Consider the following 72,089-nt stretch of genomic DNA (forward strand, 5'->3'; position numbering starts at 1 on the left):
ACCTTGCTATGCGTCCAACTCACGTGAGTCCATAACCAGCAAACACAACACATAACAGACATATCAACACTTACTGGAGTGGTCGGGGTCCTCAAATGTCGCCACCTCTCCCACAGTGTAGGGTGCCGGTCCACCTGTAAGGTATGGAAGGAAGAAATGTGCTCAAAATCTGTGCACAGTGCAACAATTTAATAAACATTTACAATGTGTAGGCTGAATAAGGAAATGGCAGCCATTCAGACATGATGGTACTGCATTGGATATATCACGGCCAACTTGTACATAGCATGGGTCTCCTGTGACAGTTACACACATAGCTGCACACATACATTGGCCCTAACTATCATGTGGTTGCAAACATGCCCGGTAATTAGTGAGCACTAAAAAATATGGAGTGTAATCATCTCATCATGTGCAACCAAGAGAGACATCCAAAGCCTGGTTACTTGAGGACTGCATTACCAGTCAAACATGCCTTGTGGCCATGACACATTTATTGCACATAGGAACAATGTACAGAGGGAGGGGCAGGGACTTTTGTAAGCCATCCTGTTGCTACAGTTTATTCAATTGATGTGGCCCAGCTATGTTGATTTGCACCAACCATGGAGATGTGAGGCCATGTGCATACTCTTGGACTGCCATCCATATTTGGATTGTGGCTCAACTAATTCCAATAAATATCTTAAGATGTTACCTGAGGGCACCTTACACCTTTTCACCATGTTTTCAATTCAAGAACTGACATGTATCCAACAAGATCAAGGAACACAATAATCCCACACATTCATAGTACTTCCGTGAACGCTTTCCTTCCACACTCACCAGACTCACATGAGACATATGTCTGAGCCACTTTGCCATTATCAATTGACGTGAAGGCAGCACTCATTTTCTGCATCATGTAGTGATTCTAAAGTCAGTCTAGCAATTGCGTCAACATAGTTGGCCGGAATGTTGGTACATCTGTACTTCTCTGTCAATAGTACCCTATATAGACATGATTGGCTCATATTTTGTTAGCTGTTCTGACAAAAAGGCCGCACCAATTTCCTACATGGAAAAGTAATCTGTAAGTTTCCTGAGCACGTGCTCCCTGACAGCTAGCAATTGTGATCCTTGCCATAGTGCATCAGTGATCCCCTTATATTTCCCCAGCATTACACACAGTCAGCAAGTTAGCTGGCAGACATTGTACTAATCCCCTGATGTCACTACAGAGCATTTAATCGTGCACATGAACATAATTCGTTCTCACCAACAGTGCCATCAATCATGATTCCCAGGTGGTCCAAGAGATCCTGCTCCCTGGTGATGAGGTCAGCCCACCAGTGCTTCAGCTAGTGGTCACTCCTCTGGCTGGCATACACACGCTGCAGGTGATGCAGCACCTTTCCCCACCGGATTCTGCGCACCTCTGTCGGATACCCCTGTATCAGCCTGCCACCTGCCTGGATCATGAGCGGCAAGAAATGCGTCACAAGCCAGATGAACCCCCCCAACTCCTCTTCCCCCATCCTGCCAAGACGTGGCCTACCAGACATACTTAGAAGTGAAATGGAATAGGGGTAAAAGAAATAGAAAGGGGAAAAGGGGGAAAGTTGGGGTACAAAGACAGAACAAAAGTAAACCTAAACACTAAAAGAGCCCAACTATCCCCAAACTAACACTACCCACAACAGACTCCCACAAACAAGAAAAACACAAGATAAATGGACAAATGTAGACAAAACACAGTAGTACAGTATACACCAACAATACTTATTTCACAAATTGACAATATAGATAGCACACAGGACAAAAACAGCACAAAATCTCAGGACAACACTCTCTACACACAGTCTAGAAGGATCATAGACTGCAAAGTGAAAGTGAAAGTACACCCACTGTACATGATCTGTAAACAGGATATCCTATTACATCACTTCCTGTATGAAAAGTCCCACCTTTGTCGCGTTATGCGTCATTTTTTGTTTACCATAACTGTATTTCCGTCATTTTCTTTTGACGCACAGAAGTGAATATTAACCCACATCCACATAATGGTACATGGACTGTACAAATATCTGGATGCGGGCTAAATTTCACTCCTGTGCGTCAAAAAAAATGACGCAAATACAGTTTTGGTAAACAAAAAATGACGCACAACGCTAGGGACGTCAAAATTACAGTCCATTAACTGGTTTGGGGCATGTTTACTTGTTTTTTGGTTATGTTACATTTGGGACACATCAGAGATTGGCTAATTGAAGACAGTATGGTGTTGATGTGTATGTTCACATGTGTGACATCATACTGCAGCGGAACATGATCCACTCCTCCCTTCACAGTATTTTTACAGTTGGCTGACGCAATAGATGGTCATAAGTGTGGCCTACATATATGTGTTGCACAAATTGTTTATGTTTGGCATAAGGAGAGGATAGCAATGTGACGCACATATGTACAATACCTAAATGCCTTTGGCTCAAATTGTGTGCTTTGGCAACTAATGTGTTGGTTGACCAAGTGTGTGTGTATCACATGAAGCATAATTGTACATATGGTTGTATGAATGTGATATCCATGTGTCCAATCCTTAGATGCAAGTCATATTGGAAATGAGCGAGGGCATGTGTTAGTCATACATATAACAACACCCGTAAAGTGTACTTCCAAGTTTTAGGGTCACGTAGACACCACATGTGACATAGCATGCACCAGATGGATGGCAGATGCTTGTTCATGTCAATGGTCCACATTTTCTACATCCTATGTCCTAGAGTATTGGTAAGAGCTTCCTAGGCACTACTTGGAGAATCCCACAGTGAGTCATACACATGCATTGAGGAAGTGGGTACCATGTTGTTTGCACAGACAGACAAGGGTGAATCTCAAATGTATGTTGACACCACAGTTGAGGCCATAGAAGTGAGGCCCAACTATCAAGTGGCTGTGGTGGACCAGCATACAAGACAGCACGTGTCCACTTATTTCCAGTGATCAATTGCACATAGGTGTCTTGTTCATGTGTGTGGTCCAATTATGATCCGTATTATTGTTTGTGGTGTAATTTGTCACAGTTCAGTCCAGGACTCATCATGAGTCAGTGGCAGCTATTCCTGTATCTACTGAGTATCCTTGGTTGATCAATGTGAGTAAAGTAGATGTGGACATGTGAACCAACATGTGGATGGTCCCACCCTGTCACTAAAGATGTCTAATGAGACAGTCAACAGGGCAACCTTGGTGTGCTGAGTGAGATAATGTCTCAGGTGTCATGTTCCGGCAGGTGTCATTACAACATTTGTACACAGGTTGGCCTCTGCACTTCCCACTGCATCTGGGAACATCATAGCCTCTGTGCTGATTATTCTCACTATGTTGTGCGCACTGTGATTCTGTGTGTGAACTGTCATGGTCCTGACATTTGTGTATTTTTCATGGACATTATCAAAGGTTGCTGGTTGTGCTGAAAGCCCCGTACCCAATCCCTGCCTACGGCCCTGGGACACTGCCACACTTTGTCATTCATGCATAAATGCAACCCAGACAAGGGATGGGCCATGAATTTTTCTTTTCCAAGAGGATGTAACTCAAATGGTACAGTTAAAAGGCAGATGATGCCATACAATGTATTTGTGTATGCATGGAAGAAGCCCATGCCCAATGCCCCCTGATGAATGAGAGGTTTGCTAACGCAAGTGTGGTACATATGTGGACACAGGGATACTTTAGTGTGACGTACAGACAGTTGCCAGTCAGGCTGACAGAATGCAAGGTGAATCAGGATCCAGCTACTTGAAAAGTTACGTAATCAGTGGTCTGACTGAGACTGTTTGGAGGACAAACTAGACAGTTGACATGTAAAACTGTGTATGTCCTGTGTTTTTGAAGGTGACAAATGAACCCAGTGGCTGTGTTACACGGCTTAATTAGTGTCAATGCTTGACGGTGTATTTGACATAATGGCAAGTCCTATGCTATACCAGGCATCATCAGGGGCAGTGCTTTTTGAAATGGGTGTTGTGCATGGAGGTGATCACAGGTGTGGGCTGCATCTGTTTCTCACCAGTCCTGTAGGTGAGACTTGCATTCTAAGGGCCAACAGACATTTTCACAGGGGAAGCAATCTACATGTGCTAACAGGGCTTTGAAACTAGAAGACAGTGTATAAATTGACCTGACGTCCTTGCAGTCAGATGTTCTATGACAATGGCATACCATAGGAAAGGGTGTAGCACACTGGTTTGCTAATGTTGGTCTGTGTGTGTAGAGGAGGGAATATCAGGGTACACATCTTAGTATTCCAGGGACCGACAGGTGGGTTGTGACCAGGTGCATGGGTGTGTCAGGAGTTAGGAACTGGGCTGACAGGTAGATGGAACGTCATGTGTGCAATGCTGCTCATATGTGTAGCACTTGTGCTGTCTCTGTTCTGCTTCTATGGGACTCTGGTCACAGATGGTCCTTGCAAATATTGGATGCAATTGGACTTACTGCTGTCAAGAGTCTGGTCAGGCATTCCTGCTACTGATGCCAAAGCACATTGACTGCCTCATGTATGAGGCTTGTTTTTCCCTTATTGAGTGATGGTGTCTTAGTTGTGTGCCATATGCTGCATTGGACCTTGATTATAACATGTATGTGTGAAATAGTGGTGGTTCTCTGCTATTGGCCTTCAAAGGAGAAATGTACATGATATCTGTCATTAAGAGTGTGTGTGTATATGACCATTGTATGTTAGGCATCACATTAGCTCTGGGATGTTCTGTGTCCTACTCAGTATCTCAGCAATGCTCCATGAGGCAACACTCTTATTCTGATAAGTAGAGATGAAGGTGTGCAAAAAGGAATAGCCCGACCATGATATGGTGATTAGAATAGGTGTTTATTTAAATTCGTTAACTAAAGTGGTGAAGGTGATCATATTCAAAAGAAATTATTTACGATCTGTTGCCGCCTGCGTTTACCAGCGGCCGTGTTCTGTAGTTCCCCCTCCTGTTGCAGGCCAGCATCCTCCTCTTCCTCCTCTTCAGGCATGTGTGGCTCTGGTTCCAGGAGGGGAATGTTTCTTTTGATACAAATGTTGTGCAATATTGCACATGTGAGGATGATCCTACAGACCATCTCCGGGGAATAAAGGAGGCTACCACCAGTGATGTTGAGGCAGCGGAACCTTGACTTGAGGATGCTGAAGGTCCCCTCGACAATGCTGCGTGTCCTCCTATGGGCGTCGTTGTAGGCACGCTCTGCAGCAGTACTTGGGTTGCCAAATGGTGTCATAATCCATGGCTGGATGCCATACCCCTGATCAGCTGCAAGAGAAAATGATTGGGATCATGTTGATGTAGCTGGCACAATTGAAACGACCTTTCATGGCAGTAGTTGTCTTGTGTTGTCTGTGACTCTTTTGTGTAATAATGTGGCATCCTATGCTTGTAGGATGTACCATCTGCATTGTGTTGTTTCCTTGGCTGAACAAGTGTTTGTCTGCTAACCGTTTGTCAGCAGTTTGTTTTGGGATTTGCAGTACAGTGTGCCCTCCCTAGCATTGTGACTTGTGATACAGGTGTCCGTGTGTCTTCACTGGGGGTGAGATGATAGTTCCATGCATAGTTAAAATTGACAGTGTTGTTAACACGTTCATATCAATGTACCCTGGACATCCCACACCTTTAGACTTAGGCAATGGATTAATGTAAAGGTCATTGGAACACTTACATTTTGCAAGGTGACATTTGGGCAACCCACTCCACACGTTGTGATCTTTGACTTCTTAACATTAGACTGTACAGTAATTTCCGATGTGTGACAGGTTCAATGGTGACCTAAGAAACATGGCTAGTGATGTCACGACCTCAGTATGTTCCTGTTCACATGTTGCTGTTGTGGTGTATGTGTTGTGTGTCCTAGAGGGTTGCTGTGCAGTGTGTATATGAGTAGGTTTTTGTACTTACCAACAAGTAGTCCATTGCCATACCGTCCATCCTGGAAGTGTTCATTGATGGTGCAGTGACGGAAGATGTATGAGTCATGTACACTCCCAGGATATTTAGCCACGATGTTGGTGATCAATCCCTGGTGATCGACTATGGCCTGCACGTTGATGGAATGTGTGTGCTTCCTGTTGCGGTAGAGGTGTTCAGTTGCAGCAGGTGGCACAAGGCGTACATGTGTGCAGTCGATTGCACCAAGGACGTGTGGGAAGCCACTGATGAGGTAGAACCCCTGTTTTGTTTCCTGCTGCTTCTGCAGTGTGTTAAGGAAGCAGATGTGGCGGGGTGTCAGTCTAATGATGGCATCCAGGACTTTGGGCAAAAAGGCGGAGAATGATGGTTGTGATATTCCGCCAACCAGGGCACCAGTTGTTTGGAAAGAGCCACTTGCCAGCATATGAAATACGGCAAGCAGCTTTGTTTCTGTTGGGATGATGCGGGGTGTCACCAAAGTGGGGGCCAACTGCTGTTCAATGTTGCGCAGCAGCTGCTGAATGGCCTGCCAGTTCAACCGGTACCTCTGGATGATGTTGTGTTCCCTGAGGCCCTGAAGGGTGGTGCTTGGGCGGAATATCCTCTTCTGCCTTCTGCGCTGCCTTTGGGGTCCCTGCTGGTGTTGTGGTAACTGCTGTTGTTGCTGCTGGGCTCTGCGTCTGCGTGCACGCTGGATTAGTATCACCTCCATGGCTCCCTGTTACTGCTCTGCTGCTCTGCTGTTTGTTCTGTGTGTTCTGATTAAATACAGGTGTGTTTGCCCCATTTTAACGCCTGCCCTGACCCAGACGTTAAATTTTGACGCAAATCGGGCTGTGCGTCATTTTCTGGCTCCGCCTCCCGGCCGTGCATCATTTTTGCCCAAAAGCATCAATACGACGCACGCCCCTTTAAGCCATTTTTTGGACGGGAACGCCTACCTTGCATCTTATCCATGCAAGGCCGGTTGGCGCATCCAAAGAATGACGCACACGGCGGAATTTTGTCGTCCGCGGGCATCAAAGTTTAAATACGGGGCAACGTTTGCGCTGATTGTGTGTCAAAATATTTGACGCACAATCGGCACAGACGGAGTATAAATATGCCCCTTAGTATCTAAGGGTTAGCATCAAAATCAATGGATGAGTACATGGGTATGTTCATGTACCACCCATGGTATGCCTCTTTGATGTAAAGTGACACATAGTGCTACTTTTAGTTACTTTAGGGTACTGTTCAACACAATAAGGTTCTAACCTAATGCCTTTCCATTTGCATGCTGCCCTGTGATACCAATTGATAGCTCAGTGTGATATACTAGAAGGATTGCTACTTATGAACTCCAAGTAACAAAAGGAACTCTGTGACAAAACCAAAACCCCCCAAAGCTATCTACAGAAAATACTAATCTGTGATCTGCATGTCACGTATTGTGCTTTGTAGCAGGAACCTTAATCCTCGATGCTACTATATCATGAGTCACAATTGTGTCTAGACTAATTGCAGATCTCTCCGTCCAGTGCATTAACCACCAGAGTTATGCCATTGTTTTAGCCTCTAAAAAAATGCTGTGCACACAAATATCTCTCTGCAGGCTGTTCTTATTTAGGTTCAGCATGTCATGCAGAGGGTGCCCCCTTGTCCGTGGTGCACAGTGCGGCGGCACCGGTCACATCGCCCTGAAGCCGGCACTGTTTCTTATCAATGGGCAGCTATATTTCCATACATTGTGGCTTGAACGTCTGCCACTTTTGTGCTATATGAAATGTTTCCACTTTTTCTGGAGCATCTTGATAGTGTCAGGTTACAAAGTGTCCCTCCTGTTACGAGCACATCTTGCTCTCCTCTGCTCCTTACAGAGTTTGTCAATTTCGAGTTTATATCAGAGTTTTTAATCTATAGATGTGGCAAATCCATTTGTACCAAGTCAGCTCTCTCACACTAGAAAGTGCCATCACCAAGCCCTTAAAGAGAAATGTTTCCAATAAACAGCAGCAGAGCCAAGCTCAGGTTCAGCCTGTCATCTGATACTACACACATGAGAATCATAGTCAAGATGCTACTGTTCCAAACCAGAGCCTGTCTCCTGTCTTCTTTTAACCATCTCCCTCTTGCCAGTAACTCCAATTGAACCTAGAGTCAACTGGCCATTTTGTCACTCTGGTATTTTCCCAGTGGGCTGCAGGCAAGGGGAATGCTTCAGAGCAATGGGCTGCTGTAATCCAACTATGACTTGAAGGTCACACTGTAGGCGCTGCCTTCTGCAGTGTGGTGCTGGTTTAAACATTTTTACCAGGGCTGTTTTTGGCTTCTTGTCAAGCCTTGACTGGACCATGTCATCTAAGCTGAACACTCGTGCATTATGATCACACTCTACTCGTTCTATAGCAAGGGACTGGCATTGGTGGAAGTGCTGGCATGGATGAAGGGCCAGAGTCCCGGCTTTTGAAAGTGATAAAGAGTCAGCAGAATATAGCCAACGGCACCGTAATTAGGCGACAATGGAGGGCCAACTTATGCAGAAGAGGAAAATACAAGAGCTAATGTAGCTCAGTAGCACTTGTGGCAATATTACTTTGATATGTTGTCACTTTAACACACATTAATACAATCTGGGCAAACATTTCACTTCATTAGTATTAGTTCAACACATGCATAGCATTTGAGAGAGGTAGTAGTGGTCAGAGAAAATGCACCTCTTTGTGATGGCCACAAGTAAGTTATTCAAGTAGTCAACTCAAAATGGTGCTCAATGGTCAAATGCCCTACTACCTTGAGGCAAAGAATTATATCATATATACAAAATGTATATACAATACACAAGAGATACAGCTAGGACCACAGCACTCATAACACAAACATTTGTAAATACAAAGATAGAACTCTGATGTAAAAAGTATGAGGTATCAAGTACCGTAAGCCTCTTAATGTTCACAAAGTGATTGGCAAGTAATTGTGATATAAATGTGTTCAAGTACAGCCTGTAAGGATTACTGTACTTGATACCTCATACTTTTTACATCAGAGTTCTATCTTTGTATTTACAAATGTTTGTGTTATGAGTGCTGTGGCCCTAGCTATATCACATGCATAGCATTCAGCAACTGAAAGGCAACCATGTGCCTGCTCCATCCTAAGTACTTTTTCCACAATGTGCACTTCAAACTAGCCCTCTACCAGCACCGTTTCAATTAGTGGAAGTGGAGTGAAATCTCTTTCACAGACTACATAAGCAACAGTATCTGTACTTTAAAACATAGGCCCTCCACACGAGCCACTCAGTTAATTGTGATATGTGTGGTACCTGCTGTTACTGCACATTTTTCAATTATGAATTTTGTGATCAATGTTGACAGTTCAGACCAGTTGATATTTGTTAGAAATGGGGTCTCTAATTGGCAGTCAGTTTACACCCTGTCCAAGTAGGGACTCTCACTCTAGTCATGGTAAGGGAGATACCCAGCTCAGATAACTCCGGCTCACCCCCATGGGAACATGGCACAAGCAGTCAGGCTTATCTCAAAAGCAATGTTTAAAGCATTTGCACATAACACACAGTAGTACAATGAAAACACTACAAAAGGACACCACACCGGTTTTAGAAAAATAGCCAATATTTATCTGTGTAAAAAAAAGACCAAAATGAGAAAAATCCAACATACAGTAATAACAATATGAATTTAGCAAGAATTACTTAAAAATATAGTTTCATGAAGTCAATAGCTCCATCTGGGGCGATCATGGTGTTGTGAACAACAAATCCAGCAGTTCAGGCCGACCGCGGAGTCGGGGCCAGCTACGGTGTCAGGAAGACCACCAAACAGTACCTTGGAAATGTAGGGCGTTGTGATCCCCGCAATGAGATCTGGAGTGCGGCGTCAATGGTATTGGCGGGTGTCGATTCCGGAGGTCAGTGCAGGGGTCTTCAGGCTCTTAAAGTCACACCCGTTGCAGATTGAACTCCGTGCTGATGACAAATGTAGGAAGCTGGCCTGGTTTGTGGTGAGCACCTATGGTGTTATTACCTTATACCAGGTCCAGGTATCCCCTATTAGCGAAGTGCCTAGGAAGCCAGGGCTCTCTAGAGGTAGCTGTGGATGAGCAGCCAAGACTTATCTAGGAGACATGCAATGCCACTATAGTCACACAGCACTATCACACACAGTGTTACAAAAGCAAAGGTACTTTATTAAGGTAACACAAATACTAGAATACTATTAGTCAGTCCTCCCAACTGGAGGCAAGTAAACACACTAAGTTTAGACACAATAGCAATAGGTAAAGAGCATAAAAGCAAGAAGCATTGGCAAAAGTATTAGAAAACAGTAAACGCTCTAGGGGAGGCCCAAACCATATACTAAATAAGCGGAATGCGAGATACAGTCCCCCACCCAAGGATGTGGAATCATTAGAGGGGAGCTGGAAGAACTAGAAACCCCAAAAGGTGAGTACCAGAGTGACCCCCAGCTACCAGGAGAGCAGAGGTAAGTACCTGGTTTTCCCCCAAACCAACCGGGGGACTTTGGAAAAGGATTGTGCAAGACCCAAACAAGACTAGAAGATTCCAAATGTGGATTCTGTCTGAAGAGAACTTCAAAGGGAGGGGCCCAAGTACAGTTCATGATGAAATGTCCAGTTGTGGCAGGAGCCACTACCCACCTTTCTGTGGATGCAGGACCAGGTCGATGGGGGACGAAGAAAAACAGCTGTGTAGCACAGGAGGTGAAGAGGAGACCCTGAAGGGACGCAGGTGATGCCCCACGTTGGCTGTCGGGTTGCAGTGGGTCAATGGTGCAGGCAGACCAGCAACAAGCCTTGGCAAATGGAAGAGAGGAAGAAGATGAGTTGCGAGGCTGCAGAGGACCAGCAAGGCCCAAGGGTTTCAACCCAAGGCGAAGAGTCTGGGATGACCCTCAGCAGTTGAGAGAGTCACAAGAAGAGGAGGCAGCTCCCACAGGCAACCCACTGGCATCAGGCACAGCAGTCACAGTAAGGCCCACTCAGCACACCTGTAGAGGAGTCCCATGTCTCTGGAGCACCAGAGAGGAGACTGAAGAACCCTTGGAGCAGGAGCAAACAAACCTTGGTAGCTGCAAGAGTCAGGGTGCACAGGGATGCTGTCCTGCAAGGAGAGGCAAGGGTTTACTGTCTCCCAAGTTGGACAGCGGGCAGAGAGGACCAAGAGGACCACTCCAAATTACCACCTGTGATGCATGATCCATGCAGTTCTGGAAGAGAGCAGATCCACGCAGCCGGTCGTCATTGCAGTTGGTGCCTGCAGATACAGCGGAGTGACTCCTTCACTCCAAGGGAGATTCCTTCTTACTTCTTCATGCACGCTGGAGTCTCGTCAACCTCAGAGGATGCACAGCCGGGGAAATGTTGCAATTGTTGGAAGGAGCCAGAGAAACAATGTTGCAAAGCGGAGTCATTGCGGAAGTTGCAGACTTTGGTGCCTGAAGAGTACAGTTGCTGTTCCAGTGGCCAGAAGATGAAGTAAATGATGCAGAGGAGTCCTGCTGGAATCTTGCATGTTGATTCTGAGGACCCACTTAAGAGGGAGACCCTATATAGCCCAGGAAGGGGGATTGGTCACCTAGCAGGGTGACCACCTATCAGGAGGGGGCTGTGACGTCACCCGCCTGACCTGTCCACTCAGATGCTCCCCGGGGCCTATGCCTACCTTGGATTCAAGATGGCAGAATCAAGTGGCCACCTGGAGGAACTCTGGGCACCACCCCTGGGGTGGTGATGGGCAGGGAAGTGGTCACTCCCCTTTCCTTTGTCTAGTTTCACACCAGAGCAGGGACTTGGGGTCCCTGTACTGGTCCAAACTAGTTTATGCAAGGGGGCACCAAATGTGCCATTCAAAGCATACCGGTGGCTTGAGGAGGCTACCCCTCCTAAGCCATGTAACACCTATTTCCAAGGAAGAAGGTGTTACCTCCCTCTCCCACAGGAAATACTTTGTTCTGCCTTCCTGTGCCTGAGCTGGTCAAGCAGCAGGAGGGCAGAAACCTGTCTGAGGGGTGGCTGCAGCACTGGCTGCCCAGACAACCCCAGATGAGTGGTAGGAGCAATGCTAGGGGTCCTCTAAGGAGCACCCAGAGTGCATGAAATCATACAACCAGTACTGGCAACAGTACTGGGCTATGATTCCAACACGTTTGATACCAAACATGCCCAAATTTCGGACTTACCATTATGTGGCTGGACACGTGTCCAGTACACGGATAAAATGGCTTTCCCACACTTATGAAGTCCAGTGTAATGGAGCTGGAGTTTGTAGGGGCAACTCTGCTCATGCAGAGGTGCCCTCACACACAGGTACCTGCACCCTGCCCTCTGGGCTAGGAGGGCCTACCATAGGGGTTACTTACAGTGACCTGGTGCAGTGACCTGTGATGAAAGAGTGCATGCACCTTTTCATGCAGGCTGCAATGGCTGCATTTTGAATGGGCTACAATGGGTGGCACCATACCTGCTGCAGCCCATGGGGAACCGCTGGTGCCCCAATGCCCTTGGTACCTAAGTACCATATACTAGGGACTTACATGGGGGCACCAGTATGCAAATTGTGGGGTGTGAAAAGTCCCAAGCAACCAAATTTAGCGGGAGAGAGCACAATCACTGGGGTCCTGGTTAGCAGAATCCCAGTGAAAACAATCAAAGCATACTGATAGCAGGCAAAAAGTGAGGGTAACCATGCCAAAAAGAGGGTACTTTCCCACAATGAAGTCAAGAGTGCTGGTGGTGATGGTGTCATGGCTGCAGTGCGAAGTGGGACGATGCGACATGCAGTGCCTACAGGTCATGGTGCAGGCAGTGGCTTGGTGACAGCATCCTGCAGCGTCGGTGAGACCATGGCTGTGGTGTGAAGCGGGGCGGTGTGACGTGCGGTGTCTCCAGGTTGCCATGCAGGTGCAGCATCGTCGTTGCTGAAGCGCTGTTATCCTTAGGACCAAGGTGACGGCACGACGCGGGGCAGGATCCATGCAGTGCCCACGGGTCATAGTGCAGGCAGGGGCATCTGTTGAGAAGGCTGGAGTTGACACCACTGCCGTCGGTGACTGGGGCTGTGATGCCGGACGGGATGGTGTTCCTTGTACCTCATGAGCGGTGTTTTCAGGTTATGGTGCAGGCAGCGGCGTCAGTGTCAGGGTAGAGTGCGTCATCAGGGATACCAAGGCTGTGGAGTGAGCAAGGCGATGCAGAGTGCAGGCCCACAGGTCATGGTGCAAGCAGCAGCTTTGTATGGCGTCAGGTGTGAAGTGGGGCACGGCTCCGTGCGGCATCATCAGGAGACGGTGTAGGCAGCAGTGTTGTTGACTGCGTAGTGGTGGTTTTTCTTCTGTTGCAGCACAAAACACACAGTTCCAAGTGCTGTAGGCAGATGAACCTGAAGTCTTTGATATTCCTGAGGCAAACTGTACTTCAAGCCCTTGGAGAAACTTCACCAGCATGACATACAGCAAAGTCCAGTCTTTGTCCTCTTTAAGGCAGAAGCAGCAACTGCAGGCCAACCCAGGAAAGCACACACAGCAAAGGGGCAGTACTCCTCCTCCAGCTCTTTCACTTTTTTCCTTGGCAAAGGTTCCTCTTGATCCAGAAGTGTTCTAAAAGTCTGGGGTTTTGGGCCCACTGCTTATACTCCTTTCTACCTTTGAAGTAGGCAAACTTCAAAGGAAAGTCTCTGTTGTTCACAAGATCCTGCCTTGCCCAGGCCTAGCCCCAGACACACTCAAGGGGGATGGAGACTGTATTGTGTGAGGACAGACACAGCCCTTTCAGGTGCAGGTGTCAGCTCCTCCCTCCCCACTTTAGCCCAGGAAGACTCATCAAGATATGCAGGACACACCTCAGCATCCTTTGCGTCACTGTTTAGAGGGAATTCACAAACAGCTCAACTGTCAGTCTGGCCCTGATGTGGATTCCACAGGCAGGCAGAGGCAGAGAATGGTTAAGCAAGAAAATGCCCACTTTCTAAAAGTGGCATTTTCAAACAGACAATCTGAAAAACAGCTCTACCAAAAGATGTATTTTTTTAATTGTGAGTTCAGAGACCCCAAACTCCACATTTCGGTCTGCTCCCAATGGGAAACTGCACTTAAAAGATATTTAAAGGCAGTCCCCATGTTAACCTATGGGTGAGATAGGCCTTGCAATAGTGAAAAACGAATTTGGCAGTATTTCACTATCAGGTCATGTAAAACACACCAGTACATGTCCTAAGCCTTAAATACAATGCACCCTGCCCATGGGGCTACCTAGGGCCTACCTTAGGGGTGACTTACATGTAATAAAAGGGAAGGTTTCAGCCCGGCAAGTGAGTGCACTTGCCATGTCGAATTGGCAGCTTAAAACTGCACACACAGACACCACAGTGGCAGGTCTGACACACGTTCAAAGGCTACTCATGTGGGTGGCACAATCAGGGATGCTTGTCCACTAGTAGCATTTGATTTACAAGCCCTGGGAACACATGGTGCACTTTACTAGTGTCTTACTAGTAAATCAAGTATACTTGCAAATATACTTACAGCCACATAATGGTAAGTCCATTTAATCAGGGTTAAACTACTATCAGCAACACAATTTACACAGGGAGCACTTGCACTTTAGCACTGATCAGCAGTTGTAAACTGTGCAGAGACAATAAACCAGCCCATACAAAGTCCAGTATACCATAAAAACAGGAGGTCAGAAGGCAAAAAAACAGGGGAAACATGCCAAAAGATACCATGTCTCACAATATTTATCAGGGGAAAAGCCAGGTATTTACTGGAACATGAGGATTTTAGTTTAGTAATCCTTAAAATATTTGTAATTGGGTGGTATTTATTGCAACTAATAAGTTCTGGCTCAACAGTTTCGGATTTTGTCCTGTGCAATTAATGTTGCAACTCATAATGAGGGCAATAATGTTTGATTTCACTGCAGCAAACCCGTTACTCACCCTTTTCTAAAATGCCCTTCTTCCTGACACCCTGTGCTGTGTCTTGGTGTAGGGCTGCATGAACCCCGGTATAGTCCAAAAGCATTTTTTACTCTGGGCACCCTGTTTTGTAAATTTCTCCTTCTAATGCTGTGGGAGTTTGTCTCTGTCCATGCAGCCTATACTCCGACCTCTATTGTAATGACCTGTTCCTTCCATACTTCCTGTCCAGTCAATGGGACAGGAAATGGTGTTCAGTGCCCTAGCTGTGGTGCTGGGAAGGTACCATGATACTCGTGTCCGAGTGTCCTCCTGACGACATGACATCTACCCCCTTCTTAGAGAAAAACGACACATCTCTATCACCGCGCTATCAAGTACTACATTGTCGAAGCAAAGTTATTTAGGCACTTCTGTACGAAAGAGCTGAGCTAATACTTATAAAACAAAGTACATAAATGTAAAAATGAAAGCAGCAATAGCCTATAGGCCCATCTTCTTTGGGAACTCTGCTTTGACTTGCTATTATCGACCGAATCCTTTATTTATCTGCACAAGACAAATAGTTGAAACATCAGAAAATAGTGAAAGGCACATCAAATCAAGTGACCTCTGGGCTTCAGAGGGTGTAAGTTGAATGGATGCATCACCAAGTATCTGGGTCTGATTCAGCATGGTTCGTATAAAGTGTACATCTTTGTACGATAGAGGACCACCCCTCCTTCAGCAGATCACCAAACTAGCCTGTAGCTTTCAGTCTCCATGCTGTCTATCCCTTTCGTGGGAAATTCTCACATAGAGGGATCTCTTTCTCCTTTCGACTTTCCAGCTTTGGGGCGTACTATCTACAAGATAAGAATAATCAACTTTTAGAGAGCATTAATAACTCCCTGCAATCAAACGATGCCTACGAGATGGGCCACACCTTAGGAAACGGTGTTTCACTTGTGCAACTATAACTTTTCTCATTCTTTTCTTCACCACCTTTGCCTTAAGTACTGCAACACGTTTACTACAACTTGTTTGGAGCATTTCTCCTGTCTTTACTCACTTAACGAAAAGCTTCACATAAATGCCGCACAACAAACCCACGCATTTGAACCTTACATTCAAAAAGGCTTCCCAGCTACCCAATCACCATCAAAGTACTATGCAGCCTGGAAAGTGCCATATTGATACTGCAAACAATACATCCAAATCAATACATTAATTTTCACTGTATTAGCACTATAGGGTTAACGTATAGTTCAGTGCTAGGTTTATGGTCAGGGTAAGAGAGTCTTTGGACTTTAGGTTAGGCGAAGGTTTGAGATTAGGTTGAGGGTCAAGGTAAGGAGTATGGTTAGCAATTGGGTTAGATTTAGGGTTACATTTTGGGTTAGGTTTAGGATTTATTTCTGAATTAGGGTTTGAGCTAGGTTGGGGTTATGGGTAGGACTGGGTTTTAGGTTTATTGGTAGAGGCGTCAGAATTAGGGACATGATTAGGGCTAGGGTTTGAATAAGGATCATAGTTAAGCAAGTGTTAGGTTTAGGTTAGGGCTATAGTTAGTATTCTTCTTAGATCCATGGTTAGGTTTAGGGTTGGAGTAACTTTCAGGATTAGGTTAAGATTTGGGTTTAGGGTAGGACAAGGCACAGGGTTAAGGTTTGGATTAGCAGTTGAGTAGGGCATACGGTCAGAGTCGCAGTGATTGTAAGTATTAGAGTAACATTTAAGGTTAGGAGCTGCACAAGGCCATGGTTGCAACCAGAGGTCATGTTAGAATTGTGTTTAGTATTATGGTCGATATAGATGTTCCTTTGCTCTTTTGTTGTCTATGCAGTGAATAATTACATTCACGCCCATGTTGCTGATGTAGCAATATTTTCAGACTAGTGGCTTCTATAGAGTTGTTCAGAAGAAAGTCTATGGTTCAGTGGCAGTGAGACTGCATCTCCCTTTATCATTCTCCTGTAGGAGACTCTAGTCATGAGTCTCCTGACTTGATCTCAACATGATTATAGCGTTTTGCTCCCCAACAGTGTTAAAGCTTGTTGGTTGATTGGGACCCATTCAGAGTTGTACCCCACGACCAAACAGAGACACTTCTAACTCTTGGTGGTAGCTGACCACAGTAGTGGGGTTCGGGAATTCTTGCCTCAACCCCAGCTTGGATACTTCCTACAGGCTCTCCATGCATATCTGTTATTAGTGGGCCTGTCATCCGCTGATTGTTTGTGAAGTGTGCACAAATTATTCTATTTCTGTACATTAGGGTGCCCATGTTAAGGTCCCCCCAGATACATGTGACTCAGTCGGTTGTAGTATGATCTATAGGCTCAGCAGTAGGCACTGCCAAATGACACATGTCCCCCAGCATGCCCCCTGCACTATTCCCCTCTCTCCTTTTGGATTTTAAGCGTAACTGTCTTATTTTGGAAACATGTACAGTGTACAAGGAAGCCGGGGCTTTTTTGTTGCCCAGGCCCTACACTCAAACCAGTAACAGTAGGTCTGTATATGACCTGGCCAGAACATCATCTACACAAGGCCCTGCTGCACACCTTTTACGTCCTGTGCTTCACAGGAGACTGGTTGCCATGGAGATGCAGCACACTGAAAATACACTCCATGTTCATTGGTTCTCCTCAAATATTTGGGGGTAACGTTGAATCTAACTGGATAGTCACATTTTGTCCACATGCCCCGGAACTGGATATAAGATGCACTTGCAGCATATCCAGTGTTCACCTTTTACTCATCGACCTCTGCACCCCTTCGTAGAAGAGTGCGAGAGACAGAACCCTTGGCTGGTTTACTTTTAGGGGCAGGACTACACTCCAAGACTGAGGAGGAAACAACAACTGCTGCTGCCAATTGGAGGAATCCATCATGTAGACTCCCCTCTTCCTACAGGGCAGACATGCCTGCTCCGCCAGAGTCCGAGCTACACACTCAGAACATTGCATGAGGCTGAGTCTGCCACGAGCAAGGGACTGCAGCGGCTGTCCATCCCGACCTGCACCCTCTTAACCACCTCCCTGAAGCCTGTGTGCATCCTGCTGCACTTCCTGCTTAGGATCTGAGCCATGCTGCGCTGATGAGAATTGTGTGTCTGTATCCTGAATTTGTCGTGCACTTTCTGTCTTGCTGCAGGGATGACCATGTGAGGGCCTTTGCCTGTACTGTGTGTTATAGATGAACCTTTCTTCCGTGCAGCCCTTGAACCTGAACCCTGCATTGATGACTCTGTGAGGCATGTGAGCCAGCACCCAACATCATCTGGTGACTCCGTGATGCAAGCGTGCCTGCATCCTGTTTCCCTGTGACAGCAGTGCCACCCACATTTCTGTTGCAGATAAATGGCCATCAGGGTGCTCTGGTACATGTAATTCCTCTGCCCCTGCCAAGCAACGACTGCAGCTGTACCTTGAGACTGCTGTTCCACCACCCACTGCAGGGTAGGACAGGTTACATAGCGTAATCCCTGCACGCTGTTCTAGTGTAGCGGTGCTGGTAACAAATGGACAAGCCTGAAACCATGAAACTAACTGTGCTGCCAGAATGCTGATAAAGCAGGCAGTTATGTTCGGCTATTAAATGGGATTTGACCTTCTAATTGTACACCCTGATGACTGTGCATTCTAAAGAGACTCCGAGAAAGTGCGGAATAAAATAAACACTTAAAAAGAATTGTTAACTCCATTTAACATATTGGAGATAGAGAGCATAAGTTCTTAATCATAATAACAGTTATCTTATTACAAGAGTTTAAGACTAAGGGGGTCATTCTGACCTTGGCGGTCCATGACCGCCATGGCGGAGTGCGGCGGAAGCACCGCCAACAGGCTGGCGGTGCTTCCTGGGCGATTCTGACCGCGGCGGTAAAGCCACGGTCGGAAAAGGGGAGCCGGCGGTTTCCCGCCGGTTTCCCGCTGGCCCAGGCCAGGCTGGCTAGCAGCACCGCCATGGGGATTCCGACCCCCTTACCGCCAGCCTGTTTCTGGCGGTGTCCACCGCCGGAACCAGGATGGCGGGAACGGCTGCCGTGGGGCCCCTGCACTGCCCATGCCACTGGCATGGCCAGTGCAGGGGCCCCCTAACAGGGCCCCACAACGATTTTCACTGTCTGCTTAGCAGACAGTGAAAATCGCGACGGGTGCCACTGCACCCGTCGCACCCCTTCAACTCCGCCGGCTCCATTCCGAGCCGGCTTCATTGTTGAAGGGGCTGTCCTGCTGGGCCGGCCGGCGGTCTTCTGGCGGTCGCCCGCCGGCCCAGCGGGAAAGCCGGAATGACCGCCGCGGTCTTTTGACCGCGGTGTGGTCTTTCGGCGGGAACCGCTTGGCGGGCGGCGACCGCCGACCGCCGCGGTCAGAATGACCGCCTAAGTATTAAAAATATTTTGAATGATACCTGGGCTGCCTATACTAGACATTCTGCGCCACATCATCCTCCAAGAAGAAGTTTATATGACTTTCTTTCCCTCTGAATGTGAAAGCCTAATAAGCATTGGCAAAGCCAATAGGTCTTGCCTATGAAAGATTAATTTGGTTTGTAAAAAAATGTTGTTGCCATTTTGCACGGCAACAAAGCATGGCGAAAAAAATTACAAAGCTGTCCAACATGGCAAAAAACATTGCAAATCTCTACTATTTGGATTTATAATGTTATAAGCCATGTTGTACTGCTTTGCTGCTGTGCAGTATGGCTGAAGGAAAACATTTTTTTTCCAAATCGCTCTATTATTTGCAATATACATTTCATTATGTACAACAGAGATGTTGTGTTATTGTTTGTGAAGAACGACTTTTCCTATCTGCCTATGATTAACTTATCCCAGTGTAATTTTCAGACACCAGGACACGTTTAGCAGCACCTGCACTGTTGTCTGTTTTTATTCTACACAGTAACATGCAGTCAGAAAGGGGTCTTTTTTAATTTATTTTCACCTCCAGCTGGGGCAAAGATAAAGGGGCTGATTTAGATTGTGGCGGATGTGTTACTGAGTCACAGAAGTGACAGATATCCATCTGTTGAATTACAACGTGCATAGGATATAAATGAAACACAGTAAGGTGAACGGGATATCCGTTAGTTTTGTAAGGGAGTAACCCCATCTGCCAAACTCTAAATCAGGCCCAAAGGAGGAAGTTAGGGTGCCATCAGGCCTCCTTTTGTTCCAATCTTATCCTGACTGGGTGCGGTCTGGAGGTTCATACTTAGATGCAAATAGATAGAAGGGTAAAGAAAGGCTCACAGCTTGTCATCACTTTATAGGTGCTTAAGAGAGGCATGCTTTTGACTTTGTTCAGTCTCTCTTTATAAGAGAAATGCACACACTTTTAGAATGTGTTGGCCTGTCCCAGTATTTGCACAAATAACAATGTAAATCCCACTATTTTATTTCTTTTCTAGCACTGCTTACACCAGTGCAGGGTGTCACAGCGATTTACATAACATGCATATTATACATTGACAGTAAATCATGATAAGTATGCAAACCTGTGTTCAAGATGTTTTTTGCAGAAAACAATGAGGGTTACAAAGTGTAGGAGTCACAAGTCCTTCATAGCTCTAGAGCATAGAAGGGGCACAAGTGGGCTCCATGAGGACAGTAATCTGCATTCCTGGATTGAGCCCAGGGTTTCTGGTTTCACATTGTGCCATTCAGCCACTAGATGTACATGCTTCGCAATCATCCCCCTGGCCACCCACCAAATCGCCACTCTGGTGCCATCATTGCAGCCCTCGGGCACACCAGAGACCAAACTTTGTGGCCCCAGGAAAAATGTTTGTAATTTCCATGCTTTAAACACACTCACTCTGAAGTCTGTGAAAGCAAAGTAAACACCACGCTCCCCCAGAAGCTTGACATTTGAATTCTGTTTTTGAATGCTCAGCAAAGGTGACAAGATAAGAACATGATTTAAAGTCCTGATTACGTAAAACAAGTTTGTGGAGGAATACAGTAAAAAATATATAGGGAACGGGAGGGACAAACTCAAGTTGGACAGCCTAAAGTAAATAACTCCAGCAAATAGAAAGCCAGAAAAAGTGAGTTACAAACCACAAAGCCAATGATTAGCAATGGGTGGAATGCACTCCTAGGTCAACTTTCTGAATGTCCTGAAAATGGTAGGCTTTAGCCTAAAAAAGTTGCTCTTGACAATTCAGTCAGCATGCAGATGTACCTGGTTTCTGTGTTTCCAAAGACAGTGGCATTCCATGTAGTTACATATGGCTGTGCTATAAAGCGCACTCTAAGAAGCCGGGCTGCTTAGAGGGACATAGTCTCCCATCACAGTGTAAAATTACATCCCAGTCAAGGGAAAAAAAATTCTCGAAGGCAGCCTCATCTACTATAGCAGTGGACCGAGCTGGAAAGAGACTTAAGAGAATGTGTGTTAAGGGTTAATATAATCTCAGTACTTGCATCACTCACTAAAGCTCCCAAACCAATTCAGTAAGATCACATGGTTAAATCAATAGGTAATGGTTGAAATAGCTCAGAATGACAAAAAACGGGCCAGTCACTGCAAAGATGTAGCTTTTTAAAATAACACCCTGAATTTAGGCCTCAATAGAAAACAGGCTGAACACACATCTCTCCTTATTCTTGCATTCCAGGTTTGAAGGTTAACTGTAGAGTGGGCCAGTCCTGCCCATTCACATTTCTGTTAATTCCTCTCTGATCCTCCTAAGAAAGGGGCTGAGACCCCCCTGCCATCCTACCTCAGAACTGCTGAACCCTATGAAGTCGTGCGAAGGGAATCAGTCTTTCTGCATCTCTATCCTGTGAAGAACAGGCAAGTCTTGCACCTGTGGCTGAGAAACTAAATAATGCACCTTTACATACACAGCAAAGCATTTATATAAATAGTCTTCATGCTTTGATGAAAACACATATATTGACAAACAGCCAAGTGGTTTCTCAAAGTGCAGAATCAAAATACCAGCATTGTCTAGCCGAGATTGAGGCAGAAACTATGCAAAAAAATGATTTTGTATTCCCATCAAGAAGCAATTCTGCCTATTTCCTTAACTGTTCAACTCAGCACCCAGCACGTTCAACTCACTCAGCACTTTCTACCTTTGCGAGTTGCACGCTTCTGAAATTCTGCTGCCTTCCTCACCCCCCCTTAAGTATAATATAGATTTACTACATGTGGAATGCTACAAGTCAGCCAATCAAAAGGATAGAAAGGAGGCTATTCTGCAGGGGAGGGACAAAGACAAGAAGAGGAATGCAAGCCATCGAATAAGAAGCCAGCAAATGAGAGTGACAAAAAAGTCATGCAATGAATGAATGGAGGTCTAAGCCACTGTAAGTTTTTGGCATTGTCCAGAAGAGACTTTTGCCTACAGACAGCTAAAAGATGTGTGTCAGGTGAGAACTGAGTTGGGATTATGTTATTTTAATTAAATGCAGACATGCTTGTATCGTATTACCAATCTAATGTGTTTTTAAAGAGAGTAATATGGCTGTTTACATTTAAAACTGTCATCTACCGCCCCATTGAAAATAACCCCAGGAGTCATCGGTCCCATGGGAATTATGAGGTGTTCAATTTATTTTAGAGACTTCGGCTGCTCAAAGCTCAAATGAGGTCTTTGGATAAAACATGGGGCAAAAAATTGAGAGAATGTGTGCAAAAATTCAAGCTGTTTTACAAAATCCAGTAACTTGGAATACTTCCTCCCCAAGAGCTAATTATGCCTCTGGTACCATAATCCCGGAGATGGAGTGGGAATACCAGGCAGAAATCTCTCCAATTCAAAATGGAACACATATGTGAATGGACATGTATCCGTTAAAAATGTGAAATTATTCTAGCTGCAGCTTTAATTTGTAACAATACAGAAATAAATACAGACAAATGCCGACAAGAGCAAAAAATAAGTATAAGCAGAGACGGATGTTACAAAAATACCATAAAACCTAAGGCCTTTAGTTGGAGTCACAAGAGTCACAAGTGCCCGGAGAGCCCTGCCTTCCTATTATTATCTTTGTGTTCCAGACATTGCAATCCCCGCTCTCTTCTGCCCCTCAGTTCAAACACGCTCAGTGCACTCACTGGGCCTCTCCATTTGTTATCAAGCAAGCTCTGAGGGACTCTTGGTCTTTGTACGGGAAAGAGATGTATCGCGCTGAATGTTTTCCATTTTATTTTTCTTTAATGCCAGCTGCACACGCTCGAAAATCAATGCGATCAAAAAATCCTTTTATGATGAAAATACTGCCGTAATATGTCATGACCAAGCTCCCTGCTTCTATGCGCTAGTTTCTTCATCGCTTCACGGAATGCATAATCAGAAATAGAATTGTTAATAATGTTGATAATCACCAGAGACGTGCCTGAAATTGAGGTAGTGGGAGGTTTTTACTAATCTGGTGACAGTGGGAGAAAATGAGTTCTTTCTGTGTTTTTAATAATTTTACTTATTGGTGCTTAACGTTATCAACCAAACAACAGAGAGATGTTGTTTAAATGTACTCACCATTTATGACACAATAGGCATTTCGATTTATATATATATATATATATATATATATATATATATATATATATATATATACATATATCTATATATATATAGCTGCATCAACACACATTTTAATAAGATGTTTCCAGGGGCGGCTCCTCTGCAACAACGGAGGAGCTTCACCCCACCGGCTAAGAGCCAGCAGCTGTAAAATAAAACAATATTTGATTATCGTTTTATTTTACAGCTGCTGGCTCAGCCAGCGTGTGCAGGGAGGGGCGGAGTTGTGCCATGGGAGTGCACTAAGTGCGCATGTCAGTTTGGCCGGCAATTTTAGGCTGACCAAATTGACATGCACACTTAGGTTTCTTCTGTAGGAAAGTACCCTCTTTTTGGCATGTTACCACCAATTTCTGTCTGATGTCAGTGTATTTTAACTGTGTCACTGGGATCCTGCTAGTCAGGACCCCAGTGCTTATGGTTTTTAGCCCTGTTTTCAGTATGTTTCACTGTTTTTGATAGTATGCTTGACTGCCACTGGAGTCCTGCTAACCAGGACCCCAGTGCTCATGCTCTCTCTCCTCTCAAATTGATCACTACATACTGGTATCCCAGTATTTCATCCCAAATTGGCATACTGGTCACCCCTTATAAGTCCCTAGTATATGGTACTTAGGTACCCAGGGCATTGGGGTTCCAGGGGATCCCTATGGGCTGCAGCATTACTTTTGTCACCCATAAGGAGGGCATGCAAAGGCTTCTGCAGGACTGCCATTGCAGCTTGCGTGAAATGGTACATACACCCTTTCACAGCCATTTTAACTGCACCAGGTCACTTATAATTCACCCATATGTCAGGCCTTCCAACCATGAAGGCTTTGTGCAAAGTACCTGTGTGTGAGGGCACCCCTGCACTATGAAAGGTACCCCCACGTCATCCAGGACCATTTCCCCGGATTTCGTGAGTGCGGGGATGCCATTTTACGCATGCACTGGACATAGGTCAATACCTATGTCCAGCTTCACAAGGGTAACCCCGAATATGGCCATGTAAGGTGTCTAACAACTGGGAATCATACCCCAATACTGATTCTAGTATTTGTTGTACAATCCCATACACTCTGGGGGCTCCACAGTGGACCCTCAGTACTGCCATACCAGCCTTCTGAGGTTTTCTAGGCAGCCCCAGCTGCTGCCACCTCACAGACAGGTTTCTGCCTTCCTGTTGCTTGAGCAGCAGAAACCCAGGAAGGCAGAACAAAGCAGTTCCTTTGGGAGAGGGGTGTTACACCCTCTCCCTTTGGAAATAGGTGTTACACGCATGGGAGGGGTAGCCTCCCAGAGCCTCTGGAAATGCTTTGAAGGGCACAGATGGTACCCTCCTTGCATAATCCAGTCTACACCGGTTCAGGGACCCACAGTCCCTGCTCTGGCGCAAAACTGGACAAAGGAAAGGGGAGTGATCACTCCCCTGTCCATCACCACACCAGGGGTGGTGCCCAGAGCTCTTCCAGACTGTCCCTGGGTTTTTCCATCTTGCATTCCAAGATGGTGGGGCACTCTGGGAGCATCTGAGTGGCCAGTGCCAGCAGTGATGTCAGAGCCCTCCCCTAATAGGTGCTTACGTAGTTAGGTGACAAATCCCCCTTTCAGGGCTACTTAGGGTCTCTCTCCCTCAGATTCGGATTGCAAGACTCCAGCAGGACTCCTCTGTATCCTTCAGTTCATCTTCTAGCGACGGAACCGCAGCTGCACCCTCCAGGAACTCTACAAACTTCAACAGAGAAGCCAAGATGACTTCTGCAACATTGTAACTTCAGCTCCTGACAGCAACTGCAACAGTTTCTAGGTCATGCATCGTCCGAGGACTGCCTGTCTTCAGCCTGCACCAGAAGAACCGAAGGAATCTCTTCTGGAGTGACAGAGTCACTTCCCTGCTTCAGCAGGCACCTCTCTGCAGCGACGACCTGTGACGTGGGTCCCCTCTTCAGACAACGAGCGTGGATCCAGCAACACGGGTGGTGGACTAAAGTGACCCCAGCAGTCCCAAGGTCCAGTTGTCCAACTTTGATGAAGGTAAGATCTTGCCTCCCCACGCAAGACAGTACCCCGTGCACTGCATGACTTGCAGTTGCCAAGGCTTGTGTGCGCTCTTCCAAGAAATTCTTTATGCTCAGCCCAGCTTAGGCCCCCAGCACTCCATCCTGCGATGCACAGCTTCTTGAGTGGTTCTCCGGCGGCGTAGGATCCCTTTGTGTTGTGCTGCATGGGCCTCCATTTGCACCTTCTTTGTCCCCGTGCTGTGGTACTCCTGTGGATGCTGCCTGGGGGAAACACCCTCTACGCCGACTCATTAACAACGAAGTCCTGGTTAACGAAAGCGGAACAACGCTTTGCTTTACTACGACTTTGTTGTTTTGTGCCTTAACCACACGAACATGCGTGGTTAAGGCACAAACAAGGGAGTCGGCTGAGGAGGACGACGCAGACGATGAGGCGACGACTCAGGTAAGTGGGGGGTCGGGGGGTTTTAGGTTTTGATGCGGGGGTGGGGGGTTTTAGGTTTTGGGGCGGGGGGTCCGTGGGTTTTAGGTTTTGATGCAGGGGTGGGGGGCCGGGGGTTTTAGGTTTTGATGCGGGGGTGTTTTTTTTCCGGTTTTGGTGCAGGGGTGGGGGGGCGGGTGGTTTTAGGTTTTGGGGCGGGGTGAGGGTCGGGGGTTTTAGGTTTTGGGGCGGGGTGGGTGGTCGGGGGTTTTAGGTTTTGATGCGGGGTGGGGGGTTTTAGGTTTTGGGGCGGGGTGGGGGGTCGGGCGTTTTAGGTTTTGATGCAGGGGTGGGGGGTCGGGGGTTTTAGGTTTTGGGGCGGGGTGGGGGTCGGTTTGTTTTAGGTTTTGGGGCGGGGTTTTAGGTTTTGATGTGGGGGTGGGGGGGGTGGGGGGTTTTAGGTTTTGTGGCGGGGGTGGGTGGTCGAGGAGTTTTAGGTTTTGGGGCGGGGTGGGGGGTCGGGGTGACGCATGCAGGAACAATGGATGCCTATTACTAATGCCTTTACCAGGAATGCCTTTACAATGAAATATCGTTGTTAAGGTATTCGTGGTAAAGGCATTAGTGGTAACAACGAGGTCGTTGTTCCGACCTCGTTGTTCAGGCCCTCGTTGTTCCGGCAGGCGGCGTTCCGACATACAACCGCTGCCTGGTCTTCTGGGGGCTCTCTGAGTTGCTAAGAGCCCCCTCTGACTCCCCCTCCTGGGTGGAGGCCACCAGTTGCCTTCTGGTCCCAGGCAGCTCCATCATCTACCAACCAAGGCCTGTTGGCGGAATACAGTGACGCAAACCAGACTGCAATCATAGATCCGGCGTGGGACATCTTCTGCACCAACCAGGAACCTGCATCTGTCTTCTTGGGTGCATAACTGACTTTGTCTTCTCACCAGTGGTTCTTCTTTTGCACCTTCATCTGGGTTAGCAGGGCCTTCTCTTCTCCCTGGACTCTTCAGTGCTTCTTGGACTTGGTCCCCTTTTTCCACAGGTCTTCAGGTCCAGGAATCCATCATTGGTGTCTTGCAGTCTCTTCTGGTTCTTGCATAATCCTCTATCATGACTTCTTGTGTGTTTCAGGAAACTTACTGTGATTTACTCCTGTTTTCCTGGGCTCTGGGGTGGGTTCTATTACTTACCTTTGGTGTTTTCTTACACTCCCAGTGCCCCTCTGCACACTACACTTGCCTAGGTGGGAAACCGACTTTCGCATTCCACTATTTTAGTACATGGTTTGTTTTCCCCCTAGGCCAATTGCAACCTATTGAGATTTTCAATATTTGCACTGTTTTCTGACTCTTTTGTACAGCTATTTCTGCATTCTACTGTATATACTGTGTATATTACTTACCTCCTAAGGGAGTTTAGTCTGTAAGGTATTTTTGGCATTGTGTCACTAAAAATAAAGTACCTTTATTTTTGTAACACTGATTATTTTCTTTCATGTGTGTGAGTACTCTGTGACTACAGTGGTATTGCAAGAGCTTTGCATGTCTCCTAGCTCAGCCTTGGCTGCTCAGCTACAGATACCCCTAGACAGCCTGGCTTCTAGATACTGACTACATTTCACTAAGAAGGGATAACTGGACCTGGTATAAGGTGTAAGTACCTTTGGTACTCACTACAAACCAGGCAAGCCTCCAATTGCACAGACCCCAGTACAATGTTTAAGAGGCAGACTAAGCCGCTCAGACCAACCTTGGTGTTGCTTTCATGCTAGGCATAGCATGAGAGCAGCACCAGGATTGCATGGGGAGCCTGTGCTGGTGTCCCAGGGACTGCTGGGATACCAGGGGAGCAGAGGAACGAGGGCCAGCGGCAGAAAGGTACGTTTTTTAATTTTGATTATTTATTTCCTCCATCGTCTTCCACTTTGAGATTTGCGGCCGCTGACGCTGTTTATACCTGAATGGGGTATCCATTGTCCCCAGATTTTCCCATGATTGTGAGAGCGACCACGCACCAAGTATATTGATTTTTCCATAATGGCACATCTGCTCACTCCTGGAGCCATACCTTCATTGGAGGGACAATGGGGGTGTTATTATTTCTTTTTTTATATGTCCACTGTTCGACTATGTCATGCTTGGCAAGCAGAAACCAAAGACCAATTAATAGCCTGCCGCTCCTCGGGAAGCCCCCTTTTTCCATTTTTCCTAAAAGGACCAATTTATGAGACAATCTGATTGGAATGTGTAATAACCCAATCAAGAATAGAGGTATCATGGTCCAATATTTCTGAATTAATGGGCATGACCATGTAACATGTAAAAATTTACTTTCTGAACCCATCATCTGAATCATTCAGAGAGGGGAGCACCCCATTCACTAAAGTTGTAGGTGTGAATACTAAGGTCTGTGCACATTTTCAAAATGGATGGGATGGAGCTTGGTTGGCATTGCAAACATATGCACAAATATTTTTGTCTCTCCAGTTGCTTTCATTGAGGCGACGAACATCTGCCTCCCATGCTTCTATTTAATATGTTTAGTTGGTCAAACTTGTTATTTATTAGGCATTTGTATATTTGCAATATCTTCTTTTCTTATGGTGTGGGATATCATTATGTTAGCCTCTAAAGGCCTGATTCTAGCACGTTTTCTAAGGCTATTCTGTGATCCTCCTGCATAGTCTCAGTTGTAATTATCTGTAAAACTGGGTTCTGAATAATTGAAAGGTTTCAGCTTTTTGAAGAAAGGATTTATTGTAATTCTTATCCCAGATGATTCTTCCCCCAGACATCTCCCACCCTTGAGATACCTCTGCTGTCTCCAATTGAGAAACCTTTCAATCTGTTAGCTTGTTGACGCCATGTTATGTGTCAGAGGGGGTGACTTGTCTAGTCCACCCCACACACCTATGAACTTTGGTTTATCAATTTTGTTACCTGGGGAAAGGTTACGATTATGGGCCCCCGTTTAATGCCCACATCACCACAGGCTCTATAAGCTCTGACAGTTCCACCTGCATCGCTGGGTCATCTCAACAGCCAAACAGCTATTCATTAAGGACAGATAGCTGGCTAGCCCAATAGCATAATTGTATGTCTGCTATCCCAAGGCCATGATTAAACTATCATACTGTGATTCAACGTATTCTTCATTTTGCTCTTAACATCTAGGGCCAGATGTAGCAAGGGTTTTGCGAGTCGCAAACGGCGAAAAACGCCGTTTGCGACTCGCAAAAGCCACTTTGCTATGTTGAAATGCATTTTGCGAGTCGTTACCGACTCGCAAAATGCATTTCCGAATCGCAAATAGGAAGGGGTGTTCCCTTCCTATTTGCGAGTCGCAGTGGTATGCAACTCCATTTGCGACCGCGTACGCGGTCGCAAATGGAGTCGCAGTTACCATCCACTTGAAGTGGATGGTAACCCACTCGCAAACGGGAAGGGGTCCCCATGGGACCCCTTCCCCTTTGTGACTGGACCCCAAAATATTTTTTCAGGGCAGGGAGTGGTCCAAGGGACCACTCCCTGCCCTGAAAAAAACGAAACAAAAGGTTTCGGATTTTTTTAAAATGCAGCTCGTTTTCCCTTAGGGAAAACGGGCTACATTTTAAAAAAAAAAACCTGCTTTATTTAAAAGCAGGTCGCTAACATGGAGGCCTGCTGACGTCAGCAGGCCTCCATGTTAGCGAGTGCCTATACTCGCAATGGGGCCGCAATTTGCGACCCACCTCATGAATATTCATGAGGTGGGTCATTGCGACCCCATTGCGAGTTGCAGTCGGTGTCTGAGACACCGTACTGCATACCAAATTGCGAGTTGCAATTTGCGAGTCGGAAGGACTCGCAAATTGCAACTCGCAATTTGTTTTTTTCGTACATCTGGCCCCTAGTGGCTAAGTAAATGTGCGAGAAGGAAAGAACTCTGCAGAATCTCATAGTGATCGTTTTGGAAAACATACAATAATCTGGGCAATGATCTTCATGAATAGCACAGCGTTTCCCAGCATTGACATTAGCAGCGAGTTCTTGAGGAATAAATCATCACAAGTCCTAAGACATACATCACAAAGTATTTAACGTATTTAAAACTTTTGGGCACTACCATCAGACGAGACTGCCAGTTTACTGACATGTCACCCCCTATAGTGGGTGAATGAGAAGAATTCTTGCGGGTAGAATCACACTAACGCCTCCCCCCGGGGATGCTGAGGATTTGGGGAAAGGTGACAATAACAAAATATGCCCTGATGGTGGCCAGAGAAGATATTATACAGTACTGGGGAAGCCACTACACCTTCTAATGTGGTGGGATAGATTACCAACATGTACTGGGGCATGCAGGCGGAGGCCACAATTTACAAAGTGAGAGAGTGACCTCAGAAATTTGATAATAATTGGGCCAACTAGTGAGAATGGAGAGAGGAGGACTGATGAAGGAACCAGTAGCGAGGGGAATACCAGGAACCAGGGATGATTTTCAGAGTTCAGAGCAAAGATGGTGGGAGCACCTTAGACCAAATTGTAGAAAGGAAGGATCTAGAGCCAAAAGGGAGGAAAGTGGATATACACACTGTATTAAGGAAGAAATACGCCCAGATTATTAACATGCTATGTAAAATGATGTGTCTGCTGTGGAGATGCTGGCAGGTTGCAATTTGCTATAAAGTGGCTATAATTGCTAAAATGTTAATACAAATATTTTTTTTTTTAAAAGGAAGAGTTCTAGTGGTTGAATGAGAAGACGCCATTCTAAAACTAACTCTTGTAGATAGCATCAGTGGCCATAGAGGCTGCAGCAGAAGTGACAACAGATTTTATATCTGAAGTGGACATAGACTCTGCATCATGGGTGACCACAGAGCCTCTATTCAGAGTGGGCATGCAGCCTGCATCACCAGTTACTACAGAACTTATATCAGGAGTGGCCATGGCACCTTCATCAAGAATGACCATAAAGCATAATACAAGAGTGACCTTGGAATCTGCATCAGCAGTAATCACAAACCTTATATCTGAAGTGACACTAAAGCTTGTATCTGGAGTGACCATAAATGTGTACCGGAAGTTAACATAGACTCTGAATCAGGAATAAATGACCATAAGGCATATATTAGAAGAAAGTATACATCTACATGAGGAGTGACTTTGAACCTGCATCAGGAGTGAGCATATCACTTATATCAGGAGTGACCGTGAAGCCTGTATGTGTAGTGACCATGGAGTCAGCATTAGGAGAGAGTGGCCGCACAGCCTCCATCAGGAGTGAGCATATAACCTGCATCAGGAATGGCCATAGGCCTTACATCAGGAGTGAGCATGTGTGTTTGGGTGTAATTCCTCTCTTCCATGTAGACAGGTAACGGTTAACTTCAGTCAAATGTAGAAGGGAGTAGAGTTATGAGGGGTTGGATCTTGTGTGCATTTGTGGTGTGTTTTGTGCATGGGAGTGGCTCTTACCTAGTATGACACTGTTCCTGTATCTGTGTCTTTGTAGCTATATGAATAGCCTGCCTCCATCCAAGATTGCAGAAAGTATCTGGAGTATATTCTAAACAGTAACTATGTTAGCACTCAGTCTTGAGTAAGGGTGTTCCATAGCCTAGGGCCCTTGACTTCCAAAGATTTGCCTCTGTGTTTGAGCGCTTTTAAGGATCATTTGGTGGTGAGGTGTACAGTTTACAAGTGAAGGTTTCTGTTATTGAGTAGTGTGGGGCTAAAAAGTGGTGATATTTCAAGCTTTCCTTATAGAACTTGTTGACAGATAATAATCTGGGAACCAATGAAGTGCTTCCATGCAGGTTTTAATGTGGTCACATTTGCAAAGGTCGGGGATAGTCTAGCTGCATTATCATGCAGCTTTTAAAGGCTGTCAGTGAATTTCTTTGGGAGCCCTGACAAGATAATATTATTGTAATTAGATTTGTCAATGACAGCACGCTCGCAAGCCCCACTCAGTGATCAGTCTGTGGAGAGGAACAATTTTTTTCAGATAAAGAAAATTTGCAAGTTAGTCCTCTTGATGCCTGTGTTGATTTGGGTTACAAAGGAGAGCTCAACATCAAAGCCAGGGGTGTAGCTTAGTCCGTGGGCCACAGGGTGAACGTGTGAGGTGACCAAGGTTTGTGATAGGCTGCTTCCATGAGGAGCAGGGGCAGTGCTGGTTTGCATTAGGTGGACCCCTGGGGCTGATTTAGACTCATAGTCCTCCCGCATGATTTTGAGTCAGGCGGTCCGCAAGTTTTATGCCAACGGATTAAAATGTACTCTGGTAGTGTAAAACTTCCTTCTACGACCCGATGGAATAGGTGCCATCGGAAGTAAACCTTATGACTGTCTGCCCTACTTAGAGTGGATGATTAGAGGTTTTTCTTTTTACTGACTATCACTATCAGATATATCCTGGCAGTGTGGGACAGTTAAAAAAGTTACGACACTCCATAGGATAAATCAGGGGTGGGGTTCATTGCTGCATTGTTGTGTCATCTCTACAAAGAAATAGCACGGTTCTGATCTCTCCATGCTCTGGCACACTTTGGACTGCCTAGCAACTTGGCAGGAACCCTTGAGCAATAGTGAAAGTGTGTTTGCGTTAGGGTCAGGACAGCTTTTGTGCAGGAAGTGGTACTTTACTGCACAAAACTATCCTTGAAGGCTTTTTCCTCTTTTCTTCCTTGTATATGTGCTGCAGAATACATGTGACATGCAAAGAGGAAATGAAGATATTTTTCCTCGTTAGCCAGCCCGAGGCAAGAACACCATTTTGGTGCAAGCCCATGTTATAACTTTGTAATTATAAGTTTGGATCCAAATACTTGGGTAGATGCACGGGAATGCTCATGTACCATGCATGGAATACCTACCTCATCCAAAGTCATGCAAGGCAACACAATGCACTGTGTAGTGTTACTTTTACTTACAAAGCATAGACAAATCGATGTTTGAATGGCCTTGTAAATACCAAAGTATTTTGCACCAGGACTATGTCAAAAATGTAACACAATCCTAACACAAAATCTTTGTGAATCTGGACCTGCATATATTTAAATTCCAGATCCGAAAAATGAACAAGTTAAAACCGCTTAGTGAACTCAGGATAAGAACAGAAACCAACACAAACATAGCAGAGCCGGGTCAGGGCTCCCAGACTCAACTAAAAGTGAAGAATGTATTTATTTGGGGAAGTCACACCCCAAACACCTCCCTTGAAGCTACGACCCTAATGAAAGCAGTATCAACTTTTTGTGAAGTTGTTAGAGATCTTCCAAGGTGTTGGAGCCCAAACAGAGAGCAAACAGTCAGGTTCAGGGTATCCTATTAATAGGATTTCAGTTTTAGCTCAATTCCTGCAGAGAACACTATCTTGTATCCAATGGAAAACGTTGTCTAAGAATATGTGCATATTGTGATGTTCGGCTTGATTTCTAGGTTGTTCTCCCACTTAAAGTGGATTTATATCTGAAAATTCACCTGCCATATCTCTACGATACATACTTGAGAGCATATGGTGTAGATGATGAAGGGTATACAGGAGATCTCTGGGGAACACAGCATAAAACCAGCCTTAAAGATTATTCCGCTGAGCCAGTAGTTTTTTGGGGGTTGATTTGAAAAAAATAATTGGATCCAAACCACAGCAGTTCCGGTAGTGCCTGATCAGTTTTCGGCCTATGATGTAAGGTTTCTGTGGCCCACCATATCAAAGGCAGCAGAGTGGACAAGCTGCATTAGCGCTGTTTTTACTTCATCCAAGAAGAAGAGTAGAGTTTTTTGCTTGTTGGTTAGTATGGATTCTGTGTCTCTGGTGGGTCTACCGCTGCTACTAGAGGTTGTGGCTGTGTGAGTATTGACAACACATTGAGAATGTGTTACTTGCTTTTTGTATCAAGTATATTCTTTACTGAATATTAGTGCTTTAAATGTCAGAAGGCAACAGGACCCTGAAGTACCTGACTTTGTCTGAACCTCCCAAGTAGGCAAACATGCAGACGCATCCTGCTTCCTTAATTCTCATTAACACTCATGATACTCACTAAAACTAACGGCACTATTATTAATGCACATCATGTTCTTCCTTTGACTGGCACAGCCCTGTGTCTTGATGAAGCCTCCATTATGTAAAAAGTGTGGGCCACACTCTCTACTCATTGTAAGCTAAATAGCAATAGATTAAATCTGAATATTGTATGGTGACAGCACAAATGAATGCCTATCACTTCGTGCCGTATGACACCTATTAAATAACTTAGAGAACCGTGTATAACAAGAAAGAGAAAACTGCATATATTGTTACTGCATCTATTATATATGGAGGAACAATATTTTTTTAAGCCGAATGTGTAGGAATTTACTTATATAAAATATCAATAAAATAACAAGGAGTGGTTGCTTTGATACTTTGGCAGGGTTCTGGATATCTTGGATGTCTTTGTGGAACAATAACTTATAAAGGATGTAATCCAAGAAAAAACACCCATTTCCCAGCTACACATATTTTCCAGTTTGCTTTATTCACTGGGCGCGTTTTGTCACAATTAAGTCTTGTTTTCGTTTTATAAATATTGTAGTACCTTCCATTTGGGAATACATGTATGTGGTGCTTGAAAATATACATGCACTGTAACAGGTATTTCTAGCACCTTCAAAGTGTGGAGCAATTCTTCATTATTTACACTGACCCTTCTTGATTTCTTTGTCTGCTACCCCACTGGTCTTCCCATTGCGCCCTAGAAGATGAATGTGCTTTGACAGTAATTATGTTTTTGTTTTTTGCTTTGTCGGATGTTCTCACTTCCTCCATTATTGTGTGCACCTACCTACTGGTGATGCCGGTGTCCTATAGGAAAATATCTTTGATATGCGTTCAGCCAAAGCAGTGACTATGATCATTGTGCGGTTCCTGCTCAGTTCATCAGTACAGTTCACAGATCTGCATACTGCACTCAGTGCCCTCACTAAGTTTTGGACGCTTTATACAAGCCCATTGGTGCATTTGACTTGCAAGTCGAAAGTCGAAAATATAGTGAGGTTCAATTACAGCATTGTCCTGACATGAAATCTCAATGCACTGCATGCATATATTCCACAGAGGGCACATCTCTCCATTGGTCCTACATCTGCACTGCAGAGACGTTGGTAGACATATGGCGGATTCCCAGGCCAGTTGGATTTCTACCCTTTTGACATACAGTTCTGCCCTTTATTTGACCCCTAAGTGGCTCTTGCAGAATGGATCTACATTGCCTGTAGTGCATTTGGGGATCCCTTTGGGTCTAGAGGAGACCAGATAGAACCATCTCTTTCCTCCGTTCAGTACTATTACCACTTTTGGCAGCTGTCTTTAACCACTTGTTAGGATGACAGATTATGTGATTAGGTAGGCAAGGTAAAAATGAGAAGAATGAACCCCAGCACAGTTCGATAAGAAATATAAATGCTTAGAAAAGCAGAAACAAGACTTTAAGATGAATGGTCAGTTGTAAACATGGTTTTCATAATGTAATCTCATAACAGCAACACTTCCTATGCCTAGCAATAGGATGGTGACACACCTCATCCTTTTCAAGCGGTGGCACAAGTTCTCTGTATGTTGCAGTACTTTACTGCACAACCAATTGTTCCACAACTTCCTCCCCCTCACAATGATTGAGATGGCAATCTTGGTGTACACGGATTGGGTACTGACCCGGGGTGATTCACAACCACCAGATTCTGCTGTGTCTGATCTCTTATTGTTGTTTCGGAACTCCCTGGAAGGTGTCAAACACATCTCTTCGAATGGTAATGAGATCCTGTGCAGGAGCTGTTCTGCAACCTTAATTCAAAGGAATTTGTGACACTACAAAAGTGGTCCCCCGTATACCCTGGGAGATGGAGAACATACAAACAGCAACGTCCTCCCTAGGGAAAGAATTACATTGGCACATTCTTGAGCCGCCCTGCTTATTATTTTCAGGAACACTGTACATAAGTCAGAACAATTCAAATGTATTTCTTCTTCGTGGGCATTTATTGCTGTAATATATAGCAGAGAAATGGCACTCTGCTACATATCCTGCTTCATAAAATATTTTTTTTTAAATTTGTGATAATGAAAATGCATCCTAATGCCTTCTACCCTATTAAACTCATATTTCTTTCCATAAAACATATGTAGCCTACAGCGTGACAACATAAGGGAAGGCATAGTTGTATTTCTTCATGCAGTAAACTCAACAATTCGAGCCTGAATTTCTGTTACGAGGCAAAACGTTATTTAAACAGTTTATATGATTTTTCTGCTAGTATTACTCCACAATACAAATATTACAAATTTTATTTTGTTTCCTTCAGTGTTTGCCTCAAATAATGTTGATGTGTTTTGGCCACTTATAATTATTTGATAGGCCTCTTAAGGACAAAGTCAAGAACTTGAAAAGTCAAACATAAAGGTGCATATTTATATTCCGTCTGCGCGATTGTGCGTCAAAAATTTTGACGCACAATCAGCGCAAACGTTGCCCCGTATTTAAACTTTGACGCCGAGCCCGCAGACTACAAAATTCCGCCATGTGCGTCATTTTTTGGATGCGGCAACCCGCCTTGCGTTAATTATATGCAAGGTAGGCGTTCCCGTCCAAAAAATTGCTTAAACGGCCGTGCGTCGTATTTATGCTTTCGGGCAAAAATGACGAACGGCCGAGAGGCAGAACCAGAAAATGACGCACAGCCCGATTTGCGTCAAAAATTAACGCCTGGGTCAGGGCAGGCATTAAAATGGGGCAAACACACCTGTATTTAATCAGAACACACGTAACAAACAGCAGAGCAGCAACAGGGAGCCATGGGGGTGATTCTAATCTAGCGTGCACGCAGACGCAGAGCCCAGCAGCAACAACAGCAGCTACAACAACACCAGCAGGGACCCCAAAGGCAGCGCAGAAGGCAGGAGAGGATATTCCGCCCCAGAACCACCCTTCAGGGCCTCAGGGAACACAACATCATCCAGAGGTACCGGTTGAACTGGCAGGCCATTCAGCAGCTGCTGCGCAACATTGAACCGCAGTTGGCCCCCACTTTGGTGACACCTTGCACCATCCCAACAGAAACCAAGCTGCTTGCCGTACTTCATATGCTGACAAGTGGCTCTTTCTAAACAACTGGTGCCCTGGTTGGCGGAATATCAGAACCATCATTCTCCGCCTTTTTGCCCAAAGTACTGGATGCCATCATTGGACTGACACCCCGCCACATCTGCTTCCCTAACACACTGCAGAAGCAGCAGGAAATAAAACATGGGTTCTACCTCATCAGTGGCTTCCCACACATCCTTGGTGCAATCGACTGCACACATGTACTCCTTGTGCCACCTGCTGCAACTGAACACCTCTACCGCAACAGGAAGCACACACATTCCATCAACGTGTAGGCCATAGTCGATCACCAGGGACTGATCACCAACATTGTGGCTAAATATCCTGGGAGTGTACATGACTCATTCATCTTCAGTCACTGCACCATCAATGAACACTTCCAGGATGGACGGTATGGCAATGGACTACTTGTTGGTAAGTACAAAAACCTACTTATATACACACTGCACAGCAACCCTCTAGGACACACAACACATACACCACAACAGCAACATGTGAACAGGAACATACTGAGGTCATGACATCGCTAGCCATGTGTCTTAGCTCACCATTGAACCTGTCACACATCGGAAATTACTGTACAGCCTAATGTTAAGACGTCAAAGATCACAACGTGTGGAGTGGGTTGCACAAATGTCACCTTGCAAAATGTAAGTGTCCCAATGAACTTTACATTAATCCATTGCCTAAGTCTAAAGTTATGGGATGTCCAGGGTACCTTGATATGAACGTGTTAGCAACACTGTCAATTTTAACTGAGCATGGAACTATCATCTCACCCCCAGTGAAGACACACGGACACCTGTATCACAAGTCACAATGCTAGGGAGGGCACACTGTACTGCAAATCCCAAAACATACTGCTGACAAACGGTTAGCAGACAAACACTCGTTCTGCCAAGGAAACAACACAATGCAGATGGTACATCCTACAAGCATAGGATGCCACATTATTACACAAAAGAGTCACAGACAACACAAGACAACTACTGCCATGAAAGGTCATTTCAATAGTGCCAGCTACATCAACATGATCCCAATCATTTTCTCTTGCAGCTGATCAGGGGTATGGCATCCAGCCATGGATTATGACACCATTTGGCAACCCAAGTACTGCTGCAGAGTGTGCCTACAACGACGCCCATAGGAGGACACGCAGCATTGTCGAGAGGACCTTCGGCATCCTCAAGTCAAGGTTCCGGTGCCTCGACATCACTGGTGGTAGCCTCCTATATTCCCCGGAGATGGTCTGTAGGATCATCCTCACATGTGCAATATTGCACAACATTTGCATCAAAAGAAACATTCCCCTCCTGGAACCAGAGCCACACATGCCTGAAGAGGAGGAAGAGGAGGATGCTGGCCTGCAATAGGAGGAGGAACTACAGAACACGGCCGCTGGTATACGCAGGCGGCAACAGATCGTCAACAATTTCTTTTGAATATGATCACCTTCACCACTTTAGTTAACGAAATTAAATAAACACCTATTCTAATCACCATATCATGGTCTGGCTATCCATTTTTGCACACCTTCATCTCTACTTATCAGAATAAGAGTGTTGCCTCATGGAGCATTGCTGAGATACTGAGTAGGACCCAGAACATCCCAGAGCTAATGTGATGCCTAACATACAATGGTCACACACACTCTTAATGAAATATATCATGTACATTTCTCCTTTGAAGGCCAATAGCAGAGGACCACTTCTATTTCACACATACATGTTGAAATCAAGGTCCAACGCAGCATATGGCACACAACTAAGACACCATCACTCAATAAGGGGAAAACAAGCCTCATACATGAGGCAGTCAATGTGTTTTGGCATCAGTAACAGGAATGCCTGACCAGACCCTTGACAGCAGTAATTCCAACTGCATCCAATATTTGCAAGGAATATCTGTGACCAGAGTCCCATAGAAGCAGAACAGAGACAGCACAAATGCCATACATATGAGCAGCATTGCACACATGACATTCCATGTACATGTCAGCCCATTTCCTAACTCCTGACACACCCATGCACCTGGTCACAACCCACCTGTCGGAAGAGGTCCCTGGAATACTAAGATGTGTACCCTGATATCCCCTCCTCTACACACACAGACCAACATTAGCAAACCAGTGTGCTACACCCTTTCCTATGGTATGCCATTGTCATAGAACATCTGACTGCAAGGACGTCAGATCAATTTATAAACTGTCTTCTAGTTTCAAAGCCCTGTTAGCACATGTAGATTGCTTCCCCTGTGAACATGTCTGTTGGCCCTTAGAATGCAAGTCTCACCTACAGGACTGGTGAGAAACAGATGCAGACCACACCTGTGATCACCTCCATGCACACCACCCATTTCAAAAAGCACTGCCCCTGCTGATGCCTGCAACAGCATAGGAGTTGCCATTATGTCAAATACACCATTAAGCATTGATACTAATTAAGCTGTGTAACACAGCCACTGGGTTCATTTGTCACCTTCAAAAACACAGGACATACACAGTTTGACATGTCAACTGTCTAGTTTGTCCTCCAAACAGTCTCAGTCAGACCACTGATTATGTAACTTGTCAAGTAGCTGGATCCTGAATCACCTTGCATTCTGTCAGCCTGACTGGCAACTGTCTGTGCGTCACACTAAAGTATCCCTGTGTCCACATATGTACCACACTTGCGTTAGCAAACCTCTCATTCATCAGGGGGTATTGGGCATGGGCTTCTTCCATGCATACACAAATACATTGTATAGCATCATCTGCCTTTTAACTGTACCATTTGAATTACATCCTCTTGGAAAAGCAAAATTCATGGCCCATCCCTTGTCTGGGTTGCATTTATGCATGAATGACAAAGTGTGACAGTGTCCCAGGGCCGTAGGCAGGGATTGGGTACGGGGCTTTCAGCACAACCAGCAACGTCTGATAATGTCCATGAATAATACACAAATGTCAGGACCATGACAGTTCACACACAGAATCACAGTGCGCACAACATAGTGATGGGCCGTGTGTGGTGAATAGCTGCAAGATTAATCAGCACAGAGGCTATGATGTTCCCAGATGCAGTGGGAAGTGCAGAGGCCAACCTGTGTACAAATGTTGTAATGCCACCTGCCGGAACATGACACTTGAGACATTATCTCACTCAGCACACCAAGGTTGCCCTGTTGACTGTCTCATTACACGTATTTAGTGACAGGGTGGGACCATCCACATGTTGGTTCACATGTCTACATCCACTTTACTCACATTGATCAACCAAGGATACTCAGTAGATACAGGAATAGCTGCCACTGACTCATGATGAGTCCTGGACCGAACTGTGACAAATTACACCCCAAAAAATATACAGGATCATCATTGCACCACACACATGAACAAGACACCTATGTGCAATTGATCACTGGAAATAAGTGGACACGTGCTGTCTTGTATGCTGGTCCACCACAGCCACTTGATAGTTGGGGCTCACTTCTATGGCCTCAACTGTGGTGTCATCATACGTTTGAGATTCACCCTTGTCTGTCTGTGCAAACAACATAGTACCCACTTCCTCAATGCATGTGTATGACTCACTGTGGGATTCACCAAGTAGTGCCTAGGAAGCTCTTACCAATACTGTAGGACATAGGATGTAGAAAATGTGGACCATTGACCTGAACAAGCGTCTGCCATCCATCTGGTGCATGCTATGTCACATGTGGCGTCTACGTGACCCTAAAACTTGGAAGTACACTTTACGGTTGTTGTTACATGTATGACTAACACATGAGCTGTCTCATTTCCAATATGACTTGCATCTAAGGATTGGACACATGGACTTCACATTCATACAAGCATATGTACAAAGATGCTTCATGTGATACACACACACTTGGTCAACAAATACATTAGTTGCCAAAGCACACAATTTGAGCCAAAGGCATTTAGGTATTGTACATATGTGCGTCACATTGCTATCCTCTCCTTATGCCAAACATGCCCAATTTCTGCAACACATATATGTAGGCCACACTTATGACCATCTATTGTGTCAGGCAACTGTAAAAATACTGTGAAGGGAGTAGTGGATCATGTTCCGCTGCAGTATGATGTCACACATGTGAACATACACCATCAACACCATACTGTCTTCAATCAGCCTATCTCTGATGTGTCCCAAATGTAACATAACCAAAAAACAAGTAAAAATGCCCAAAACCAGTTAATGCACTGTAATTTTGACGTCCCTAGCGTTATGCGCCATTTTTTGACTACCAAAACTGTATTTGCGTCATTTTTTTTGACGCACAGGAGTGAAATTTAGCCCGCATCCAGATATTTGTACAGTCCATGTACTATTATGTGGATCCGGGTTAATTTTCACTTCTGTGCATCAAAAAAAATGACGCAAATACAGTTTTGGTAAACAAAAAATGACGCATAACGCGAAAAAGGCGGGACTTTTCATACAGGAAGTGATGTAATAGGATATCCTGTTTACAGATCATGTACAGTGGTTGTACTTTCACTTTGACTTTGCAGTCTATGATCCTTCTAGACTGTGTGTCTGTGTAGAGAGTGTTGTCCTGAGATTTTGTGCTGTTTTTGTTCTGTGTGCTATCTGTATTGTCAATTTGTGAAATAAATATTATTGCTGTATACTGTACTACTGTGTTTTGTCTACATTTGTCCATTTATCTTGTGTTTTTGTTGTTTGTGGGAGTCTGTTGTGGGTAGTGTTAGTTTGGGGATAGTTGGGCTCTTTTAGTGTTTAGGTTTACTTTTTTTCTGTCTTTGGACCCCAACTTTCCCCCTTTTCCCCTTTCTATTTATTTTACCCCTATTCCATTTCACTTCCAACTATGTCTGGTAGGCCACGTCTTGGCAGGATGGGGGAAGAGGAGTTGGGGGGTTCATCTGGTTTGTGACACATTTCTTGCCGCTCATGATCCAGGCAGGGGGCAGGGTGATACAGGGGTATCCAACAGAGACGCGCAGAATCCAGTTGGGAAAGGTGCTGCATCACCTGCAGTGTGTGTATGCCAGCCAGAGGAGTGACCACCAGCTGAAGCACCGGTAGGCTGACCTCATCACCAGGGAGCAGGATCTCTTGGACCTCATGATTGGTGGCACTGTTGGTGAGTACGAATCATGTTAATGTGCACGAATTAAATGCTCTGTAGTGACATGAGGGGATTAGTACAATGTCTGCCAGCTAACTTGCTGACTGTGTGTAATGCTGGGGAAATATAAAGGGATAATTGATGCACTATGGCAAGGATCACAATTGCTATCTATCAGGTACCACGTGCTCAGCAAACTTACAGGTCACTTTTCCATGAAGGAAATTGGTGCGGCCTTTTTGTCAGAAAAGCTAACAAAATAGGAGCCAATCATGTCTATGTAGGGTACTATTGACAGTGAAGTACAGATGTACCAACATTTAGGCCAACTTTGTTGACGCAATTGCTAGACTGACTTTAGAATCACTACATGATGCAGAAAATGAGTGCTGCCTTCACGTGATAATAGCAAAGTGGCTCAGACATATGTCTCATGTGAGTCTGGTGAGTGTGGAAGGAAAACGTTCACGGAAGTACTATGGGGCATATTTATACTCCGTTTGCGCCGGAATTGTGTCGTTTTTTTTAACGCAATTCCGACGCAAAACTAACTCCATATTTATACTTTGACGTTAGACGCGTCTAGCGCCAAAGTCCATGGAGTTTGCGTCATTTTTTTGCGTGGACACCTACGTTGCGTTAATGATATGCAAGGTAGGCGTTCACATCTAAAAAACGGACTCCGAGGCATGTGCGCCGTATTTACACTCCCGGGCAAAATTCACGCCCAGGAGTGGGTGGGTCAAAAAAAATGACGTACGGCCGCTTTTGCGCCGTTTTTTAGCGCCTGGAAAAGGCAGGCGTTAAGGGACCTGTGGGCTCTGAAGGAGCCCAGAGGTGCCCTCCCATGCCCCCAGGGACACCCCGTCACCCTTGCCCACCCCAGGAGGACACCCAAGGCTGGAGGGACCCATCCCAGGGACATTAAGGTAAGTTCAGGTAAGTCATTTTTTTTTGTTTGTTTGTGGCATAGGGGGGCCTGATTTGTGCCCCCCTACATGCCACTATGCCCAATGACCATGCCCAGGGGACAGAAGTCCCCTGGGCATGGCCATTGGGCAAGGGGGCATAACTCCTGTCTTTGCTAAGACAGGAGTCATTTCTAGGGGGGTTGGGAGTCGAAAAAAATGGCGCAAATCGGGTTGAGGCGAAAAATTTGCCTCAACCTGACTTGCCCCATTTTTTGACGCCCAAGCCCCATATCCCCCTACGCCGGCGCTGCCTTGTGTACGTCGTTTTTTTCCACGCACACCAGGCTAACGACTTTTTTTGACGCAAAACTGCTTTAGCGCAGTTTTGCATCAAAAAGTATAAATATGGCCCTATGAATGTGTGGGATTATTGTGTTCCTTGATCTTTTTGGATTCATGTCAGTTCTGGATTTGAAAACATCGTGAAAAGGTGTAAGGTGCCCACAGCTAACATCTTAAAATGTTTGTTGGAGTTAGTTGTGCCACAATCCAAATATGGATGGCAGTCCAAGTGTATGCACATGGCCTCACATCTCCACGGTTGGTGCAAATCACCATAGCTGGGCCACATCAATTGAATAAACTGTAACAACAGGATGGCTTACAAAAGTCCCTGCCCCTCCCTCTGTACATTGGACCTATGTGCAATAAATGTGTCATGGCCACAAGGCATGTTTGACTGGTAATGCAGTCCTCAAGTAACCAGGCTTTGGATGTCTCTCTTGGTTGCATATGATGAGACGATTACACTCCATATTTGTTACTGCACATCAATTACGGGGCAAATTTGCAACCACATGATAGTTAGGGCCAATGTATGTGTGCAGATATGTGTGTAACTGTCACAGGAGACCCATGCTATGTACAAGTTGGCCGTGATATATCAGATGCAGTACCATCATGTCTGAATGGCTGCCATTTCCTTATTCAGCCTACACATTGTATATGTTTATGAATTTATTGCGCTGTGCACAGATTTTGAGCACATTTCTTCCTTCCATACCTTACAGGTGGACCGGCACCCTACACTGTGGGAGAGGTGGCGACATTTGAGGACCCCGACCACTCCAGTAAGTGTTAATATGTCTGTTATGTGTTGTGTTTGCTGGTTATGGACTCGTGTGAGTTGGACGCATAGCAAGGTGTGATGCGCTGGGCAAGCTTTTCTCTTGTTCCATGAGTGGGAATGCAGTTCTCACATGTTTTGAGTTGGCCAATGCGTATCCAATGGTATCATGTAGGGATTGTAGGCCATTCCTGTAGGCCCCACTGTGAGTACAGGGGTTAGTCATGTGTATGACACTTGTATCACCAAGAGTCGCAATGGAAGTCAGCCCCGATTTAGTCAGCCTGTCAGATCCACATTCTCTAAGATTGGTACAGCAAATAGCTTTCCAATAGACATGGGTTTGTGAATGGGGTACCTAGTACTGATGCTACCAGTATGTTACACATACATGTGAATAAGTGACGGTTTGGTTGCAAACTATTATACACACTCAGGTTTGGCACTTGGTACTATACTGGCAAGTCCAGTTACAACTTGCAGAACATGTGGCTTTAGTTTTGCTTTCTGTACACTGACATTTGTAGCCCAGGTCTTGGCGGAGGATATGCAGCATGATTCTTAGCTGATAACTGCCAGAACTCAGATTGCAAGTCAAAGCCAGTTGTTACCCATCTTGTAGGTTATGGCTGTACTATGTGTGATGTGACCTTTGTAGTCTGGCCTGCCATGTACTTCCTCAGGGACATTCAATGATCTGTATTGTGATATGAGCTGTTACAAGTACAGTAGATGTAATGTCTGATAAACTTGCTGTGCCATTTCACACAATCCAGTTACTAATGTAGAATATCTGTATTTGTCTTCACAGCTGCTAACATGACTCCAGACCAGGTCCGTGAATTTCAGCGCCGGGCCATGCGATATCAGCACATCCTGCTGGTGGAGTCGGGGTTCCGGAGGATGGCCCGGCGATATCGCCATAAACGGGCCTCTCGGGCATGGAGAGCCTTCCTACAGGGTGGGCCTACTTTGCCCACCACAGCCACCACCAGCACAACCACCAATCCGAGCCAGGTGGCCCCACCCACAGCTGCCACTGTTGGTCTAACATCTGCTGGACGTCCAGGCCCCAGCGTTGCCACCGGTGCAGGACAGCCCACTAGGCCTGGCACCACACCCACACAGACCTCCTCCACCGGTACCCAGACTGCCACTGCTACATCTGTTGACCCTGCAGCCTTCAACCAAATGGATCGTAAGATGGACAAAGTGCTGCGCAAGTTGAGCCACCTGAGCCGGGATGTGCGGCACATTAACCGGCGGGTTAAGTCCATTAAGAGGACCCTCCGGAGGACCAACCTCTAGACTTTTTACTATGGACATGATTCCCTCCCCTCCCTCCTCTTTCCTTGTTCTTATAGTTAGTGGGCTTAGGGGGCTTAGTGTTAGGTTAGTATAGGCTGTTAGTTTAGTTAGTGTTAGTGGGTGGGGGGTGGGGGGTCCTGCTTGTTTCTATTTTTACTTATTACATGTGTGGGTGGGTAGGTGGGGGGCTATGTTGGGATTCTTGTGTGTTTAAAAAAATTTAAAATAAAAACCAAAAAAACTAAAAAATGTTTTTAAAAAAATATAAAAAAATATATATTGGTATAGGACAGTATAGTATGTGTTTAGGTTAGTATGTGTTCTCCTCCATGTGTCCCGTCTCATAAGGGGGGTTGGGGGGTGGATGTTTAGAACGTTTCGTGACATGTGATAAGTAAGTGTAGCTTAGGTTAGTTAGGGACAGTTGTGGGTAATGAGTAGTCAGGGTAGATTAGGGTAGGTAAGATTTTTCCCTCAGTTTCCTCATCTGTGATTAGCATTTAATAAATATTTGGTTAACCCTTAATAGTATGTGTTGAATGGTACTTGATCGTGGGTTTGAATTCAGTGTACATCAGTTTTGTACTATAACATCTGTATCCTATGCTCCAAACAAATCCCAACTGAGCTGTACGATTGGCAGCTAACCCAGAGCTACCTTGCAAAGTGTCGACCCTTCGTTGCAACCACCAATCACAGTTTCTTTGGATCCCAATGTGTTTCTGTTGATAAGTGTGTTTTGAAAGTCACAAACAGTGCTTCTAGACTTGGTATTGGGGAAACAGTTTTAGGTCTGACTGCAGTGTGATGATCATGCACACCCTTCTAAGATGAGTTCACATTGGCAATCTAGTATTCTTGTCTTCATGACTCTTATACATCATTTGTGACACAGTTCGGCATGATTACCTATTTGTATGTTAACTCAGACACCTTCATTTATGCAGTTTTTTTTAGTGTTTACTTATATTAGGGTGGCATGTTTATTGTGTTATTTTTGCATGTTGACAACATTTTGCGGCCACTATTTGATGACTTAGTTATCCCCTGAGGAAGCATTCTTCTGTCCAACACAGCACGGTGGTGTATGATTTCCCACTTCATCAGATTTGTCCCTCAGGATGGGCAGAGTATGATGCAATCATGGGCACTGTGCAGAATTCGCTGACTACATATTATCAGGACGGTTGTATTGACAAGCTACGTACTTTGACAGTAGGCACAGTTCAGTTATCTACTTCACAGTTGATATGTCACATTACCCAGAGACAGATTTGTTGTGTGAGTGCTATTTATTGAAACGTGCTGTAGTGCTATTTGTACATTGTCCATGATTGTGGGTCCTTTATAGTGACATCTTACATTGTGATCCAACACAAGGGGTTATGGAAATGCTTTTGACATGCTGGGGTTGATATTTCAGACAGTGCAGAGGGACAGGATTTGGCAATGAGTAGGAGAGAGACAGTCACTGGGCTGGGTGACAAGATATACAGTGGTTTGCAGAACAGTGCTCGAGTAAAGTTGTTGCAAGACTGGCAAGTTACAATGCGCAGGTCCTTGGTAAATGTGGGCCATGTGGCAGGGACTAGTGCTTCCGGGTCATTTTCCTTGTGAATGTGATCTGTTCCATGTCTTCTTCTTCTGATGTGTGTGTTGCCTGCTCTGTCCTTGTTGTTGTTGGTTGTGAAGGGGCAACACAAACCTCAGTGTTAGAAGACGTGGAGTCAGACATCCCGGTCGCTGCTCCCTGTGAAGGTCTTAAGGGCAGTACTGCAGCAAGGAGGGTCTGCTGGTTTTTGAGAATAGCAGCCACATCACGATGGTAGGCAGCCAGGTCGGCCCTGAGGGAGTCATGATTGCATTCGTGCATGCAGTGGAAGGTTTGGGGTGAGAGGTGTTGTGGCAACTCCCTTACTGCATTGGTGAATTCCTTGACAGTTTCTTGTAGTCCTTGCAGTATGGATGTTAGGGCTTGCATAACTGCTGCCTGATCTGCAGATGACATCATGCACGAGCGCATCCCCTCAAGGCTGGCTGCCATAGTTTGCATCCCCACCCGCACCTCCTTGGCCAGCTCCCGCTGTACTCCAACTACAGTTCTCTCAAAGCTGGTGCCAGTGTCGTCTGAGTCCTCAGCTTTATTGGAGCTGGCAGGTCTTACAATTGGGGTGGTGGGTGGATCCTCTGCGATGGCTGCTTGTTCTGTGCTTCTCCTTGTGACTGAAGGTGGGGTCTGGAGGGTGTCAAGGACCTTTTGGATAGTCTCCTGGGGAATGTTTATCGGCTCGTCATCCATGTCATCAGGGAAATCTGGGACAGGCATATCGGCAGGAGATCCATCTTCCTCTGCAATGAAACAGGGTACAATTAGTGTGTCTGTGTTGTGGCAATTTTGATGTGACGTGCCTGCCTTCTGATGAATTCACTTTGTGATCTTGTTTTGTGTTCATTTCTCCAGACCTTCAGATGGGCATTCTTCCAGGCCTATGGCCCACCTGTGTGTCACATGTATGTTATTGAGTTATCAGACTTGTCAGCCTCATTGCCTCTAGGTGTTGGTTTATGCCAAATAGAGAATTGCCACCTTCTTTTCCTACTCAAGCCTCCATCTACATCCATTCTCATGGTCAGACCGTTCACTGGCTGTGGGTGTACTGATGGCCCTGGCAGCACACTTAACAATCTGGACCTGCCCCAATCTCTGATCTTTCACATCCACTTAAATGTAATTGACATGTGGCATATCCTATGCAAGGCAATGTTATGATCCGATATGGATGTTGACATTGGTAATGTGTCCTGCTGATGTTGGGGAATGTGTGTTACATTGGATTGCTCTGATAATCGTATCAGTGTCCTATTTCCTCCTCTGACTGTGCAGGTGTATTTCAGTGACCAGTTACATGTGTCCCCCCCTCAATGCTGTTGTCTGAGCAGTATGACATTTGGGATGTTGCATTGTTACCCTGGCACAGGATGGACCCTGACATATGCAGCATGGGTGTGTCCTTAGTGCTGTGTAGCTCCTATTGTTGTTTACATTGGCTGATGTTTGCGACAACTATGGACATTGACATTTGAGAGTACTGGGGCCTTTGTCTTGTTTCTGGGGATTGTTGCAGTTGTCATCCTCACCCCCTAATTTAGATGTGTATGATCCATGGGGCGGTTACTGCCATTGGCTACTTGAGCTGCACACAGAGCAGAGGTGGTAGTGGCAACTGTTGTCACAGTTACATTCCAGTTGTCGGTATGTTCTAGAGGTTGTTAATAGGGCCCTAGTTAATGTAGGGGGTATGGTGGCTAACGTGTGCCGGGATGTCAGTTTGACGTTGTGGCCTTCCCTCCTGGCGTGGCTTTCCCTTTGCTCCAGCGTTGGCATGACAGCATGCCCCCATGGGACTGTTGTTGGTGTTGTGTAATGGTGTGCCCCAGGTCTTCTCAGAACGGGCCATGCCCCTATGCCGTGCCCCTTTGCCCATGCCACTCCATGTATTAGATGACTTCCATGCATTTAGTGGTCGGTATCCCCCCCCCTGCTCACAGTTGACATTATTGCATTTTAATTCCCCATGCGACTTACCCTGCATGTGCGTTGTCTCCTTGTAGTCTGCGCTGTCCTGTCCTTGAATCCCTGTGACGATCTCCTCTGGGATGACGGCTGCGACCATCTCCTCCATGTGGTTCAGGGCCTCCTGGTGTGCTGGACTCCCCCCTCCAGTCTGCAGTGCTGCCTTCCTGTTCCTGGCCATCTTTTCCTTGGTCCTGCGCTTGCAGTCATGCCAGCGTTTCTTGCACTCGAGGACTGTTCTGCGCACTTCAGCCACACTGTTAATCTTGTCGACAATTTGTTGCCATATAGCCTCTCTCCTACTGATTGGCAACTTTGATGTGACAAACAGTTGGTGCTGGTGTTTCGTCACCTCTTTAACCAGAATTTCCTGCTCCTCTGCACTAAAGCGACACTTTCTTTTCTTCTTAAAAGTGTCCTGTTCTTGTGTGGGTCATCCTGGCTGGTTCCTGGTCTGCTGTCATCTTCCTGGGGTCTGTAGTGGCATCTGGGATCCATTTTGGCTCTCCTCTGATGAAATGGCAGTGTTCGCAGTTTTTTTTTACGCTATTGCGTCAAAACAAACGGCGCATATCCGGTTTGCGGGGTCGTAAATCGACCCACAGTCATTTCCACTGCGTTAACGTCATTTTGCTTTACGACTTGACGCTGCGGTGTGAGTCAGAAATAATGACTCCCACCTGTGGTTTGCGCCGCCGTGCGTCAAAGTATAAATATGACGCCTGCACGGCATACCAAAATGGCGTTAGCCGGCGGTAATATTTTTGACGCAAAACTGCGCTGGCGCAGTTTTGCGTCAAAAAGTATAAATATGGGCCAAAGAGTCAACTATATTAACATCTTCTGTTGTGGGAAACTAGCACCAGTCACATGATGAACTTCATGATGCTAATCACCAGAATTGCATTACATAATTCCAAGGTCAGCTTCTAAGATATTTAGCAACACATGTGGCCCTTGGATTGCATGATGGTCCCATGTTATTGTCAAAAAGGGTTTTGACTCCTTGTAATTACTTTATGAATTCATTTGCATTCCAATGTTTTTACATCATCTCAGCATCACTGGAAAGGAATTTTTGGCACTGTGTGTGACAGAATCAATACTATAACAATGAAGACGCCAATGCTGATGCGTTATTACTTGCTTCTTACAAAATACATTGGGTTAATCCCAGCATTCAAAATCAGACAATGCTCCTTATAGAGGCCCTTGTCTCTTAAGGAGACAGCGATCAGTGGCACACAACGAGGACAGCTTGCACCAGTCCGTGGCACCTCTGTTTGCTTCTCATAATGTCTACAGCCTGCACAATTTGCAAGAGGTCATATTGTGTGCTTTGTGATTCACAATTCTAATTATGAATTGCAAATCACTTTTGTTAATTGCATTTTCAAAGTCATTTGTACTTACTTTTCGACTGCAAAGACTTGAGAATCAGAAAAAATCTGAACACTAGGCACTTGCATGCTGTTGCCAGGAGAGTCTTCTTCAAGGCCCGCCCCTTAGCATCACCTACCGCCCATTACATGGAGTCAAGACTTCATCCCACCCAACGAAACCACACATTCAGTCTCCCATCAAAGAGTCATCTGCAAATTAAAGTGGCAAAATTCAGCAGATCTTCAGAGGCTCAAAGTACTTCGTACGTACTAGCCGCTAAACTGTGAACGTCCTCCTAGTCTGCATCCATGAAGCTCTCAAGGCCTGAAAGTTTGAAACTACCTGGGGTGACAATACTGACACATACGTTGGAGAACCCTACTTCCATATAATTACGAGATAAATACCACCGTACTTGTTATGTGTCAAGATGGGACTCCTATTTCTTTTGAGTTTGGCCTGCTGCAAGCTTCATCATGGTAGTAATACATCTTTCACACCCACTCATGGAGAAATGTACATGTACATATAGCTCTACACTCCTGCACCCACTTGCTGTCATCCTTCCCGGTACTACCCCAGGCTCTGCCCAAGACCCATCTTCTTTTTAGCTTGCCTGCTGCAGCCTCACGCTAACCCCACACATAGCTTCACCTCCATGCTCTTCCCCATGTACACCTAGCATCTGCATAGCTCCTCCTATTATAGGGTGTGCAGAAGTCCTGGATTTCCCCGGACAGTCCTGGTTTTCAGAGGTCTGTCCCGGTGCCCCGACACTTTTAACAATTTTAAATACGTGCCCCACTTTTCAAAGAAAATGGAGTGAGCATTAGAATTACTGCACATCCTCTCACCTCCACATGGGGCTCTGTAGTGTGAAATAGAGTTGATTCATTCTGACGCTGTGCTGCATTAGCCTCGTTCGAGCAGCACAGCAGGAGCTCAGCTGGACCCTCAGTTCCTGTAAGTGTTTTAAAAGCAATGGCACACACTGTGTGTGTGTGTATTATGTATCTAAAACATGTGAAACGTAGCAGAATAAAAGTGCATGTGAATGTGTGTGTGTGTGTGTATGCGTAGGTAGTTGTAGTTAGGACCATGTTTCCATAGAAAAAACATTTTTTGACTTGCCTATATCTTTGGCACCATTTGACGAAGATTCACAGGATTTTCACGAAAAAAGTGGCCTGGTGATTCTTGTTGCACACAGGAAGTTTCAGGGTGATCCGTCAAGCAGGGGCCGAGAAAAAGGGGGCTCCAAACACACTGAGTTTTCCATGGTAATTCCCAGAGGACCGGTCAACACATCTGTAGCCTGAAGGACTGGACAGAATTACACCAAGTTTGCAGAAAGCTAGCTGCCGGTATGCAGATTGTGCCTTTTGTTATTTGCTGTAAATCCATTCAGTAGTTTAAGAAATGTTTAAGGGCAAATACATTTATAGATCTCCGGCCACGATTAATCATTAAATTAACAAATTAACGAATTTTCGTGAATATGCATGTGAAACGAAACATTGCAATTGCCTGACCACAACCTGACTGGAAAGTTGCAACTGTCATTTTATTTCAAGGGACAAGGTCCCCGGGGGTGAAAATTGAAATTGGAACTGGCATAAGGTGTCAGGGTGAAAGTACCCTGACCCCAGGGATGTGATATCAGTGTGTTTTAGGGGCAAATTATAGGTTTAATATAATTTTGCGTTATGGCATGCAATATTCATGAAAATTCATGAATTTTCCAGAATTTCCACAATTTATTTGCACAATATTGCACAATATTTTGCGATTATGGAAAAATTTGGAAAAAAAACCAGACTCATATATACACTTATTTATTCACTTATACATGCACTCAGAGGCTCATGCACCCACTCACACACCCACCCAGACGCGCATGCACCCACTCAGAACCACTCACAGACTCACACACCCATTTTTAGACCCACTCAGACACTCACGGACCAACTCACACATCCACTGTCAGAGACAGTCCCTGTGGCCAACCTGTGCTGCGCATAGCCAAAGGCCATGTGGTTATAAGGGCTTGGCTGCAAGGCCTTGCTGACAGGCCAGGACTTGCGACCAACCCCCGTCGTGTACAGCCGAAAACCATAGAAATTCACTGAAAAAAACAAAGGTTACAAGGATGTTATAGTTAGGTTCTGAATTTACTCGTACAAAACCATAGAAATTCAGCAGGTATGGTTATAGTTCTTTTAAGTAACTATAACTTGAGCCCTAAGGTAACTATAACTCGTGCTTTCGCCATACACAGCTATACAGAATTCTTGGGCTTATCCTATTTATCAAGGTGGAGATTTATCATGTCAAATTTCAGCCATAAAATTCTCTCAGAAACTTTTGGAGAAGGGTAGAATGCAGTTCTGCAACATTTTGCATTTTGTCCGAACGGTCACCATATACACATGACCTTGAGCAAACCCACAGTGCACAAATGCAGCTCGGCACCGCTCCACACAATGCTGCCACCTCTTGTGCTCACCCCGCCTCTCCTCGTCTCGTCAAACGGAAGCCATTAATACTTCAATACCCTAGAACAAAGACATTTTATAAAATGAATCAGGGAATACATATAGATATCTTCAAAGAAATATGCTGTAGATGATTATAAATGGCAATATAGTTCCTGCTGCTACACAGGCATCTGCTCCAATGCAGACAATTAATCTACAGACTATTAATTTGATTATGGGTAAAGGTGCCAACTAACCAACATGAAATCAATTTTTGGAATTCTCACAAAACAGGCTAACTGAAAGCAGTATATTCTCATACCACATCCCAAAATAAGCTATGTGGATTCCACCCCACACTATCACCTATACTAAATGTGGAACTATATTTCATGCATGAAACACCCTTTTTGGTGGTGTTACCAGTGGAAATGAAAAAGTACAAAATGAGCATGGAGATTTTCCAGTGGTTGATTTGTGCATGGAGTTCATGGGTGTCTTTGAACCGTCTGCTCAATTATTCTTAGTGGATGTCCAGAGGAAACTGCTTTGTTGGCTGTACGTCAGCATTTGCCTATTGTTCTTGTGTAAGAGCATGAACGTGAGCTACCTACAATTACTTTAGAAATATGCATCTCTGTAAGATGAGATACCTTAAGAACTCATGCCACAAAACCACAAAACCACAACTCAATATGAAAAATGAGTCTGACGGTTTGGTTCATTCCCTCTCACCATTCTTCGTTAAATAATGGAAGCTATGTAATTTGAGCAAACAATACATGTTGAGCCACTCTACTGTGCCCCAGGGTGCCGAGTGCCGCTGGGTGCCGCTGAGAGTCGTGGCTTACACCAACCTTGGCGGAGGGCACTGCGGCACAGAACTTGCGGGTGCCTTCTGCCGTCAGTCGCCAACAGCCCTCACTGAGCCTGCCGTCCCCAGTGCTTATGCACTGTTTGACCTGAGAGGAGGTGCAAGGCTGGTAGAAGCAGGGCCGAAACCACGATACCTGCCTCCCCGAGGCCAAGGGAGGCCTGTCTACCAACGAGTATCTGCAGCACTTTTTGGACCATCTGCCCTCATACCTGCCCCACACCAGCCCCCAACAAACTGCAAATGGCAAGCAGGATTGCAGAGAGCGTGAGCTCAGGAGCACTGGGGGCTAATCAGCCGAGCCCCAGAAATCTGGTAAGAGCTGCAGGAGGGGAAGAGGGAGGTTGGCAGTGGCTAAGTTTCCACCACACATTGGTTGAGCCCTGAGCCTACAGAAGCGGCCTGAGTAAGTTCAGGTACAGCTTGCAGACTAGGAGAGCTCCTGCCCCATCCCGCCCAGCCCCCCATTAGGAGGTACACTGCGCCCCCTTCACTTGGCTCCTAATTTGGTGACCTTCATCACTCACAGAGACCCTGCAGGCTTGCCCCTGCTCTGGGCACCACCTGTAAAATCTAAACCACCCTACTCTCCTTATACATTATACCCCTCCTAGGAAACTACATTCAGCTTTACAAGGCAAAACATGGAGTGCACAGGTCGATTCCCCCTAAGCTCAACATGAATAAAAAGAAGCCCACCTCCCGCCTGAAATCATCCCCCGTGGTAATAGAGGGGAAATCCTCTCTGATTCCCGAGGCCACCCTGTCACTCGGAGTACTAGGAGCACGGTTCAGGCAGCCCAAGCCCCGAAGACACAGCTAAAAGCCCCAACACTGGGCCTCATTACGTACTTCCTACAAGCTCCATCTTTAAACGGTGTCATATCCCATGTACCATCTGTCCCTCCCACAAGCGCATTCGATGGGGAATGGGGAGGACTCCTCTCAGATAGTTTCACCTCCAGTAGGCCTCCAGCCCTACACAATTAGTGTGGCTTCACAGGGAAATACAGGTCTCATTCCTACCCAGGAGTGGGCAGTGCCTCAGGAAGTGAACCTGCAAATCTCTGGCACCCTCACAACGTTTTCATCGATTTCCAGGCACTGGAACCTTAAAAGCATGACTTGACAGCCTCAAAAGGGAGAGTGAACATTTAAAAGGTCCAGAGACAGGCCCAAATAGTCTCTGCACAGAGCCATCATCAACAACTCCCCCCCAAGAACTCTACTCAGGATAGGTCTCCAGAGTTTCCTGTAGCCAGCTGGATTAGGACTGGCGCATCTGATTTCAATCAAATACTGAGGGATCTCTCTGCATCCTTTATACACAACCTGGACTTAAGACCTCCAATTGACTATCAACAGAAAAGCAAAATTTTTCCCAACAGACTGCTGTGGCAATCCTCTAAAATGGATTTACAAATAGATCTCCTCCATTCAATTGCACAGCGCCTAGGGAACTCGAGCATCAAGGTGAACCTTATTGAGAACAATATTTGCAGCAATCAAGAAGTGTGGTTGTGCACATGCTCATGTGCTGCCATTGTCAAAAATTGGGCAACACTACCCAAAGTTTTAACTGAACTGGCATCTACTAGCAGGGATAAGGCTGGTACCCCTGTATCCAGCAGGTCAACAGCCTGGGGCAGCTCCTCCATTAGGGCAGAGGAGCATTGCCCCCCGCCAGCAGCTTCGAAGTCTTTACAAGAAAACGATAAAAACTGTGTTTATTATCGTTTGCTTTTAAAGTGGAGAAGTGTGGCTCAATGGTTAGAGCAGCAGACCCTGAAGCAGAGATCTGGCTCAAGACCAGAGTTCAAGTCCTGCTTCGGCAGGTCTTGGGCTCAATTCCCCTTGACCAGATAATTCTTGCCTCGGTGCCTAATCTAATTCATGGGTCCCACTCTGCAACTCTGGGCAATAGCTTGCTTAATCTCCACAACGGCCCCAACAGTGCTTGGATGCCTGGCTTCACCCTGGGGGTGCTCAGGAGTGGGTGCCTCACAGGGAAAAGCCAGGAGGGGTTCCATAGCGGTATGAGTACAGTGCCTTGAGACCCTAACAGGTGAGTAGTGCGCTATACAAGTGCTAATTTACATTTTTTAAAGGGGCAGGGCCACGGGGGTGACAACCAGTCAGAGCACATGTGTGTTTGGCTGGCTGCCTCAGGCTGGCTAAACACACATGCGCAGTAGGCTCTCTCCAGCCCGGCAACACAGTTGCCTGGCTGGAGAGAGCATGCACAGGCTCCTAGTCTGCCTGGCAGCGCCCTGACTGGGCACTCCGAGCCAATCCTGACATTGCTCTGAGCAGCATCAGGATTGGCTGCAGGGGAGGGTGGGAGCCTGTGCATGCAGTGACAAAGCAGAGGAGCGGTGCAGCGGCGTTCAGGTAAGTGTTTTTTTAAAAATAATAATTTAATGTTTATTCTGCCCCTCCACCCCTCTGCGTGTCGCCCCGCCCCTTCCACATCCCACAAGCCGCGACTGTCAACAGAGCACCATAATCCAAGTTTGAGGGCTGAAAGTGTAGCTGTTCCACCTCCCAACTCAATAATAGATTTAACAGAAATTCCCCAACCAAACCCTGGAACTCAAGGTACACGTTCGTATCATATCCTCCCTTCATGCTCATCAGGAACATACATAGTTGAGGAAACCATGTAAACCCCAGCTAGCCTAACACAGTCATGCGTGCCACTCTTCAACTGAGCTAGAAAAAAATAGGAAAAATGTACAAAAGTGCCATTACATCTAAAAGAGTGGCGTCTCTGTTAACCACCCAGAGCCAGCCTCTTCTAGCTGCAAATGGTCCTGTTCCCCTTTGCTCGATCTTTGCCCCTAAACCAGATGCTAACAACCCCATAGCTACTGAAGCAAAGGAACAGAATGATAAAACTCCATCCTGAGTCAAACCTGCAATGAGAGAACAGGACATGGGGAAAAGCTGGCCCCTTATGGAACACTGATAAAGCAGATGGTGGATGCCAGCACTCAGGCCACCATCATAGCGGAGTCTGGCTCAAACACCTGCCAGCGACCTGTCTGGGGCCCCAAAAACTTGCATGCACTGCCCCCCTGCTTGCCCTATGTTTCACCCACCTTTAATTTCACCCAAAACACACTCACCTCAGAGGAAGTCCCAGGTCCCCCTCCACTTTGCACCCCGCCGGCAACTGGAGCCCAATCCTCAGAGTTAACCTCCTTAAAAGTGATCTGTGAAGAGGGTTAATCCCAACATACCGCATTAAAGGTCAACATGACATCTTAAACAAGGCAACATACTCTACTGAAGCACATTCCCTCTCTGGTGCACACAGGATCGGACGACCATGCCTGGGTCAGGTTCTCGAGCCTCCCCAGGGACAGTCCTGTCGAGTTGACTCTGATAGGGCTTGCCAACAGTCACTGCAGGCTGCCCTGATCAAGGAAGCACCTCAGTTGACAGAAAGAGGGATAGATGTTGAATCCCCCAACCAGAGAAATATCCTCATGTGCTCAACGCTCGCCGCAATTGAAGGAGGCTTACTCCATTCTAAGTGGAACACATGGCAGCCACCAAGGCTGTAAGAATCTAGCCGTGTCCAAGCCTCCAAATGCCTTTAGAATAACTTACACTCTTGACAAAAGGACTGTGCTGCCCAGCGATCGCACGGTCAACATAGGACCTGGATCATGGGCTCTGCTGGTCTGCTGCTCCTCTGGACGGCACCCCTAACATTACTAACCTCAATACAGAATGTAAACTCGACAGGGAGGTTGACCTTGGCTCTCATCTATCAATTACCTCCTGGAACATGGTAGGCCTAAAAAACACTAATGGAGAGTGACACAGTCTCCGACTATCTAACCACAGCAATATTCTGTGCTTTCAGGACACTTGAGCAACCAAAACAACAATGCTCACAGGATACTATGGGTCAGATTTATGAAAGGTAGCGTTACGTTACATGTAGCACAACTTTGCGGACCCTTGCACCCCCCCCTACCACCACCATGTGTGCTCCGTATTTATAATGTGGTGCACCATGGAGCAGGGTAGTGGGGAATAGCATCAGAATTTCTGATGCTAGTGATGTACTGTTCAGGGTTAGCGACAACATTTTGGCGTTAGCCCTGAAAAGTACATAAGGGCTCATTGTAAACAATGGTGTGCCCCCTTTAACGCCTGCTCAGAGCAGGCGTTAAAAGTGCCAAAAAAATGACACAAAGAAATCTCTTAGATTTCTTTGCGCCACCCCTGTGCATACATTATGTCTGGCGCAGGCATAATGTAGCGGAAAGGGTTACATAGTAGCTCAATTCATGCATTGTGCCACTTTGTAAATATGGCATGGGGTAAAGGCCACCTTAGCGTCGCCTTAGCGCAAAAAAGAAATGTTGCTAAGGCTGTGGTGCTAGGCCTTCTTAAATCCTATGAGTTTCACACCCCAGCCATAAATCACAAGATCTTCGGGGGGCCACCTGGTGGACTTTACATCTTTATAAAACATGCCCGAAAAATGGAGGTCACTGAAATACTTACGAACACGACAGAGCTTCAAGCACTGCTCATCATTGCACTAAAGAGTCAGCACCGGCCTCTCTGACTGCTGTTCATTAACTGTTATGCCAATCCTGCACTGCATCCAAAAAAAAACAGGCCTAAACTCCCATGCACTCAGAATTGAAGAAGTATGAAGCAAATATGTTACTCATCTTCCTCTTATCGTAGTGAACTTGAACAACCCGTTTCTGGGTAAGCCTCTCAAATTCCCTAGTCCCTCTACAGATGCAGCTCCTCCCTGCGTATTCTGTTAATGGAGTCCAAGATCCACAATGACTCACTCTTCCTACTTACAGGAACATATCCACCATTGACTATGTTTTCATCAGTGACACCCAGGCCCCCAAACTAAGCAACTTTGAAGTATTTGACAGGGACGAGAATGAGCACAGACCCCTGCGGACAGTCCTACAACTAGCCACCAAAGCCTCACCACAGCTATACTCACTTGGAGATCCCACTGGGAAAGAACACCTAAAAGTCCTCCCCAGGATTAAATGGACAACAAAATTTGGCACAAAACTGTCTGCATGGATTGCAATAAAAGAGACAGCCACCAAACCATTTGGCTCATCCACCCCTCCGGGATATTGGGAGGACCGCCTTGAAGATCTTTATCAGTCTTTGAGGGGTGGACCCAGGCACCTCCAGAGACAGGACTGCTACACTTGAACACCTTCCCTAACTACCAAAAACAAGGAACTACTCGGTAGCAAGCGAAGACTCCAAAGGGCCCTGAAGGCAAGAGGAAAAGGTGGCAAAAATCATCAAGGACAAACCATCACAGCACTCAGAACAGCTCATAGACAAAGAGTCACCCTCCAAAAAGAGAAGAGCCACACACTCTGGAAGTATACTAACAACATCAATAACTGCAGGCAATCTAAGGAGAAAGGAGTGGAGGATCGAGTGTGGGTTAACTATGTGAAGAAGTTATACTCTAATAACGTGATTACATTAAACATACCGTTCCATTTATCTCCTTTTACACCCAGCCCGCTCCACCAAGCCAACTTTACCTCAGAGGTCTCCATAATAGAAATTATTTACAAAATGAGGAACAACGGAGTCCCGGGTCCCAATGGGATCCCTGCCGCTTTCTTCAAATCTGCACAAAACGTCTGGGCCGGGCTGGTCACTCCCCTCTTCAACTACACCTTTGCCAGTGTAATAATCCTGTTGTCTTGGAGAGGGTCAATTATTTTCCCTATCCACAAAAGGGGAGACTGCTCAAACCCGGTAAATTAGCGGCTCATTGCCATATTAGACCTCGAAGTAAAAGCCTATGCCCAAATGTTATTGGAAGATCTGGAGGCTTGGGTATCTGAAAACAGCATTCTCCCTTTCTTTCAATCTGGATTGAGGCTAAAAGTTCCACTATGGACAACATCTTAGCACTGACATATCTTTCACGCTGAGCCTCCCAGCCCAAGCAGCGTCCTTTATTCTGCTGCTTCATCCACCACAGTGCAGTGCTTTATCTGGTGGTCGGGGCACACTGTTGGTGAAATTAACTGCCTTGGGGATCCCAGCACAGGTTATCCAGGCCATAATATCTCTATATCAGCGTACCTGGGTCCAGATCAAAACCAGGCCCTCCACAGCAACCGCCAAAGTGCCAACTAATAATGGTCTTAAGCAAGGCTGTGTGCTGGCCCCACTTCTTGTCAACCTTTATACAGCAGAACTGAGCAAAACACTACAAGGCGCCAGTCTAATAACTCCAAGACTGGGCAAAGGCGCGTTTTCAAATACTGCAGAATGATGATAATATTATAGTCATAAAACACTCAAGAACTGGCTTACAGAAATGACGGATAGTGTTTTGGGTATGCACAAATGAGGCATAGTAAGGGAACATCTTTGAACTTCCAGGAAAGGGGAGCAGCGGGTTTCAGAATGCCAAGCAAAATAGGGGAGTCTTCACACAAGCAAAGTTTGACTTACATTTTTGATCAGAGGGTGGCCTATTTCTCCATGATGTATACAATAGGAATGTGGTAAATCTGTTTCTTGGCTGGGGATTTTAAAGCTCTAGATGTAAAATAAGCTGCAAACATAATCAACAAATTAGCATGGGTTTTATCTACAGATGTAAACTGCCAGGGGACTATCTTAATATGGGTCTGTACTTAGATCGGTATCAAATCAAATCAAATAAAATCATTAACATTTATAAAGCGCGCTACTCACCCGTGCGGGTCTCAAGGCGCTAGGGGAAAAAGGGGGGGGGTTATCGCTGTTCGAACAGCCAGGTCTTTAGGAGTCTCCGGAAAGCGGAGTGGTCCTGGGTGGTCCTGAGGCTGGTGGGGAGGGAGTTCCAGGTCTTGGCCGCCAGGAAGGAGAAAGATCTCCCACCCGCCGTGGAGCGGCGGATGCGAGGGACAGCAGCGAGTGCGAGGCCAGAGGAGCGGAGGAGGCGGGTGGGGACGTAGAAGCTGAGGCATCTGTTGAGGTATTCCGGTCCCTTGTCGTAGAGGGCTTTGTGTGCGTGGGTGAGAAGTCGGAAGGTGATCCTTTTGCTGACGGGGAGCCAATGCAGGTGTCTCAGATGTGGCTGCTGCGGGGTATGTCGAGGATGAGGCGGGCCGAGGCGTTTTGAATGCGTTGCAGGCGATTTTGGAGTTTGGCTGTGGTCCCGGCATAGAGGGTGTTGCCGTAGTCCAGGCGGCTCGTGACGAGGGCGTGGGTCACGGTTTTTCTGGTGTCGGCGGGGATCCAGCGGAAGATCTTGCGGAGCATGCGGAGGGTGAGGAAGCAGGCGGAGGACACGGCGTTGACTTGCTTGTTCATGGTGAGAAGAGGGTCCAAGATGAAGCCGAGGTTGCGGGCGTGGTCTGTGGGGGTCGGTGCGGTGGCGAGGGCCGTGGACCACCAGGAGTCGTCCCAGGCGGACGGGGTGTTGCCGAGGATGAGGACTTCCGTTTTTTCAGAGTTCAGCTTTAGGCGGCTGAGCCTCATCCAATCTGCGACGTCCTTCATACCCTCTTGTAGGTTGGTCTTGGCGCTGGCGGGGTCCTTGGTGAGGGAGAGTATAAGTTGGGTGTCGTCGGCGTAGGAGGTGATGATGATGTCGTGCTTGCGTACGATGTTGGCGAGGGGGCTCATGTAGACATTGAAGAGTGTCGGGCTGAGTGATGAGCCTTGGGGTACGCCGCAGATGATCTCGGTGGGTTCTGAGCGAAACGGAGGGAGGTAAACTCTTTGGGAACGGTTTGAGAGGAAGGAGGCGATCCAGTCCAGGGTCTGGCCTTGGATCCCGGTGGAGCGGAGGCGGGTGATTAGGGTGCGGTGACAGACGGTGTCAAAGGCAGCCGAGAGGTCGAGCAGAATGAGGGCGACTGTTTCACCGTTGTCCATCAGGGTTCTGATGTCGTCAGTGACTGAGATGAGGGCGGTTTCAGTGCTGTGGTTGGTTCGGAATCCGGTTTGTGAGGGGTCGAGCAGGTTGTTGTCTTCCAGGAAGGTGGTCAGCTGTTTGTTGATGGTCTTCTCTATTACTTTGGCTGGGAAAGGCAGAAGAGAGATGGGGCGGAAGTTTTTTAGGTCGCTCGGGTCAGCCGTAGGTTTCTTTAGTAGGGCGTTGACTTCGGCGTGTTTCCAGCATTCGCGGAAGGTAGCAGAAGAAAAAGAAGAGTTGATGACGGTCTGGAGGTGCGGGGCGATGATGTCGTCGGCTTTGTTAAAGATGAAGTGCGGGCAGGGGTCTGAAGGGGCGCCGGAGTGGATAGAGTTCATGATGGATTTGGTTTCTTCCGTGTTGATGTGGGACCAGTTGTTGAGGGTGATGGCCGTGGATGCCGGTTCGGTGGTGTATGGTTGGGTCTGGTGTCCGAAGCTGTCGTGGAGGTCGCTAATCTTGCGATGGAAGAAAGTGGCGAGGGATTCGCACAGATCCTGTGAGGGCGTGACGGCGTTGACGTTGGCGCTGGGGTTGGAGAACTCCTTGACGATGCTGAAGAGTTCTCTGCTGTTGTGTCTGTTTTTGTCCAGTCTGTCGGTGAAAAAGTTCCTTTTGGCAGCGCGGATCAGGTGGTGGTGTTCGCGGGTAGCGTTCTTGAGGGCGGTCATGTTGTCAGCGGTGCGGTCCTTGCGCCAGGCTTTCTCAAGGACGCGACAAGTTTTCTTTGATTCTTTGAGGGTGTCAGAGAACCAGAGAGGTTTTTTGGTGTTGGTCTGTCGATGCGTGCGTTTGAGGGGAGCAAGGATGTCTGCGCAGTTGGAGATCCAGTTTGTGAGGTTGAGGGCTGCGTCGTTGGGGTCGGTGGTGAGGGTGGGTTGGTTGGCGACGAGTGCGGAGAAGAGTTGCTCTTCGGGGATCTTGTTTCACTGTCGACGAGGGATGGGTTGGGTGCGGAGGTGGCGGGTCTCGCGTCGGAATGTGAAGTGGACGCAGCTGTGGTCGGTCCAGTGTAGGGCGGAGGCGTGGCTGAAGAAGACGTGTTTGCTGGCGGAGAAGATGGGGTCAAGCGTGTGTCCGGCGATGTGGGTGGCGGTGTTCACCAGTTGTTTGAGGCCGAGGTTGGCGAGGTTGTCGAGCAGGGTGGTGGTGTTGGGGTCGTTGTTTTGTTCCAGATGGAAGTTGAGGTCACCTAGGAGGATGTAGTCCGGCGAGGCGAGGGCGTGCGGGGAGATGAAGTCGGCGATGGCGTCACTGAAAGGGGCGCGTGGGCCGGGAGGACGGTAGACGAGGGATCCTCTGAGGGTGGTCCTCGGATCGGTGCGAATCTGAAAATGCAGGTGTTCAGCGGCGAGAGGGGTGTCTTCGGTGGAGGTGGTGACGCTGATGGAGTCTTTGAAGACGATGGCGATACCTCCTCCTACCTGGTTGGTGCGGTCTTTTCTGGAGATCTTGTAGCCTTCGGGGATGGCAGTGGCGATGTCAGGGGCCGAGGAGGCGTGGCATTTGACATTTTCGAAAGATGGAAGAAGAACTCTAAGAAGAAAGCTAAATACATAACATGAGATGAATTGGAGTAAAATGTGTCACTGTAAATAGAAAAGGAAAAATGATAAGAACAAACTAAATAAATTGCACAAATCAAATTGGTACCTTCATAAAACTATTAAGACCCTTATATGTGAGTGCTGTAGCATTTTCATTTACACGCTGATTGACTCCCGTGGTGAAGAGCCGTTGTGCCAAGATGACTGCTCAGTTCCAAGTAATCCATGAATTAAGTAATTCAAAGTTGCATTGAGCCTTTATGGACTATTTAGTAGACTAATGATTGCATTTTAGGTTTAATTTACTATATTGGCACTGAGTCCTGGTGATGGTCTTGTGGACCTCTTGGACGTTTGAGACAGAAATGTCGACTGTGGGTCCTCTCTCACTACGATTATGGCTTCATATGTTGGCGTAGTCCAATGTTGAAAAACTCTTAGATGAGGACATTGACCACATTGGACAAGAGATTTGTATCCTTTGTGACTAGGAGGACTTTGCACTTCTTTATATACATGGAATTTAAAAGAGGTTGTAATCACTACGGGGGTCATTCCGTCTCCGGCGGGCGGCGGGCGCTGCCCGCCGGGCGGAAACCGCCCAAAGACTGCACCGCGGTCAAATGACCGCGGGGGTCATTTCAACTTTCCCGCTGGGCCGGCGGGCGATCTCCAAAAGATCGCCTGCCGGCCCAGCGGGAAAGCCCCTGCAAAGAGGAAGCCGGCTCCGAATGGAGCCGGTGGATTTGCAGGGGTGCGACGGGTGCAGTGGCACCCGTCGCGATTTTCACTGTCTGCTAAGCAGACAGTGAAAATCTTTGTGGGGCCCTGTTAGGGGGCCCCTGCACTGCCCATGCCAGTGGCATGGGCAGTGCAGGGGCCCCCAGGGGCCCCACGACACCCGTTCCCGCTATCCTCTTCCTGGCGGTGTAAACCGCCAGGAACAGGCTGGCGGGAAGGGGGTCGGAATCCCCATGGCAAAGCTGCAAACAGCGCCGCCATGGAGGATTCCCTGGGCCAGGGGAAAACCGGCGGGAAACCGCTGGTTCCCCTTTTCTGACCGCGGCTTTATCGCCGCGGTCAGAATAGCCCGGGAAGCACCGCCAGCCTGTTGGCGGTGCTTCCTCTGCCCTCCACCCTGGCGGTTTGAAACCGCCAGGGTCGGAATGAGGGCCTATATGTTTACAAAATTGTGATTTTCTCTGCTGTATATATAAAAGTAAATTGTTTTCATCACACAATACGCTATGCATGGATTTTTTGCAGTAATACATTTTTTCATGTTTGATTGTATGTCTACACATTATTTTTTATATGTTTCTGGTTGGATCATTATGTTGACCAATGCTCAATATTATGAATTTTGAAAGAACTAATTCCTCCTGGAACACTTTTGTGTTATATATTAGCATTTTCATCCTTCACAGGAATCGGTGCTCATCTAGGTCAATGAACCATTAAACAAATTTCAATTACCATGCAATAAATCTTAAACAGTAAGACCCATTTGGCATTACAAGAAAAATTCCAGTAGGGAATAAAGTTAAGGGGATTTATGAAAACTCAGAATTAAGGTCAAGTATGTTATTCTCAGTACGAAATTATAAACCTACAATATCACCAGGGGTTGCCCAAGGTGATGAAAGAAATGTAGTCAAACTAACATTAATACAACCAAACATTCAGTAACCAAAATACAAGACACTAACAGAATTAGCTGTGGTAGAGGTAATAAGCATTGCTCTGGCTGGGCAAACATGAATGAAATTCAATAGACATTAACATGTTTAAGTTGGGTTAAGGTGAAACCCTAACATGACTGAATTAGGGGCTGACTGTCATTGGATAGAACACATGGGTGCAAAAAGACAAAAAAGGATAAAGACAATTTGTATAAAGGAAAACTAGGGCAACCAAGAAATAACTAAAGTGGGCAAAAGATAAGGGAAAAAAGGAAAAGTGTTAGCATGTCAGGAGCTCAATTAAAAATCACCTGAAAGGGCTAGGCAGAATAAGTTCTAAGTTTAAGCAGGGCATCTCAAAGGGGCACAGCAGAGAGGAATATACCTTTCAAAGGGCTCAGCTTACAGATGTTCTTCATCAGCAAAGATTCAGGTCGAAAGGCATCTGGAAATCTGGTGGCATCTGACTAAAGTCCAACTCACCACTACAACATCAAAGTTCATAAAACAATTTGATTCACTAGGGGATTCAGCCCAAGTTACGTTAAAGTGACATCATCTCATAATAATTGATCACACAACTCCAAACTGTAACATATGCATCCTTTTGCAAGACCGTCATGGATAGATCTTCCATCCATTTGACTCCATGCCGGTTTGAAACAATTGTATAAGATGGCAGTCCATGTTCCACAATGGTCAAATTCCAAGGACGCTGAAATACAGTTTGTCTGTGTTTAAACAATGGGATCTATTACCAAAAGCTAGCCTTCTTACGGGAATGAAGTTTGAAAGAAGACTCACATTATGAAAACAAAAATTCAGTATTCCTACACAGTCACAGGATACAACTTGCAGGCCTCACTTCAGCTAACAAAATAAATTTTCATCTATACATTTAATTAATACAATCCTATAAAACACATTTATTCTGCACACTTATAAGTTCATCATTTTTAATGCTTCACTAATATGCATATCACATTCAATTTGAATGCGGACAAATTCTGCATTTCAATATATATGGCAGAGTACTACATTTCTTCTATTTTTGCACATGCATTTTAATCAATAATCATTCCAAATTTAATATCATTTTGATATATTCTATTAGTCTTGAGTTTAAATTATATATTATTTCCACATTAGTCCTTCTAAAATTAACGAAATTCATCTATCACCTAAGTTGAACTCATCGTTATAAAAAGGACACTCATAAATGTGTCAATGCTGTTTTCTACGTTTAGGACACTGATTATCATAAGGCACAACTGTCACTTACTGATGACTTCTGTGACATGAGGTACAGCATTAAATGTCAGGGTCTATCAGTCCCTCCTTTGATGGCTATCTACTGCATCACAAAATAGTCCAATTCTCATTTTAATGCGACAGCTTAAAATTTTGAGGACTTGTTCAGATAAAATCTGCTATAATCGTCTAACCGCTTAAGGTTACAATATTATATGCTTCTCCTAGTCTCCATTTTTATCTCTTCTCTCTGTCTAGTCTTTGCTCTTCTCTCTTTCATTCTCTTGCTTAGTTTGAAAGTTCCAATTGCAAATAAGACACAACAAGCTATTATCAACAGGGGTCGTAAGATGGTTCCCATTATTCCTCTTCCCATGTTTTCAAACCACCTACTGATGGTTGAAAAACCACTACCTATAGCTTCTCATGCACTTGTTGCTGTCAGACGCTTTAGGTCCTTTTCAGATCAGTAATGTGTACAATGCACTTTCTTGTCTGTTTACTAATGTCAGGTATGTATGTACATTACTGCTGCGCATGTAAGATTTTGCAGACTCTGCCTTTTGTGAGAAGAATGTCTAACACAAGACAATTTGAAAAATCATTGATCTCACAGCAACCATTTCAGTGTCCATCAACAACATGGCACTTGCAGTGTCTGTAGATGACTTATCTACTATGGTTGACAGGTTCTTCATCTAGATATAATTAAAGATCATGCCTACTGATAGAATAATGGCACCAACAATATCTCCTATAACCTCTGAGGCACTTGCTCCTCCTTTAGCACTGATGTTTCATTTCTCACACCAAACTGGATCATTAAAGTGGTCCACATGATACATTTTTGGAAATAGTACTCCGAGGTAATGTACCATACCAGCCTTTCGGCAGCTTATAATAGACATTTTTACCCACATGACATAAACACCTGGTATGGCAGGATCCTGTCCATTCAACATAAAAGTCCAAATACTTTTAAACACAAATACATTTCTACATTCACCATAACCTACAAAATGTGTGCCAATTTTTTATCTGGGTCTATGTACAAATAACTTACCTACATGTTGCCAGTCTATGCCCCAGAATGTTGAATCACAGAGTTTTACTGTATAGAGAATTGTGATTTTATTAAAGACAAGAAGGCTAGCATTATGCAATAACCTTTTATTCACTCCTTCTGAGCAGCACAACTTAAGAGCTCCAAACCAGAGCCAACAATGAAGTCATAATAAAATAGAACCATAACAACATATAATAGTCCCATGCACTGTCTTCTCTTCCTCTTTTGTTTAGCTTTCTCATCTCAATATTTTGCCACCACATCTTGTTCTGAAAATTCCCTTTGCATTCTCCTTGCCTATTTTATTATGACTCTGAAAAAATTAAAACATGAAAACCGTAAAATGGTCTTTCTTCACAAATATTACAACTTAAAAACTGAACATTTCAATGTACATTCAACGCTTTTAAAATACTACTCCCAGGTAATCTACCATGCCAGCCTTTTGGCAGCTTGTAATAGGCATTGTCTTGCCTGAAGCTCCACTAGGCTATTTAGCATTAGCCTGCCTTTAGCTGTCCTCCTTGTCACTGCTTTCCCCTTGAAGGTGTGTGCAAATGACTCCCAGAGCAGAGACAATGGCTTAGGCCTTTTTGCATGAAGACTTAGATGTGATGTATGTTGCTCATCCTCTCTCATCGAGGGCAGTTGGGGAGGGTTCAGGAACTTCGTTTACCTGCAAGGGAACAATGGTGAAACCAGCCAATTCACAGTTAAATCTATAGTGAGAACAGAGGAAGTGGGGCCTTTTGATTCCAGGGCCCACTGTGGCCCACCCTGGTTCCACCTCACTGGGAGAGATAGCAGGTCCCAGAACCAGTTTGATGTGGGTGGGGAGCAGGAAGCAATTCATTTTTCCTAGGCACATCCATAGTGCAATGTGGGATAATGTACAGTACACCAAACAGGATGGTGGCATCCTGTCTATTCAACATAAAAGTACAAAAATTGTGAACACAAATACATGTCTACATTCATTAGAACCTACAAAATGTGTGTTAGTTTTTGATCTGGGTCTATGTACACATAACTTCTCTACATGTTGCCAGTCTAAGGTCCAGAATGTCGAATCTTAGAGGTTTACTGTATAGAGAATTGTGATTTTATTAAAGACAAGGAGGCTAGCATTATGCAATAACCTTTTATTCACTCCTTCTGAGCAGCACAACTTAAGAGCTCCAAAACAGAACCAACAATGAAGTCATAATAAAATAGAACCATAAAACATATAATAGTCCCATACACTGGCTTCTCTTCCTCTTTTGTTTTGCTTTCTCATCTTAATATTTTGCCAGCACGCCTTGTTCTGAAAATTCCCTTCCCATTCTCCTTGTCTATTTTACTGTGACTCTGAAAAAATGAAAACATGAAAAGTATAAAATGTTCTTTCTTCACAAATTGTATAACTTGAAAACTGATGATTTCACTGTATATTCAACTATGTTAAAATATTTTTTCTCTCTTCTCCCGTCCTCCAAAGGTGGGAGGGAGGGATCATGCTAGCCTCATTGTCTTTAATAAAATCACAATTCTCTATACAGTAAACCTCTGAGAATCAACATTTCATATCAAGACATGAGGCTAGCATTATGGCTGTTTAAAGCCCTTCATTGCTAGGCCTGCAACTTGTTCAATTGGTTTGAAATAAAATCTTCTAAGCACTTCATCATTTGACCAATCTGTCACCTTCATGATTTCCTTCAACTCTACCCTTGCAATAAATACTTTTGATGACAGTGCACCTATAATTGATCATCCCTTAAACAAATCTAAATCCACACCTGCTTCCTTCATTGTACTCTTCTCCGATGTAGCAATTTTAGCTGTAGATACTGCACCATATGGTCACAAATATGAGATTAATAATGACTCCACTCCTGTACCCCTATGCTCACTCATTCTTACTTCATACTCCTTAATACATCTCATTTAACACAGAGTTGGATGATCATCAAATCTTGGGTAAAAACAGTATCAGTCATAGTTTTTGTTCTTTTCCTTATCTAAACGAAGACACCAAGTGGTTGATGAAATCTATTTGTCAGTTCTAACACTTTCACATCTGATTCTCTTTTAAATGATATCATAAATACTAATATTGCCGACTTCCATGACAACTGCTTGTTAAGGTTCATGATTCTTATTCTCTTCATTACTCTACTAATTAATGGACTTATTCCCACAGATAATCCCAAAGATAATCCATCCACAAGAGAATGCCCAGCTGCTATTGCAGATCTGTAGCAATTCACTGTTCTATAACTCATACCTTTCCCATATACTCTGCCTAAACATTTGCAATCATAACCTCATCCGCTTCCACAGGATCCAAATCCCGTTCCATGCACTAACATACTTCTGTGTTCCTGGTGCCCATGACTCATGTAGTAATTCTGTAGCCTCTCCTGATAAATTTTTGTAAATCGTTTTGATCGCCTGATATCCTCCAAACTAGTAGGTTGAGCATTCCTGATTCTACTAGTGAATGTTCCCTTCCGTCCACATCCTTCAAATGACCTCCGCAAGACTGAATAAGTAAAGGGTTGTCTCTGACCAACTCCATCACTGCTGAAAACCATGCTTGACCCACCCAAAAAGGTGCTACTGATTCCAACAGGTACTTATGTCTCCTCACTTGATTCAAAACTCTCTGAATCTTTGAGAATGGGAGAAAGGCATACCCTTTCATCTCTTTCCAACTCAAACGGAATTCATTTACTGCCATTGCACCTGGATCTGGTCTCCAACTCACATATTTCAAAAGCTGGTTTGTCAGTCGTGAAGCAAACAAATCCACATCCTACGGGCCCCATCTCATCTGTATTGCCTGAAACGCTCTCAACATCAGTTTCCGATCTCTGTAATCTAACAAGTGAGGTGAATTCCAGTCCGGCACTAAATTCTCCTTTCCTGGCAGTAACTCTGCTCTCAATTTTATTTTGTGTTCCAAACAAAACTCCCAAAATTCCTTTGCTAACTTTGAAAGCCTTTTCAATCTGCTGCTCCCCAGGTTGTTTATGTAAGTAACAGCTGAAATATTGTCCATCTTCAGTAAGACTGTGTGACTCTGGATCTGCTTCCTGAAACAGGAATCGCTAACTCTCCTGCTTTCATTTGAAAACAATTTATATGATCTTTTCTCTCCTGTGTGCTCCATTTCCCCCTATGGGCTGTGTATTTATTCTAGCCCCCCAACCTAAATTGGTTGCATCTGTTTCCAATACATAATCTGTTTCTACCACCGCTCCCTATTTGAGGATAGAATGTATTGGAATAATTATTTCCTCTGTATCTTCCTCTTCCTTGTCCATAACTGTTTCCCTGTCCATAAGAGTCTCAGTAATATGTACACCCAAAAGAGTGTCTCCAACTTCCGGCCCTTCCATATAAATTTACCTTCTCTGAATACATTTTGCATAGAAGTATGTGCCTTATCTAAGGCAATAAATGTGTGAACATGTTTTTCCAAAGATTTTGCTAGTACTCTGGCAAATAAAAGTCATTTTGACTCCTCACATATCTCCTTTTCAGCAAAGTCTCCTAACTTTGCACTGGTTCTTAATAGTATTGCTCTATGCCTTTCTGCAATAGGCTTGCGCTTGCATTGTCTAGAAAACAAATTGCTCTCTAGTTCCAGCCCCCTAATAAATTAATATCCAAATCAGTTCCATTAAGGTAGGATTCTTCCACCATTTCAAATATTCTTGCAGTTGGACCCAATATATAAAGTAGTTTGTCTTAGAATTTTGATGTCATTGCACCTCTAAATGAATTTGCTTTAATTACATGTAAATCCACTCCTGCTTCCTTCACTGTACTCTTCACCCATCTAGCAATTGTAGCTGTAGATACTGCCCCATTTGGAATCACATACAAGAGTAATATTTGATCCACTCCTGAGCTCCTATGCTCACTCATTCTTACTTCATACTCCTTAATATATCTCATTACACACAGTTTTAAATGATCATTAAATCTTGGGTTAAAAACAGTATCAGTCACTGCTAACCAGTGCCAAAGTGCAAATGCTCTCTGTCTAAATTGTATTAGTGATTGGTTTATCCATGATTGGCATATCTGATTTACTAGTAAGTCCCTAATAAAGTGCACTGTGCGTGCCCCAGGGCCTGTAAATCAAATGGCCCAGAACCTGTAAATCAAATGCATTATGTGTGCCCCAGGGCCTGTAAATCAAATGTATACGGTGATACACAGCACAGTGCTGTATATCACCGTACAAGGGTTTCTGGAGTGTAGGCAGTGTGCTCCCTTTCTTTGAAACTGTCTTATTGACGGCTCCCTTGAGCCACGGCTGATGAGCCTTGGGAGGCACCTGTGCGCGATGAGTGGTACTTAAACCCGAGAAGACATTTTGCTGCATCTCAAGCAAGCCCCTATACCATGCTGCTCCCTGTTGATGATGGGCTAAACCCAGAAACACGTGTACAGGGATAAACAGTACTTACTGCACCTACGAAGGTGAAAGACTTTATTATTTTCTGAATGGATTACGAATTCGACTGCATTTACCATTATGCTTTGGGGTTATACTTTATTGCTGGAGTGTAGGCAGTGTGCTCCCTTTCTTTGAAATTCTCTTTGAAGTTTGCCTACTTCAAAGACAGAAATGGGTATAAGTACTGAACCTCTGACATCACAAAGTTAGAACACTTCTGGACTGAGAACATTCTGCCAGGAAGAAGTGCTGGAGGTTGTAAGAGGGACTGCCACCCTGCCTGTTCCTTTGTTGCGCTGGCCTGCTGCTTGCTGCTTCTGTCCTGGAAGTAAGAGGACTGGACCTTGATTTCTACATCCTGCTTTCCAAGGTTCTCCAAGAGCTTGAACTGAGCTTGCCTCCTGTTGAGAAGT

Source organism: Pleurodeles waltl, chromosome 6 (assembly GCF_031143425.1).
Source record: "Pleurodeles waltl isolate 20211129_DDA chromosome 6, aPleWal1.hap1.20221129, whole genome shotgun sequence".
Classification (NCBI taxonomy): Eukaryota; Metazoa; Chordata; class Amphibia; order Caudata; family Salamandridae; genus Pleurodeles; species Pleurodeles waltl.